The following is a 72,089-nucleotide window of genomic DNA, read 5'->3' on the forward strand; positions in this document are numbered from 1 at the left end:
ATATAAAAACCTGTTTTTTTTATAACGCCTATTTTAAATCCAACCAATGTGTGGTTACTTTTGTATTGCTATGTAAGATTAATCTATATTTTAGGATTAATAGATCTTTCCAACCACAACAACAATAATTAAAATGACAGCAGTTTTGATGTATTAACAAAAATACGTGTAATTTCGCACTACCTTGACTTTGTATTCCCTTTTCAGTATCTATTCGCTTTCGATGTTTCACTGTAATGTTCCGCGCGCTCCATCTGCCATTTGTTTTATAATCAGCTGATTATTTAATTTAATCTTAATTTTATTATAGGTGCGTTGTATATTAAATATGCGGTTAGCTAAGTTGTTACGTAATGTTGTCATCGTTATATCACGTGTGATTTTTTTTTTTGTAATATTGCGTGTTTATTTTGTTATTGATCTAATACATAAATAGTATGACATATTTACCAACAAAAAGGATTACGTTGTCTTTTAAAAAAGTCCTGTGTTTACTGTCTTGAAACAATTGCACATAAAAATACTGATGCAAATCGCAATATTATTCAACCACAAAGATGTGTATGAAATACTAATAGGGCGCTTAATTTGTATTGAGTGTCATACTTATTGTATTTAGATTAGGTATATATATCTTTGTATATTGGTTTTGATATTTATTACGATTAATTTATATTATTAATTCATATATTTTATTTTTAACATAAATTTTTAATTATAATAAACAACTACAACGTTTTGCTTTACAGCGCCATCTATGTGAACTACTCAAAACTATATGGTTGATTTATACCATGTGTTCTGTAAAATGTGGAACTAACACGACACGACATTTGAATTTATTATTTACGAGAGTATCTAGTGACGAATAGGCATAATTATGAGTGTTATCTACTCGTCAATAGATGGCGCTGAAATATATAAAATGAGAACAAATTATATTAATCATTAATAACTCTTTTAATTAAACAATTGTCGAAAGAAAGTGTATATATCAAAATCGACTAAAACTATAAAACTATTAAAAAACAAATACAATAAATGTTCTTGGTTTGTAAATTCAGTTCGCGCGAAAAGAGGATTAACTTTTGTTTAATTACACGATATAGTAAAAATATATTTTATTTACATGAGTATTATTAAATTAAAGTCCTTCAATATATTCAAATATGTATTAAAAATTTTTACTGTATAAATCTTGACCACGCAGAATGGTGGCAAGAAATTTTTAATTACTACTGATTGTACTTGGCAAACCAAATACTTTTCCACGTAAATAAAGTACACAGACTAAAACTGCTGTCTGTATTCATCTCAATAAAATTTCACCCTGCGTTTTCCTGGCAAATATGGTATTATAATTTATTTTTAATATTTACACTGAATTTATGCAAGGCGGCTCCAAATTCGATTTTAATTTTGACTCCAACGTGTGAACGTCTAGATGCCGATATATCTTTACATAATATCGCTTTTAATGTAAATTGAATAGCTGTTTGAATAACACATGGCTATCAGTTAAGTTAAGAGCCGAGATGGCCCAGTGGTTAGAACACGAGCATCTTAACCGATGATTTCGGGTTCAAACCCAGGCAAGCACCACTGAATTTTCATTTGCTTAATTTGTGCTTATAATTCATCTCGTGCAAGGCGGTGAAGGAAAACATCGTGACGAAACCTGCATGTGTCTAATTTCAACGAAATTCTGCCACATGTGTATTCCACCAACCCGCATTGGAGCAGCGTGGTCGAATATGCTCCATACCTTCTCCTCGAAGGGAGAGGAGGCCTTAGCCAAGCAGTGGGAAATTTACAGGCTGTTAATGTAAAAAAAATGTAATGTATCCAGTTAAAATGGAACCTGACTATGAAATATTTTCATAAATAATAAATTTTCTGATCTGTTCAAGCCTAATACGTCTATTAATTTTTATTGTTCTTATCATGTACCATAAAACCTAAACAAACGGAACAAACGAAATATATTTTCGTCTTCAATAACTTATGTAAACAATAATAAGCTGAATAACATTATAATATATACATATGTTAAAATTATAATCGTAAAGCACTCCTCGTTCACGAAAGCGTCGTTTAAGGTATTTCACTGATATTTAATTCCCCCTCTGTAATTTCTTGTTGTATTTCTTCTTCTAATTGTTAAATATATATAATATATCTAATATTATTTTTAAGGCAAGTGTGACAAATAAGAATAATTAAAAAAAAAACTTTATTAGTCCAAAATACCAGTGACGTCACAAAAAGACACGACTAATTGACTTAATTATCTACTTAAATGAGTCGTAAACGACTGCTTAGTTTGACTCTTGACTCAATATAACATTTTATATAAAACTAGCTTGTGCCCGCGACTCCGTTGGCGTGCCCCAACTCAAAAATAGGTGTAACATAAGTTTGACACATCTGTATGTCTGTCGTTGCATCGTAGTTCCCGAATGGATGAACCGATTATGATTTAATTTTTTATTTGTTTGTAAGATAATTTATTCGAGACTGTTACAAAGAGTACAGTAATAAGCTAATAATCGTGCTTTACGTTCTAAGCTACTTTTTTGTACTTTAGACTGCGTTGTCAGACCTCTTTGAAAGCTCTAGCGATAAAATATGACTAAACAAATGTGTTGACCTAAGTTAACTTCGATACATCAATGAAAACCGTGTTCTAATTGATTGAGCCATTTCTGAGAGTAGTGGTAACAAAATAAAAATCTACTTTATTCAAGTAGGCTTTTACAAAAGAATCGTTTGCTGTGAAACGGGTGCTCGAGTAACAGTCTGTAATAAAATTTTGACCTTGGCACTTAAGAACATCCAAATTTGAATCTGTTTCACAATAAAATTACGATTCAAACTAATTTTATTATTATTCATATTTTTCAATAATGACATAGTTATATTAACTAATAAATCGATATACGCAGAGCCGAATTGACCCAGTAGTACGCGTGCATCTTAACCGATGATTGCGGGTTCAAACACAGGCAACAACTGAATTTCTATGTGCTTAATTGTGTTTATAATTCAAGTCGTGCTCGGCGAAGAAGGAAATCTTCATGAGGAAACCTGCATGGATCTATTTCAATGATAATGCACCACATGTATGCACCAACACGCATTGGAGGAGCGTGGTAGAGTAGGCTTCTACCCTTCTCCTCAAACGGGAGAGGAGGCCTTAGCCCAGCAGTGGGACATCAATAAGCTGTTACAATAAACATTATTAAATAAATTAATATAACTACTTAATGTTCCGTTGCTAAGCGCAGTTTTTATTTATTAGCCCTGTCGCTAGATAAAATATAACTGTATTTCTTATAAGATATACCTCGCAATTGAAACTTAGTTGATATGAATACCCAGCGTTTCTGTAACTCTAAATCAATAACACAATAAATTATATATTTAAAGACAAAAAGACGAGGTATCATATTATTCAAATAAGACACAAATAACATGAATACGTTAATAAAAAGAAAAACAATAACGTACTTGATTATTTATGTTTCTATATAAATGTCAAAGCTGAAAACGCGTCCAACAGTTGACCACTAAGTACACGCACACTAGTAAAGTAGAATGACATTTGACGAATGTCAAGCACAGCTGTCACGCACTCCAAGATAGTAAAGTTGGCTCGTACAAGTTGCTTGGCATATAAATATTCTAACCATAACGTATATAAAAACGTATTTCTATGGAGGTCTCCATTAGCGACGGTGACCTTTAAGTGGGCGTTAGTTTTCGCCTTACAATAAAAAGAAGCATTTCATTTCACCGATCAAGCATTTACACAAACAGATATTCGCTCGAAACTAATTTACGTGACCTTGGAATTTATCAAATTTATCAAAATTGGAAATACTTCGTCATTAAATAGTAAGCAATGTATGTCAATTAACTAATCACAAAGTTTTTGAAACTAACGTTAAAATGTCAGAATGTATATTCATCAGAGTAAGATATAATTATACAAGCGCGACTTCGGTTCCAGGTGACAATTATTTTTGTATTTCCAAATGTCCTTCTTGGAGTTCAAGCTTTCTTTATACCGAATTTCATCAAATTCAGTTCAGTTTGGTCGTGAAAGAGCAACAGGCATACAGACAAACAAATGGACAAGTAGAGTTCTTTTCGCATTATATATTAGTAGATAAATGATATCAACATTAGGAGAACCTCATGATATAATATTAAAAGATTTCAGTGAAAATATTAGTCGTCTTCTGCGCCACAACTTTTGTAAACGATTTTTAAATGAATAATTCTCATCTTACATTATTTATTTATTTAATTATTTATTATTGAATAATTTCAATTTGTAAAATCTTTTTTGATAAAATTGAACTCTTTTTATATGCGGGTATATATATATATATATATATATTTATTTATGCTTGTAATTTATTTCAGTATTACTTTAATAGTTGTAGACCTTCAAGTATTACCGATTAGGCTAAAAGTTGATTTATAGAGAATCCTTCATTCATTTACTTTCCCTTTTTTAACAAAATATTGTAAATAAATATAAAATAAAATAATGCTTATAATTGAAACAACTGTTCACATTTATAATTCGTATAATCTTTCATATATTCCGTATAATTCTGAAATGATACAATTAATTCAATTGCACGTGAAACAAACTTAAAATTATAATTCAAACAATTATATTGTAAATTAATAAAATAACCTTAAATTATAAACTGGATAAAAATATAGTACTGACTTTTAGGGTTTTGTACATTTTTTTTCCATAAATACGTATAAAATAAATTATTAAATTTCACCATTTAAAAAAAAAAAAAAAATTTATTTCATCTAAACAGAAAAAAAATAAAATGGCTATAAAAAGTAATCGAATGGCTCTTACACCTCATTAATATACTTAGTTCTTATTTTAAAATATAGGGTAAACAGACAGTCATTGGACACTGAATTGTTATTGGACAGACGCTATTGATTTTCAAAAAATAAGATTACAACATACATAGAGCGACATCTTTAGTTATTGGTAAATCTATTAGTACTTAGCATTGTTTTAGTTGATAGGTTTTAAAACAGATGGCAGTAACAAAGTGTCAAAATAATTATTTCACGGCGGCAATCACGGACACGGACAATCTTCTTGAAAAACAATTTTTTTTATAAGATTGAGTCAAGTGTTTTATTACGATATTGACAAAGTGGTGAATGTTATTTTTTTGGCTGTTTGATAAGAGAAATTGCCCGAAAATATGACATTCCAAAGTCCAGTCTGCATTTCAAATTAAAAAACCCTGATCATAGGACTTCCTTCGGACCACAACCAGTTTTAACAAAAGAAGAAGAGTCTATCTTAGAACTTTGGATTAAAAGGTCGATGAAGAAAGGCTTCTCTTTAAAAATTGAAAATTTGCAACGAAGTGTATCCAAATTTCTTGAGGAAAATCCGCGGTCAAATCCTGTTAAAGATAATTATCCTGGGGATGGGTGCATAATATTTAGTTTTCAGAGATGTTTATGAGATTTTATGATACATAAAAGCATTTTGTGTACTTTTATTAGTAAGCAAAATATTCTTATGATGTTTAATTACTTTTTTAACTATTATATCGTTATATTCATCGACTGTCCAATAATTGTTACCGAATGTCCAATGATTATAAATTTTTCAACTATTCACAAGATGTCACATTTTTAAATGATTCCTATGATAGCTACTTTTATCTAGTTTTAAAATATCTTTACAATATCTAAGATACTCAAATAGTCGACGGAAAAAAAATCTTTAAATTATTTTATTTACTTAATTGTCCAATGACTGTCTGGTTAGACTATACTAATAATATTCTGTATAATAATTTATTGAAAATGACATTGTTTTTCTAAATAATTCACGTATAAATAATACACTACGGTAATCATTTTTATTTTTGCGATTTTTAAAATAAATATATATATATATATATATATATATTTTATACATATATATATATATATATATATATATATATTTTAATTTTTTTTTTTTTATAATGGAATGGGGTGTCTTATAAATGCTTAAAGAGAACAAATAATCAAGTCATATATTAATATTTTCAAAAAGTTACAAAGTGGACAAATTGACAATAATATCTTGATGGATTTTATTAATAAATATTAATTTGCATTTTTATATAATCAAAATATTTCGGCCCCATTGTAGACCGAGATAACAGTGTACTTTTTTTTTTCATAACTCAGCTCACAATCTTTAAATTTTATAAATGACGTAGCCAACATTTTATTACTAACGCGATGAGCTCTACAATACTGATTTTATTTGCGCAAATCAAATAAACTTAAATGATTAGAGTTTGAGAAAGTAAAATTATTATGCGTATTCTGAAATTTTGCTACGTAAATAATTAAAGCAATCACTGTCTTTTGTTTAATATATTTAGATAATAAGATCAATATTATGCGAATATTATTTTATATAAATTACGATAAAACATGAATATTTCAATATACGTCACGAAATATCCTAACATCTATTGCTTATGTATAATGTACTTCATTATTTTATTAGTTTTAAAAATGAAGACACAAATTTTGTACTTGAAGTAAAATTGACAACTGTTAATACTAGACAATTTCTATACGCGGAAATTCTTAAAGTAATTAATTAATAAAAAAAAAACGTATTACGTGATAAGTCTATTATTTAAATTATAGTTAACAATTAAAAATGGATGTATATTGATTGTTGTAATTCTTAATTATATAATTCGTTGATTCAAATTGTAGATAACTATATACATAAATTAAATCGATTCAAAATTTACTTTAAATCACAGCAATTGCCTGAGAGTCACCAACTTAAAACTAAATTACATTTATAATATCAAAAAATCTATCTTTCTTAAATCAATAATGTACCGTTTCAAACTACATAATCTTTGGCCGACAGATCTTGACACTTGTCATAATTCTTATTGCACATGCGCGCCACTTCATACTTAGAAATTATTCTAAATTAAATCTAACACTGAGAGAGTTGATTATAAATAATCGTACAAAAAAAAAATCTATCAAGTGAAATAACAAATTTGAAATTTGAATAAGTAATTTATACACACAGATGTAATTAAGTACAATAGATAATAAGTATGGCAATGATAACTACCTACGAATTAGAAAATAAAACATTATATCAAACATATAAGAATTAATATAAATAAAAAAGATCGGAATGTTTAAAATACATCGTTTAACTACAATAGTTTATTTAAACTAATCTTATCCATATGGTAACAACGTTCGAAATCCTAAAAATACTTTATCAAAAATTCGTAACTCTGAACAACCATAAAAGTTCGACCACGAAAACTCCACGTCGAGGATAAAAGCATTCTTAGAAATTTAATAAAGATCACTTAAAAAAATAATATGGACACTTCAACGAGTCGGGTATACAACCTTTAATTGACGGCAACAATCCAACAATCATTTTAGTTACAACCTTCAAAACGAGACCGAATCGGACACCGAGCTTACGTTAATCACACTCATTACAATCTGGAAACACCTAATCCATAATCATTTCCAATATTCCTTCTAATTCCTATTCTTAATCATTTCAAACAACTTATTCCTGGGAGCGATCTCTCTGAACATTTAACTATCCTACCTTTATGAGGGTAAGGTCTTTGACATCCTCTATTGAGTCTTTTTTTTTTCTTTTTTCATTTATCTTACTACAACAGAGATTCGCATGACCGATACTAGTTTAATTTCAGTTTCGATAATCGCAACCAGGTTACAAACATCAAACATTAACTATCATCTCCTCAACTTCGTCATGAGCATCGTTTTCCAATAAATTCCTTATATTCCAAAAAATCCACTACGAATTCGAATACGTCATGTCATGTAGGTCGATTTCTGACTTTACTTTGATGAAATTTGGGTTGTCTGTCTTGAAGTCGGGTCCCTTGTGGCCGAATTGGTACACCAGCCGCGCCGTGGGGACGGACACCAGGACGGACTGTCTATAGTGATAGCGCATGGCTCTGCTGAACTTCTCGAACGTCATGTTGTCGTTTTGCTTCATCTGGCCCCAGAGTTTTGCCACTTCGTCTGGTTTCACGAATCTGGAAATAAAGGAAATATTTTCTTAGTAAAATTAATCAACATTAAGTTTTTTTTACCGTATTTTCTACTTATTGTTCAATCATATTGGTTACTAAGGTTCTTTTCCGATTTGTTTTTAATTCAAGGTTTAAATGCAATAGGCAAGGTCGATTCAATGTTGATGATAATGATGTTCACGCAACAATTCTTATTAATTTGCTTCACGGAGTTTATTTACTCGAAAAACTTCCACATGGAATCTTAATTATAAGCTGGTATATACAATTTTGTATTGGACTGCAAACAATATCATAGAATATTAATATTACGTTCAGACTTTATTTCAAATCAATTTTTTTTTTAACTTCAATACTACTTAAAAAATTCTCATTTGTGTTAACTAACGCTCTGTGACAATCTTAAAACAAATTGGATCGGATCAAGAGATTAGTTATGACTATTTTATAGTAGAACAAAACAAATAACATCTATACTATTAAATATATAAATAACACACACACACTTGTGAATAATTAAGATTCCTCATCATCTACAATTCTTATAATTGCAACACGGACTATGCATAATAACGACCAATCGCATCTTATCAATATATAGGCGATCAGAAACGAGCCAAGTTCAACTGGCGTCTAATAACATACCCTCATATAATTTACTCGTCATTAAATAAATTCCCATCAACAACAAGTCTTATATAGACGGTGCGAATGAAACGTGTATTACGGCAACGGTGTCAAGTGATGCAAAATGTCCAGATAATTGTGATCGGAGTCAAGGTTTACAAGTTGCTGTCATTACCAGCTTGGCCGGCAACGTGACGTGCTGAGCACCGGGCGTTGTTTATAAAGACAATAATAGCGTCTGTTTTATCAATTGTAACAAACCTTTTTTGTTTTTTATTTAATTTATTTTTTCTTTTTTGTCTTGTGACCGAGTGTATAGAGCTTAATCGGTTTTAAATTTCGAAATGTTAAGATATTGAGTAGAAATTGTGTAATACATCACTAAGTATAAAAAATAACGTTATAATTGAATTAATGATTGGAATAGAGAATACATTTAATGTCATGCTTTAAGTCGCTAGTTTTTTGTCGTTATTTTTTACAATTCGACTTCAAGTCTTTTTAAAGCACACTCAACACTATTTATATCTCCATCTTGCCCATGGACGTTTAACGAAATGCCTAAACTAAGAATATTTGTCAATCCTGTTTTAGAACTGTTTTTTTTTTCGTTCAAGTTATATTGTTGTGTGATTATTGTAATGTAGAATAATTTTATATTATCTTGTGAGATAATTAACAATAAAAGGAAATATTTAAAATTAAACACAAAAAAAATAACATGATATTTCACTTTAATTTTGTTGACGTTTTCATTTAAAATCCCAAAATTATCCCTATTTTATCGACACTTAAAGTAAGTTAATTTAAAAAACGCTGCGTTTTCACCGCATTCACTATGAAGGATGATAAAATCATAATTTATGACGCGTTAGTCAAGCGTCGCGACCTTGTGCGCGACCAGAGCGAATGAAAAACGTTTCTGACGGACCAGACATTTTATAAATTACTAATATATTTGATCGCTGCGATATTAATTCGAAGAGCAATTAAATGTTAGCTTATACGGTCTAAAGACATTAAAGTCATTAGTTGTATTGATGATTTTATAAATGTATCCTTGCTTAATTTGTATGTATATTTATGGGCATGTTATGCGGACGAATGAGGACCATGTTGTGAGAAAGGTTTTGAGAATGGATGTGGATGGATATAGAGGCAGGGGACGACCCAAGAAACGACGGATGGATTGTGTGAAAGACGATATGGTTAGAAAGAATGTTACTTGTGAGATGACGTCCGACAGAGAAGTATGGAAGAAGAAGACATGCTGCGCCGACCCCAAGTAAAATTGGGATGAGGGCAGGAGGATGATGATATTTGTATATATATTCATGTATAAATAGATCAGTTCAAGTCTTTAATAAAATTTATAACCCTCAAAACATTAGTTAACTAGTATAAAAGTATAATAATAGTAATAACATTAATGTTCTTTTGAATTAAATAAGTTTTATTATCGATTTCGACTCGATTTGATTCGAAAAAAGGAGAGCTCTATGTGTGAGTTTACACAAGCGCGACTTATTCTAAAAACGACTCTAATGTATTATACCTATTAGGTACTTTGAATTAGCTGGTACAATACTTTTAGAGACTATATATTTCAGTAAGAACTTATAGTCATAACAATTGTTTTTGTCAACTCGTTTGATTTTTAGTTCTATTTTTAAAAACCTGATAAGGAATAAAAAAAAAAATCTCGTCTTGAAAAAGCAATTAATGATAAGAAAAATAAACGATACAAATGACAGAAAATAAGAGACAATCGACGCCGTGATTTTGAAATAACTAGTTCTACTTTTTTTATTTAACCTCGTCATTGTTACATTTAAATATTTATTTATAATTAGCAACTAATTGATAAAACAATAATCCGAAGGTCCTGAAAACAATGGATCAGGATATATTTGATCTTTATCGATAATTAATTATATGGACTAATTATTCAACAATTATTCAATATACTGACAGTTTTGTGCGATGTTTACAACAACAATTAGATATACAAAACTTATCAATATTTTTAAAATAGCATATGATATTTTATAAACATTATTTAAATTAAATTAACGAACTGTACACTTATATCGCAATGCATATAAAATATTTACATTACGTTAAATATAAATTAAAAGAACTCGATGATATGAAAAATTATTCCTTAAAGTCCAAAATCGTCAAAAACAAATCAAGAACATAAATCATAAGATATATTCAAGTTCTCCAACTTGCTCACTTGGAAGCTGTATAAGGCAGTTATCAAAATACTACGTTAAGTCATATCAAAACGCTTTTGTTTCAAATCGTAAATAAACGCACCACAGTGACACTATTTACGACTGCCAGTCAACTCCTAACGATAAAATAGATATTCATATTTATTTACTTTGCAATATCGGATTATTCAAGTCCTTATTGACCTCACCACTCAATGCTGTTCGCGATTAATAACGCTACGAAGGAGAAATTATATAGTTTTATTTAATTATCAAAATATGACGCATCGTGTTTATTATTTAAATCATTGAAACTAAATAGAAAAGTTATATTTTTATTTATTTATAAAAAAAATATGTAATACAAAGTCAATAATTCAATATATTTATTTCATTTAGGTCCGTAATAAATTGTTATGTTTACGAGAAATTTTAAAGGTTGTCAGCCTTTAATGGGTGGTTATTCCGATGTACCGAGGATGCGTGTCACGTAGCGTTCCTTGGCCCAGCTGATGGTACGATCAGCAAGGCCGGGCCCCGACCTCGCGCGAGCGCACGACGCATCCAAATTCACTAAATATATGAATCACATAACGTTATATATGTAGTACGCGTATACAGTGGGCCGTATGCATATTTATTTTATTAAATACTAGCAATATATTCATCACATTACATCTTATACATAAATATAGACGTTGATTTGTCTGTTAGAGGTTAATAAACTTCTCCGCTGTTTCATAAAGCACCATCAAAGTTGGTGCGTATATATTTTTTTAATGAAGCAGTTTTCATGCTATCCGTTGTGTCGTCGCCAGATGGCGCTGCAGCAGTTTAACTTGCTATCCATTCAACCTGTACATATATATCAAGACTTGGTATATAATCAGCTTTTTTACGAAATAAATGCCAAACTCATTCTCATTGTAAGTGTAAAACTATTTGACACATAAGATACTATAGTATTTTCCAATCGAAGGAGGAATGAATATAAATACTTAGATTTTCTAATAGTTCTGCTATACTGTGAACTATTAACAGTTCTTGATTAATGTAACCTTATTTATAATACACCTCCATTAATTTGTCCTCTTGTGATTGGAATAGAATATAAAGAGAATTATTCAATTCATAGCATTTTTAAATTGTTTTGCCCTATACAATACTATTCAAGGCACTATCGTGTTTGTTTTTGGATTAGTACCATATACCAAAAATAATCACGATAGTGTCAACAACAGCAATATAATCTAATAAAAATCACATACAAACCATCATAAAAGCCGAGATTCACCAAAAGCTTTATTAATGTTTCAAGAAAAAAAAACATTATTATTAAATTTATATGTGGCAAATTATTCAGTTACATGTATATCCAACAACCAGAATTGGACCAGAATGATGGAATGAACTTCTAATTTTCTCCTCTAGAAGAGAGGAAACCAAACCAATGAAAAGAAACGCTTACGACACGAACATACAAAAACTAATAACCCGTTAAAGTCTCAGTGGTGGGCGAAGACTTCGTTTCCTTTTGTAAAGAACCTTTGGAGTTCCACCACGCTCCAATGCGGGATGTTAACAAAGAAACTCATTATAATGTATAGATTAATTTAAATCAATCTGAACACAGTCATTGCCTGATAAGTGTGATGTTAATAACAATCGAAGGGTTAATCAAGCAATTACAAACTTGACCTTTAACACATGTCTTCCTTTATGATCATATGATTGTGATTAGTTTATTTATTTATATTTATACTTTATTCTACACCACATGTTTAAAGAAATGAAATGTGCTTCCAACTGTTGACTGTGAACAATAATAATTCGAGGATACAATAGTTTATATTGTTAATTAGTAATTTATTTACTTTACTGTATTTGTAAATGTTAATTATATCCATAGTCGTTATAAAATAGATAAGTTAATGATATCTTAACTATCAACTGACATAAGCGACGCCATTTTTATTTAAAGATTTTTTACATTACATTAGCTCCTCTCCTCCTCTCTCCTCCTCTCTCCATTTGAGAAGGTTTGGAGCATATTCCAACACGCTGCTCCAATGCGGGTTTGTGGAAAACACATGTGGCTGAATTTCGTTGAAATTAGACACATGCAGGTTTCCTCACGATGTGTTCCTTCGCCGCCGAGCACGAGATGAATTATAAACACAAATTGAGCACATGAAAATTCAGTGGTGCCTGCCTGGGTTTGAACCCGAAATCATCAGTTAAGATGCACGCGTTCTAATCACTGGGCCATCTCGGCTCTCATTAAAGTTTTTAATAACCCTTATTATATAACTACTTATTTTGTATTGTTGCGCTTAGTAAGCGCTTCTCTTGTGTTAAGGATAAATAACACAGCAGATTATTACTAATAATTTTAAAAAAAGAACTGCTATTTTTTAAGGTTTGCTCTCTCAATTCTGTGCGTTTATAATAATATTTGTCACGCGTTAAACATATGTTGGATATAAAATACAATGAAACGTTCAACTTAATGCAACACCAAAAAGAGCCACTCGAGGTAATACTTCTTCAATAAAATGGCTTTATTTTAAGGACGCAAGTATATTAAATATGTCATATTTTAAATTGTTATCATAATATTCGTGTCGTATATTCATACTACTTTATGGCTTAAGTTATTTATGACTTCCATAGCAGGATATTGATTTTGCTAAGGATATTTAGTATAAAACTACTTTAAGTATTAAGTATATTTAGTATTTATTATTACAGAAATAAAGCTTCCTATTAAATAATACCTCATTACAATTAAAAATTCAATAATCAAGGAACGAAGCAGAACATTTACGAATAATTTCAATAAGAATTATACTTTTTCACTGTCTTGTTGGTTTTTATCTTCCTTTGACATTATATTCTATAAAAAGCATTAATGTAAATAATTCTTATATCAAAATATCAAAAAAAAAAAACTATAAATGATCATATTAAAGAGCTTGTACAATAATAATAAATATTGCACTAAGAGTCCTCGTTCTAATACTTCAAAGTTACTACGTCATTATTTAATGATTGAATCAATTCGTAATTATCATTAAACTCATAATTAATAGTTGTTTTAACGCATAAAAGTATTAAAAGTCGTTAAATAGTTGACATCAACTTTCCTTGTCATTATTTAACGAGGTTAAATAATTAAAGCTATAACCTTTTTCACCCTGAAGTATTTATTTCAGATTCTTTATTCAAATTTAAGAAACGAATAAACGTTCGTTAATAAAAAAAAAACAACATCATCATCAGAATATTCGAGAACAGTTTCTAAAACCTTAGACATAAAACGTATACCTAAAGATGCAGCGTGTTACGGAGAAGTTATTTGTACATAATATTATTACATAACTAGACTACTAATAAGCCTGAATTTCATGTTCTTGTCTTAAATAAATTAGCCGCGTGCAACGGAATTGTTGAAACACCTAATTGTTCTATTTGCCTGCTGAAAGCCCTTCAAATAGAACATGTACCGAAAAATGTCGTAAATAAATATAGATAATTCATATAAGTTCAACAGTGTTATGCAGTAATAATAGATAATTAATATTAATTTATAATTAATAAATTGAAATTATGAAAGGTGATTTATTGATGGTGATGATGATGATGATGATCGTGATATGGATGATGATGATTATGGATGGTGATGATTGATGGTGATTGGTATATGTACATACGTCATACATATATATTTAGTGTAGTGCTAGAAGCACAGTTCTGAAGTTGGCAAGAACAAAGACGTATTTTATTCAAGCTTGCTGTATATCTTGGCATACTATCAAATAACGCAATATATTGCAATACAGAGACAACAACAATTTATTTCTCAATCCGTGATGTTGTTCGTAAAAACAACTCCCTACTTTCCAAGTTCTAGACTACTTCACAAAATGTGCCATAAAGTCAAGTAAAAACCCGTAAATATTCCAATTAAAACCTTCCCTCTCTCGGTGCAGTGTGATGGATTTTAATGTGGCAGAATTTATTTCACGTAAAGAATTTGCACTGAACACGAAAAAATTCTAAACCGAAATTAAACAGAGATTTTTATAGCGGCCTATGGTAACTGTTTCAGGAGTTGATGGATATACTTTAAATACATTTAATAATTTAACAGGAATAATTCCAGCTAGAAAATTAATTTCCTTATTTAAACCTGAGAACCCACGATGACTGCCTACACTTAAATAAAAAAAAAATGTAATACATTTTTTTACATAATGCAAAAATAATTTTGGCAAACGATAAAAATGAAGATTATAATAAAATATTTGAATGATGTTTTTAAATTTAAACTTGACATTTAAAATTATTTACGGCCAGACTTATAATCGTTCGACTTCTACGAATGTGTGCCACCAGCATAACGATTAGGAGATAGAATATTGTTAAAACGTCGTAAAGAAATATTTAACAAAAACATAAAGCGTGAGTCAGATGATTTTTTGATCGTAGATAGAATTCGTTTGGCATTCAGCCGGACTGACACACGACTGAGGAATGAAACTTAAAATTTTATTTCATAAGCCCGCTTCAAATATTAAAACTGTTTATTTTTATATGTCAAAATCATAATCATATCATCTAAAATCGGAGGAAATATACCCTACAAATACAATTGTAGAGTACTTTGATGAAATTAAATGATTCTTTTAATAATACTAATCAGTCTCTACTTTTATATCTCTTTTTTAAATATTCTACCGCCAAACAGCAGCACTCAGTATTGTGGTGTTCCGGTTTGAAGGGCGAGTGAGTCAGTTTAACTACAGGCACAAGGGACATAACATCTTTGTTCCCAAGGTTGGTGGCGCATTGAAGATGTAAGCAATGGTGTTTATTTCTTACAACACCGTTGTCTATAGGTGGTGGTGACACCTTACCATCACGTGGCTCATTTGCTCGTCCGCCCAAATCAATCATAAAATAAAAATCTCACAGGATCTCATAGGGTCGATACATTTAGTTATTAAAATATATTATAGGTGGAAATTGAAATATTGTAATTTCAGCTTAAGCCCTTTTTACACTAAATTAAAAAAATAATAATTTGCACAAGCAAAGCTGAAATTAACAGCCAGTCTCGAATATTTATTAAGATTTATCACAATGCCAAGAAACTTGCAATTCATCGAAGTATAGTCGCCGCGTGATTCGTTAAAATTTTATACATTACGCTTAAGGGATATTCCACAAAATCATTTACAAAATAAGTAACAGTAATTCGCTTACGAAGCTTTTGTGTATTTAGTACAAATAAACTACGGATTTTTTAAAAAATAAAGTACGTTTTCTACTTCACTTAACAATGATGAATTCTAAATGTTTTAGGTAAAGCAGATTTTTTATTTTATATATAGTCAACACTAATGACTTTTTAGTTGACTGCACACTTTGGAAATGAAATGATCGCCTCCAGGCTGTTTCAAATAACTAAAATATAATTATTATTGTACATGTAAAATGGAAAAAAAAATATCCCGCTGAGTTTCTTTCGCCGGTTCTTCTCAGGTCCGAGGTGTTCCGAACCGGTGGTAGATTTTTGACTATCAATAAGTAAACTTCTATATTGAATAAAGATTTTTGACTTGACTTTGACTTTGAGTCGATTAGCACTGTATAGTTTCATCAAAGATGTACATGTTGAGGCTACAGCTTGACTTTTATCTGATAATTAACTTATTGTTGATCTATACTTAGAAACATCGCAGGCAATCAAATTTGATTAACCATTTACTGTTTCGCGTAACGCAAGTAGCTCAAGTGACACAATATTTGCAAAAAATATTATACCTACAACGGCAATTTCCTGATGTGTTTCTAAGTAGTATTTCTTATTATTCTTCAATTGAGAATATCTTATTTGATGCTTTAATATAACGATTAAATTAAAAATAAATATATATATGTTAATGAAGTAATTTTCATATAATTCAACCATGATATAAATTGCGTTTAAAATCACACTTATTCGTATATTATATTAAAATAATTAAACCAAAAGAAAGTGAAAATGGTCAAATCCTTAAGATTACTCAACCGCACAGAATATATGTGAGTATAAGATATTAGAATGTATTATCATGAACGATTTCAATGAAGCGGAGGAAACAGACGCAGGACGAACGACTTTACGTTCTTTGACACATGAGTTAAACATTTCATTAACACATGAGTTTAATACTATCAACTTTTTTCCTCCAGGTAAGAAAGAAAACCTATTAAGAACTCATTTGTAAAAAGGAACTTAAAATTTTACCCCGAGCCAGAATCTAAAGCCGTTTATATACACTAAAATACCAACTCGGTACCGATGAGAGAGAAATGTTGGTATAATTCGCTCAGTTACGGATGTCCCTGTTATAAGGAATTATAAATAAAAACTGGTGTTTTCTTAAAGTGCGGTGTTATGTCTTCAAGTTTGTTTAACTTGTACATAAACAATGGTTGTTTTTCGAGGAAGTTGTCAAAGTCAATGTCCTTGTGAGGAAAAACTACAATTATTCTACGAGTACGTACACTTGACCGACTTAAGTCGGCCAAGGAACAACTCGTAATGCGTTATGTTTATGCAAATCTTACGAACCTTGGGCGGAAAATGTTTCTGATCTCGTTCAGCATACTTAAATTAAAATCTTATGGTGTTCTTTTTTAAATATATATATTTTAGAATAAAAGATTATCATAAATATATATAATACTATCAAAGTGAAAATATATATTTTATACAATTAGTACAAAAACGCCTCTAAAGGCATACGTTAATTTCACATAAAAAATATCCATTACGTTTTGATTTTCCTAACAATTTTCTTACCAATAATTAAAAGAAAAGCAAATATTTGTTTCGGAGTATATATTAAAGAATCATTAAAAAACCTTACGTTCAGAGAGCTGACATAACATCGTGAGGAAGCCTGCGAGTGTCTCATGATAATCTCTCTCATTAACCACCAATGAGCATTGGAGTGGTGAGGTCGAAGCTCCAAAGTATCTCCTCAGAAGCCTTAAAATTTAAGGCTTTAACTCTATTGCGGAACATTGTACATAATAATGGTTTTACTACGAAACGCCCACCTTTACCAATCACACACCATTATTCAAACACAAAAACCATTAAAAAACCACAGACGCATAGATTTCCGAACATTATAGCCCCTCATGTGATGTCTACTCTTTTTTAAAAAAATGCTTATTCTCAATATAAAGTCAACAAACGCAAGTGAAAGGCACCTTCGAAACAAATATACCAAATCGACTTTTACTTCAGACCATGTCAAAGTAAGCTCACGTTCAATAACTTCTTAAAGTGTACATTTTATACATAATTGCTTACTGATACAGGGTACTAACTTTAATAGAACTATTGATATATCTGGTCGTTATAAAATATAAAATAAACACTATAATAAAACAGTACCTACCTAAGATTCATGTCCAAGGCAATCGTCTGTTTTAAATGATACGTGTTTTGTTTGCAAATGTTATTTATTTTACAGAGAATATTAACGGGGCGTTAAATCTATAGGTAAAGGGGAACCACTCGCTTTGGTTCGTACCTATTTCAATATCCGAGGTCACTTTATATCATCTGATGTGTTGATAACAATGTAACATGTTCACGTACGCAAACATATGGGTGATCGCCGAGTTGTGTTTGCATTCATTCAATTCGTTTGCCGATATAATTTTTTTTTTAAATTACATTTAAAATTAATTCCATTTTCAAACTAATAAGATAATAATAATCTTTGATAATATGCATGAAAAAATAGGATTTAATATTGATCTTTTGGATGGTTTAAGACAAATAATTACATAGGAAAATAAATTATAGATCAATCAGAATACCAATAAAATAATTGTCTGATACATATTACATGTAGTTAAACGAAATAAAACACAGTTTTGAAAACAGCTTGCGATTTCAGAGTTAAAATATCTTATCGGTTACCGTCACGATGCCCTTTGATAAGTGGCAACAGTTTGAGTTATCTCTTATCAGCTGTAAGGAAATGTAGGTACAAGGTTATAATGATGTAACATTTAGTTTCGAGAAATATAATCAAGATACAAAATATATTTTTAACTTAATTATAACAAAAACGTTATAGTTTAAAAATAGAATTCAATCAAAAACGTTTTTAACCGGCTTCTAACGGTTCGTAATAAAAACCGAGCCGAACACACAGCTAACTCTAAACTAGATCACTAACCATTTAAAACGAAACCTAAAAATACTTTGTACGTGGAGTAGTGAGTTAGTTAGCTACCCGGACGGTAATAATCAAAATCCAACCATCGACATAATACAATGTAATAATGAGAACTCGACATATAATGATGATATAGGATACCAAAAACAGTACCTACTAACATTGTATGACATAAATTTACCAATAGAACTACGGTTGAATTACTACTATAAATTATTTACTTGATTAGTAAGAAAAGGGGGTTGAAAGGAGACTTTGAAAAAGGGGCATAACCGTTGTTTAGCATATTCATAGAAACTTTACTTAATTTACATTCAAGGTTTCCCGATTTAATATATACATATAAAAGTTACCTCAAGTATATTCATTGCTTAACTCTTCCAAGAATACTCGCAAACATAACTATATATTTTATATATCTGTTGAATAGTAACGAAATCGACACGGGTATTTACCGCACATTATTTACTGAATATTTTTACTTCGAAACAGGTTCGATGAATTAAAAAAAAATACTATCTGAAACAACAAGCAAGTTAAGATCACATGAATTGACTACCTACCTTATTGCCTTGATATCATATTATGCGGGTTGAGGTTCTGATACACCTTTAAATTCTAACTTTCAGAAACGGTTTTCAAATAATAATTAATTATAAACTGTATTTTAAATGTAGTCGCTTCTAAATTATCCTTATAAAAACATTTATTGTTAAAGCATTGTTTTATCTTTACATGCATGTAATAAAATTTGAGTGTCTGTTTGTATATTAAAATATATTAAAATAACCGCTTATTACTAAATGCATATGTATGTATACACGGTACATACACCAAAATAACATTTTTTTTTCAATTTTTGTCTGTCTGTCTGTTTATTCCGGCTAATCTCTGGAACGACTGGACCGATTTTGACGGGACTTTCACTGGCAGATAGCTGATGTAATAAGTAGTAACTTAGACTACAACAATAACTTATTTGTTAAATTAAAATGCGCACGAAGTCGCAGGCACAGCTATTTATGTTTATAAATGTATATATTAAAAAAGGTATTAAGTAACTGACTATAAACTCAGATGATCTAATATATTGAATTATAATTGGTAGAAGATAGTTGTGTCGCAAGGACAAGAAAGAATATTGCGAGATTTTGTCATCATAGGGATTCCCCTTAAAGGTCAACTTTATCGAAACGTCGTCGGGTCAATTCATCATTTAATCGGTCATTCATTTTATAAATAAAAAGTATTTATTGTGTTGATACATGATAATAGTCTGACAGTGGGTCGCTTACAATATCTTTCACCGTGGTACCTTGCTTGGGTTCAGTTGAGCACAGCCTTTCGATCAGTTTTGAGCAACGATTCAAAGAATATTTTTTAGTTTTTAAATTCAAAATGTCAATCTATATATGTATTCTAGGACTATCTACTTGTTTTTGTCCATTGACATCTTATTTTCAAACGTAGCTAAAATTAGCACAAATGTATTTTCCCCCCGACTGTTTATACATTACATCAATTTTGGCAACGCCTCTTCAAAACAAACCGAATTGATAGTTAAAAATATACTCTATTCGTTTGTGATTAAGTCAGTTTTAGTGTAATCGATCAAGCATTGAGGCAGTTTAAATTCAAAACATGTCAGAGCTGATGGTTTCCAGGTATTTCGAGAAATTCGCACACAAAGAAAACATGTTTTGTTTCTGAAATTACATTTCTTATAATGTATTTTTAATCTAATTTTATTTTCGAAGAATAGTTAAAAAAAATATGATATTATTAACGACTAAAAAATAAAACTAAAGCATTCATTATATAAATTGCTATTCTGAGAAATATATATTTATACATAGAATTTATTTCTTATTGACTGCACAGATACATTCGTGTTATATCTGTTTCGTTCTGAATCATCGGAAAACTTATAGGGTTCTGCGAAATCGTCGTCGCGCTAATTGAGAAGTATTTACCTGTGTATACCTACTATTTAGAGCAAGATTGCTGTGAAGATTATATTATAATTATTAAATTTTGTATTATTATATTTATTTGTATAAATATCAAGATTTACCAGTGAGATTTGTTACTGAGACAGATTATAAAAAAAAACATCATAATCCACGGTAGCGGATGCAACGTAGAGAACCACGCCACGTAACACATAAAGAATGAATGATTTATTCTTTGTCCCATATACAATTTTAAACCATTCGATTAAGACATATTAACTTTGTTCATTGGTCCTTTGAAACACGTCACTGAATCACAATAGCTTAAATTCAGAATAGTTATTTGCGTCACCCAATGATTGATGCTCATATGTTGTTTGTATAATACCTTTATTAATTAACATAATCATTACGCATGTATGAGTGATTACTTGGTACAGTTTTATAAAGAATCATCTATATATAGATAAGTATCACCCACATCATATATTCTTTTGCCAAACAGCAATACTTAGTATTATTGTGTTCAGGTTTGAAGGGTGACTCAGCCAGTGTAACTACAGCCACAAGTGACATAACATCTTAGTTCCCATGATTGACGCACTGGCGATGTGGGGAATAGGTAATATTTCTTTCAGTGCTAATGTCTGTGAGCGGTGGTGACCACTTACCAACATGTGATCTAAACGTCTGAACGCCAACCTTTAAAAAAAAATTTATAATAATACGCGATATCTTAGGTCACTTCCGGTTTGTGTCATAAGAAAAAAGGTAACATGTTTTATTTATCATTTTTTATAAACAAGTAAGAGTGGAATCACTAATAAATATTTATCGGATTAAAATGAGACAAGCATCTGATGTTGTTTCTGTTTTACGCAATAATGATTTTCATACGCGGAATGTTACTGTTGGCCAACATTTAAAAACTAGCCAGCTGAAATGTTCTTCATCTCGTGTTCAATGATGTACAATCCAGAAAAAAACCACGAAGTACATGGTGGGTTGGTGGATATATTTACTAGGTGGAGTTTCATGGAATAATCTAGAAATCTTAAAAGAAAATGAGTCTTTTACGAAACAGTGGGACGTTTACTATGTTTTTTAATGTACTTAAACCAAACACTTATATAAACACGAATATAAAATGATAGCTTACGTGTAACAACAATATAAAAACAGGTATATATTTCTTCAAACTAGTTGTTCACTCTCTATCAAAAAAACTATACTATACTCAAAATATATAATATAATATATAACTATACTCAAAAAATCTATAAATGTGGTATTTATTGAACTTAAAAAAAATAAAGTATTTTAATACAATATTACGTATTTAGATCATATTGTTCCTAGTCCGAACAGTATTCTAAATTTCAGATCAATCATTTGTATGACAAGTTGAATATGAAGTTTCAAAGTGTGACTCACACATACAAACAGGTTATGTTAACTTCACTTGTCTGTATATGTGAGTCACACAGTATAAAAGTTTGTTAAAAGCAATTGTATGCTTTCAAGTACAATGATAAAGATTATTTTTTGTGTAATTTGGATATAAATATATATGTGTATGTAAACTTTACGTTATATTGGAATGTATTTTATCCGTAATAAAGTAAAATCTAATTTCATCAAAAACACTCGCTAAGATTAATATCTTGAATTTATAATTAATAATATATAGAAATATGCACATATTCTTTGGTAGGAGTTCTGTTATAAAACTATTTACACACACACACACGTATGGATTCAACAAACGTACTTATAAAATATCTCTCAATTTAGATTACACTAAGGAAGCAAATGTTAAGAGCTAAAAAAGAGAAGCGAGCAGCCACATTTATTCATTCGTATAAATTAACGGAACAGCACAATACGGTACGGTAGGCTACATCGTATTACAAGTTTTTATTCGATACAGTCTACGGTAAAAATTACAAGCGATTTTTTAGCACGTGGCCGTGTGTACGTTTGCAAACTTTTTACGTCGCTCACGAGATAAATCGCACGTTTGTTCCACGTTATCCTCATGCCGTCTCGCTCGCACAACTCGGATGCTAAAACGATACTTAATTGCATCGCATTCTATTTTTATCGATAATAGCATGTGTCATATTCTTATCTATTTAATCGATCTATTTTGACATTAAGTAACTTAATTACATTTTCAATTAAGTTTAATAAATTGATTAAATTTTTCTCATGTCATCACTAAATTTATTTCAGTACATTGTATAAAATGATAATATAATAAAATTGTTATTTTTTTTTCTTTATAACATTTAACTACGATTAATAATTGAAGAGGTTATTTTATAATATAATTAAATTAACAAACTGTGACGTATTAACAATTCAACGATAGACTGTCTGGCGACATACGAGGTCAGGGATCGAATCCTTAATCGACCATAGAGGCGTGGTTCTTTCACCTATTCCTCTGATCAAATATAGATATATACTAAATCTTTGACAGTAAATAAGCAACACTTTTATATTGATCTTCTACGATATACTAATTTCGTTGGATAGTTTTACCTAAATCAGGTCCAATACTTCAACGTTTATAATTGTTTAAGAAAGATTAAGACAGAAACGAACGTTGATACTGTTAGATGGACTTCAGCATCAACATATTTACTTTAACATAGTTACTTTATATCATTTATTATTCATATATCTCATTGTAGTTTATTAATAGTATGATAAGTTATTCGTAGGTAGTATCTATCACAGTACACATCGTTTTCAATTGAACAAGGGTGCAAGAAGTATTCTAACGATCTCTCTACCCAAATAAGATTTTTAAGAGATTTTCTGGGGCTTATCACCGACAGTCCAAGACTTGACAATCATAGGCGAGGTGTTCCTCAATTCGCGGCGCCGTATATTTTTTGTACCTCCTGCACGATCGATCAAAGCGGGCCTGTTACTCCAGATAGTTTTAGTATTATCTGTGTTAGTAAGACTTTTCACTGGATATTAATACGTCATGAAAGAAGGTTTGAAGCTAATTCTACCACGCTGATCAAATGCAGGTTGGTGGATAGACATGTGACAGAATTACATTGAAATTACACACATGCAGATTTCTTCTTGAAGTTTTCATTCACCGTCGAACACGAAATGAATTTTAAACACAAATTAGGCACATGGAACATCATGGTGCTGGTGCTTTTCTGGTTCGAAACCATAATCATTGGTTAAGGTGCACGTGTCGTAACCACTGAGATATCTCGGCTCATGATCTCAGTACTAACGTCATAAAAATATAATCAATATCAACACAATGGCAATGTGGTTTTATTATTTATTTTATTATTGAATATTGTCGTTATACATGCCTAACAGTGATATATTAATATTAGAGACGTATCAATATTTTTCTTTTAAAATATAAAGTGCGGAGTTTATTATTAACAAAATACAAAAGCATATAGTACCTAAGAATACCGGCATATCCGTAGAACTTTGTCCCATAACACAATAGTTATATATGCAAATGTTAGCATAGTTATAAAACATTTTATTGCCATTTTAATACCGACGTTTAACTGTTTTTCTTAAAACATAACATGAGGACTAGACACTTATTTTTAAAGAAAACTATACTTAATAATAAATGTTTAATTTCATTGGAATAGTTGGAAGTTTTTATTTGGATTTACTTAATTTATTATAATCTTAGTCTTTCATCCATTGATTCGTATATTATTTTTTATAATAATATCACGTATGTTTTGAGATTTATTTCGTTTAATATATTGTAATAATTTAATAAATTTTACATTAATATCTTGAACTATTATTGGTTTCGTATTATTAATAATAACGTTTGTTTCTTCTTAATGCGATTTGCTGGAAATATAAAAGTAGCTTCCGTTATTAATTTAGAAGTCAAAACGTAATATAAATAAAATAATGTTTACGTATTCCATTTTCAATGATTTAAGAACAACATTTAAAAAAAGATGTGACAAATAAACGCCTTCGTGTCATTATCGGTGCCACAGGTATCAGTGTTGTGTACCATGACGTCACCGAGTTAGTCGCTCGATTGATACCATTCGATTCTGAATTATCTTGATTTGAACGCGTACGAAATTATCCACTTCGACCTTGAAAACTGTAATAATACAATTGTTTTAATATAAACGTTATTCTCATATTTTATATTCTGTAATGTTTTTATTTTATAATATACTCTATTACATTAAGTTTATTCGATTTAAATTACCGACTAAATAAATTGTGACAACGATTTTTAACTTATTAACGCGTTCGTGGAGTCGCCGCGTGCGTTATGTTGTAGTTAGTTTCTAATAAAAGCATTAAATACATCGCACATTTCTCCAGCATTATCATATTAATTGCTATCAAAATTCAATTATTTATCATATTACATCATTGATTTCAAATATTAATCAGAAAACTATAACAGTGATTCATTGATATTCTTAATGAATGAAAGTAAAAGTAGTTTTGACTAACATTACTAAATATTTTAAAGAACATTTTCCTTGACAAAGTGCCAACGACACGAGTAGAAACTAGAACTGGTCTTTCATAATATTTCCCGAGATGCACATTCCACTGTAACACACACGTCATTACTATGCACATAAATGAGTGTGTACGAGTGTTTTTTTAGATGTGTGCGCGAATCGACCGCGGGGGAATCCCACTGTGTAAATTGCTGGCATGATATTTAGGGTTCTTTGAAACGATATTTTGTTGATTAATATTACAAAAAATATAATGGTACTGGAATTAATATTATGCACGGGTAAATCGATCGATCGATCCGATGTTTATATTCCTTTTTGCCTTTTTTAATTTTTATTAGTTTTATGACTTACCTATCAAGTTTTTATATTTTAATTATCTTAACCTGTTTATTTGTGTGGGTATAATCTTGCGATTGGATTTTAAATTTAAATCAATTCCACCTAATCGATTAAACTGTAAAACTGACAATACAATTCAGTATACCATATACCTACTTCTTTCAGTATGTATTATTAATGTTGTTTTGTGTGAGTAACATATACCTATAATATATGTGTGTGTGTTATCAATTTAACGTTTCCATTAAAAGCTAGCAGCTAATCTATTTAACTATTTAACAGCTAGGACAGTGGCTCGTTTAATTATTTTCTACATTTTTAATCAACGCTTCTAACGTTGTGTCACTACAAATATCACACGTGTGAGACAGACGAAGTCTTTCTTTATATATATATATATATAAATAAATAAAATATAAGATTTCGTTATATTATATAAATATAACGAAATCTTATATTTTATTTTTAATTTATTACTCACTTCTAATGATTTATAAGTAAGTTGGAAATTTTAGCCCGTATTTAGAACCAATGGTAGTCCAATAATTTATAGAAAACTGTGTTTGCTGTATGAGATTACAGCAAACACTTTACAAGATTTACGCGTCATTAGAAACTAAAGTATATATGTAGATGTAGTTTCAAGTATCGACTCTTAGATAGAAGTTTTGAGATCTCTGACATAACATACCAAGTTTTTAAAATTTATGAGTTCTTCTTGCATAATTCAATATCAAGATATTTCAGTGACATATTTTATCATAATATATTTATTACAAACGAAACAGTACTCAATTAGTAGTTTACTGTTGAATCCGTGTTATAATTTTTTTTTGTGTGTTTGATTTTTTTTTTTATTATTATATTCTGAAAATCTGTTTTTTTGCAGTAGAAAACTATTGCCCAAATGTAACATAGCTATAGACAATTTTAGTTTGATCGTCGAAAAAGTTATTTTATTTTACTTTAGTATATCTATAACTTCTTTTTTCTAAATCGTGGTAAGCAGACGAGCAAATGGGCTACCTTATGGTAAGTGTTCACTACTGCCAATGACTTTAGTGCCCTAAGAAATCTTAGACAAGACAAACTAAGATACCTTCCTTATGCTTATTTTGCGGAACACAGATTATTAAGTATTGCCTCTTCGTGGTAGAACATATGAATAGTTATTAGTAGTTTTGGTTGGTTGGCTACCCAGGAGAGCTAGCACAAAGCCTTACCACAAAGTGTACCAATGATAATTTGTACATAAGTTTGTGTTGTGACAGACCTAACACCGTGTGTTTGGCAAACGATCTTATCAAACACACAACAATTATTATATTATATTGTATTAAAATAACATTCATTTACTATATAACAAACTAGGCCAAACGTCGTAATGCGTATTTTTCATCCCACAAACTAAGAGAATAAACGAGGGAAAACAAAGAAAAGTGAGGAGTGTTCGCAGAAGACGCTCGACCCGCACCCGGATGAGGGAGTCTTACTAATCAATATAATAGAGGCACTATGAGAAAAAAATATATATAGGTTCCATCAACGCACAATTTTCCAGACAGACGAATATCGACCTTATTCGGAACGAAATGGAGTCGACTATGATTGTATCGCGGCAAACACGAGGCTGCCCTAGTTATAAATAGATTTTCACGAAAAAGAAATGTTACAGGGACTTTGGTGCAAGCGTTCCACAGAGTAATTTATAACAGAGTATTGGAATTATCTTTGTTCGTGATAATTAATTTTATTGTTTGTAATAAAAAATCTCATTGTTTTCTCTTAATTCAAATTAATAATCGTAGTATTTTTTAAGACGACTATAATTTTTTTGTATAATTATTTCAAGCAATTTACCATTTAACACGTTTAAACTTTTTAATGGAAAATAACATTAAACATACGATTGTTATTCAAATAAATTAACCATTTATCTTTCGGTTAATTATATACCGGATGGACGTACCTATAATATGTTTTGTAATATTAATTAATGGTTTGTTGTTGCTACATTGTTAAATATTAATTAGAATTAAATTCCTGTCGTTGTAAATAAGGACAATTATATGCCTCGAAACTTATCACCTAAGGCGCTGCATAATACCCATAACATGTATTGAATTTGAAGTTTTATTGAAGTATAAAATATTTTTAAAAATTTACTTAAATGTTATATATCACGTATGTATTACATAGTTATTAATATGAATTTATATATTTTTTTTACAAAACTAATTAAATTATTTAACAAAATAGCGTGCAGCCTCTGCGCACAAACTATCCTTGCTCTAATTTCTCGGGACCACACTCTCACAGACACAATTAAGGCGCGTACACGAGGGGGGAAGGAGAAAAATGCGAGAAAAAATCGGAAGCTGCGACACGTGACTGGAAGCTTCCCGGCCGTTGCCATGGTAACGGCAGGGCTACATCGTTTATTTTTGTCCGTGCGTAGCGAACGGGGGCGTGCGATTTTTCTTAACCTTTCAAATTATATATTATGTTTGTTTGTTAATCAATTATTTTATTATCAAAATCTAAAAAAAAAACAAATGTTATTTCCACACAAACATATATTTAAATATTAATAATAAATTCAAATTTTTTATATATCATACTAAATCAATGTCAAAATATAATTTATTGAATTATTATATCACCAACAAAACATTTACTAATACAATACAATACTGACACTTGTCAAGTTAATTGACATCTATGAATCGTCATGTATTGAATCAAATGTAAAACTTCCACCATACAGATTCCATCCAGAAGAACCGGTGGTTTTTTGTTTTTCATCTTTGAGTTTAAACTCAATAAGAACTTCTGTAATATGCTTCATTCAATTACGAATACTTTAAATTAATATGACAATAATTTGAGCCAAACAAATTCTTTTTTATTCAACGAAGCTATTACAGTATCATTCGCGCAACCGCCTATTAAGTTTCACATATGAATACTAACACAATCTTAACATCAGAAGTGACTGGAAATAACCATGTACGTAAGCGAACATGAACTTAAAAAACAATTTGAAATATTATTATGAAAAATCTGATGTTAGTTTTCCAAAAGAGATCACGCACACAGACATACGCAAAATAATAAAAACCACATTTAGTTTTTCAATTAGCTTTTGTTTATTACTGGTGTAAACAGAAGAACTAATAACTATGCCATTGTATTTTTATTAACATATAGTTGCTATATAAAGTTGTTAAGTAATATTTAAACCTAAATAAATTGCGATTTTTATTCTATAGAGCACTAGGTGTTCGAAGTGCGCAATAAATGCACTCATAATGATAATTTGTAAAAAAAAAATCATATAACTTATTTTTCAGCGAAAACCGAGTGATTTCGGAAGTCCATGCTCCCACGTGTACGCAAGGAAGCGCAAGACGGAAGCGTCCTTGAGGCTGCGTAGCAACGAAAAAATCTATACCAGTGCAGGGAACCGCCCTCATGAAGCACTACTTTATTCTTTTGTTAAACATTATTAAAACTTAATCAATTCTTATTTGATTTAAATCAGACAATTTTCATTTTTAAATTTAACGAAACTTTTTTGGATTGTAGTTTTTAGAAGATTTTTAATGTATCATATGAAATAAACTTTGTATTCGTTTCTTAATGTTATTCTTAAATCTTATGAAATAATTTTAGTTACGATAAAATGCAACAATGGCATTGAATCTGAATTCTAATACGAAACTCTTTAGAAATACTTCCTGTATCATAGTTTAAACAAGATTAAAAATTATACTATGAAATAATACTATCAAAAACTTTTATTTAACAAAAATATATATATAAATATATTAACGTGTCTATCAATAATAATTGGAATAAAGATAACAATATCTTATAAGAAGTATGTACTCTTAAATAAAAGCTCATATAAGAAATTATACAAAACAATAATACTGTCGGTACCCATTCTTAATCAATTATTGTTTTTCTTAATCATACAAATATATTTTAATTATATATTAAGAGTTCTAAAATACATTCGATTAACAATTCAATTTATCGGACTAACATTATGTTGCTAATGTTGAGAGCATTTAACATAAAAGTACGTTTAATACGAAGTATGATCCCATAGAAGTCATCGGAAAGTGATTTTATAGCAGTCACCCCCAGAGGGACTGGTAGGCTTTGAATTCGACTATGAGAGGAGCTATCTCAAATAAGAATAAAACGATTGAAATCTTCATATATTTTACTTAGAGGGTGGATGAGACGAGATCTTGAAATTATAAGGGAGTATTTTAAATACTTTACCCAATGAGAAAATAATAGTTTTTTTTATATAAATGAACGGGCCACCCAACCTTGTGCTTGTAGTTATACTGGCTCACTTACCCTCAAGCCAAAACGTGTACTATTAGTAACAATACTAAGTACTGCCGTTTGGCGGTAGAATATCTCATGAGTAAGAGATATTTAACAAACATTAAAATATAGGGAACATAAATTCGAAGAGTTAAATCTTCATTCAATATTTAAGCTAAATTATTACAAAAACCAATACATAGTATTCACAATACAGAGACAAGCCGATTTCTCATCAAAAGCGGGCGTGAATTAGTCAATTGTATTGGAGGCAAATAAAAAATCTTCATGTTCACGATGATAGCAAGTTCAAACGTAAGGTTGCATCTGTCTAATTTTAATGAAATCGTCTGAGTGCCATAATTTTTGTATCATCCACCAATCCGCATTAGGGCAGTGGTGAATTAAGTTTATAATCTCATCAAAGATATTAGAAGCCTTAGCCCATACGTGGGAGAGTTAAAATCTGTTACTACTTTTATCAATGAGAATATTTTTGCTATTAAAGATTACTTGTGTTACTTCTAAACGTATTATATAATATATTATAAATAACCTAAGACTGACAAAATACGTATTTTGTTAAAAAAAAAATTAAGTTACATTATTTGTTGGTCGTACTAGAAAACGATGTGACTTAATTTTTTGAAGTCATGAGTTACCATCACACAGACAATGTTAGATAAATATTTGCAACAAATTACTTCTAAATTTAACAAAAAATCCAAATGAAGATAAAAATCATCAATTAATACACGTCTCGAGAGTTAGTGAATAACAAAACGAATGGAAATACAAAAAAAAATCACAACGTATATAATCTTAAGTAGTTTGTATATATTCTGTGAATTGTTTTACTTGCAAACCGGTCTCATACTCAACACTCGGTTACTCAGTTAATAATAACACATCGTCCGTATATTCTTGATCTTTTCAATTATACTTTATGGTATGTACGTTTTTTGCTTAACTGCCGAGATATTATTATGATATTTATATGTGTATGTATATCTATAATATTTATGTTTACCACTAACATAACCTAAAAATCTTTGGCGTTTTATAACTTATAACGTCGGTTTTACAAGTTTTCCGTAATATGACAGTGGCTGACATTTTAAGACGAAAATTCTGTTATACAACTTGATTCATATGTTTGCGAGTCAGCTGTTTACGAAACATATGTTGTTTTTTTTTATTTGTTACCATTATATACAATATTTCCAGTAAATAATGGATTATAATTTATTTAACTGTTACCAGAAATGCAATCCTGCGTCTCTACAAATAAGATTATAGTTAGATATTTACAGCGTCAGAACGTCAAATGATCGAGGTCTAATAAGAATTTTAAAAATGTTTCAATAGTTAGATCTCCAGTACAATATAAGTTTCTGTTTCTTGTAAGATAATGACAAAAGTAAGAAAGATGTATATACACAAAATTATATACAGCGTGTTCAGTAGAAACTTATCGTTTAAACATTTTAAGACCTAAATATTATTTAATCCGTGTCAACAAAATAGTTTCAAATATTTACGATATGGAAGGCAAATTAGAATCTTTATTATGAAAACGAACTAAACGACTTCGCAACGATACGAACCCTAAAGATAAAGCGATAAGGGTCATAATAATAATTGCCACCTCCACTCTGAACGACGCAATAATGATTGAAGTCAAACAACTTCTAAGACTAAGCTGCAGTTCTGTCATGTAAAATATACTTTAACACTAGGGCTATAGAGGTTAAATAGTATGCATTCAAAATTTGCAAGTTAACGTGTGAATCAAGCAAGGACAAAGCCGAACCAGCAAGGTAAAGGTAAAACATAAAAACATGTGCTGATCTGCTTGAGAGCACAGACCTCACACAAAGAGGCGATATAATTTTTTTAACGTATTAAATTATTTTAAAACAAAGATTTTTTAATTATGAGTATTCAATTATAGTACACGTATTTTTTATGATTACAATGTAATAGCACATTTGTTAATCAAAAAAGAAATTTTAATAAAATATATATTCATCATACCACGTTCAATTTAACACTTGGTCAAAAATTTCGTTAAATTCAAATGAATTTAGTATACGAATTAAAATATACGATTATTTCCGTGTAGTTAGAAAGTCTTATAACTATGAGTTACATTCGTTAAAATGAGAAACATCATCGTATATCTATCAGAAGTAAGCACGTTATTCCTAGTACACATAGAAAATACCTACGGTGTTATTATAGTGCATGTTTATCCTGTTCTCAAAACGTGTAAAGAACGTGACTTGCAATGATCTAATCATAATTGATGTAACCTACGCCAACATAATATATATTGTTATGTGGAAAAGTAATGAACAATTAAAATATATAATAATGATGGAGTATATTTTTCCAGATCTATATGAGAATTAAGTGCTGTACGAATACAATGTGATTTTAAAATGAATAATGTTTATATAATAAAAGATGCATTAGCTGAATTGAATATAACGCCGTTTTCTGACCACATGATCCCAGGACCAGTCAGCAAAGTCACATTGACCGCCTCGCTCTGTTTTTATTCGGATGCTTCGAGGAAGGTCATATTCGAAGACGCTGAGAATTTAATAAAATTCTAAATGTTTGTTGCTATAAAACACATTGATACTTAAACATAGTTTTTTACTTGACTTTTTATTCTATATTATTTTATAATTAATCACGAATATCATTTCGGTAATAATAACTATATAAATTTTTAAACTTGTATATTTATTAAAAGATTTAAATGTCAGACAAAAAGTCATGATTTGATATATTTTCGTATGAAATGTTACAAAAAAGTCTATAAATAAATAAGTGCGCGTTACGAGTTGCAAATGACCTAATTCCAAATGATAATGGTGTGCAATTAAAATTCTCCGCACTAGCCTTTCAACACGATCATATTACACCGCACAGAGCAAGAAGCAAACATGAGAAGAATCGATAATAAGCCAATAACGTAAAAGAGTATAGCGTTATGTCTTAATATTATTAAGACATCGAATATTAACTTATGGGTCATAAGAGGAGACGTACCAATAGGAGAAAATGTGATAATCGTATCTCTAAGCAATAATGGAAGATGAGCAAGCAAATTGTCTTGGCGATTATGATACTGATGAAGAGATGGTTGTTCGATTTGATTCCATTTAAATATATGGTTTCCATTAACACGTCTAATAATATTTACACGATATATTTTCGACCGCTGTGTTGATAACAACGTCCCTTGTAATTTGTTTTTATAAAAACATCATAACAACTATCTCTTAACCGTTTTATTAAATATGATTTGCATTCTGGACCATCGATCTTTGAATATGAAACGAATATTTTAGTAATTCTGTCGTGTACTTGAGAAATTAATTGAATCAATTTAGGTAGATAAGGTTGCATCGATTCTTTTCTCATTAAGAACTTTCCACTCATTTTAATTAATGTATATTTATATCGATTTTCAGTTGTTTAATGTAGCCTTAATTCTCAATTCTTCGTCTGGTAAGAATATTTTACAATTTTTAGTAACAAATTTGTCATCATAAAAAAAAAAAGTTTTGTTTGCATAGTTTTTTTTTACTTTTAATACAGTTTGTTTTAATCGTTAGCCTAACTACTGATTACAATTTTACTAAATTTGAACTGAAATAAACAAACATCATATAATATTAAGTACTTATTAATTAGTACCATTAACGCTGTAGAAAAATGTGATTAATGATTTGATAAAGATAATAAATTTATGTAATTAAGTATTGTTATTTATGTTTTAAATATAATGTATACCTGGCATACCTACCTATCTGCATTTTATGTAGTTTTTATTTGATTACTCATGGTACTAATACGTAGTAGTGCATTTTTACATTGTACAATAACTATTTGTACTTTTATGAGACAATAGAACAGAAGTAAACCTTCAAACGCTAATGATCAATACGTATTGACATCGTATAGTTGAGCTGTAAAACCGTTTATTGGCGTTCGCCGATCCACGTGACTTGAGATGAGATAAATTATGGATGAACGGCGGAGATTCAACCGACGACAAATATCCAAGTCACGACATTTCATTTTTTTTGTAATTTATTATACGATTAATTATTATTTATCTTTATTTAATTAAAAGTTAAATGTAAACATAACTTACCTAAACTTTCCTTGCGAGTGATCTTCCCATTTGATGATAGACGGGCAGTACTTTTCGTCAAACAAGAGATTCCGGAGAAACTCTGGCACGGACACGCTTCTAGGGCGCTTGCATACTTTTCTGCCGCTGCCTTTAGGTCGTCCGGGTGGTCTTTTAAACATTTTTCTTTTCTCTTCCTCGTCACCAGATTTGCTACCATCACTACCGTATGAACACTCCGGCGATGCTGTTTCCGAGGAACGAAATACATCCTCGGCATCGTCGCTAGAGTCGGCAGCTTGAAACAAACTAATGTCATTTGGCTTATATCCCGAAGCATATAACCTGTTTTTATGATCCAAAGAGTCCAAATCTAACACTGTCTTCACTGGTTCATTACTCTGGTACGGATCACTCTCCGCGTATCTAAACACTGACGACTGTCGGAGCATATCTTCATTTAAACGATTCTGCAATTTGTCGAAAATTGTGTCACCTATCCTTCTTGATAGATTAGGATCGACGCTGGGATGAGCCATTCTCTGTTGGACTTCTTCTCGTCTCATATTTCTCAGTTCCATACCTGGGACATTGAAATTATAAAACGGTACATCATACTCGCAGAATCCGTGGGTGACGGCACACTCTATTATCCAGGATACAGTTTCATTGTCATTCCAGTCGATGACCATTTTTTGCTTCCAGTCCTCGTGACGGTACTCGCGGGAACTAACGAGGTTGTGGTAAACGTTGGCGGCGGTGTCAATTTCTGGTTCCCCATACATTTCGTAATTATTGTAGTAGTTTCCGTATATGTGAGAAGGGTTACCCTTTTTGAAAACTTGGAAATCATCAAGACGCGCGGGCGCCGGTGGTGTGGGAGGCAGATAGAGATCGCACATGCTTTGATCGTAGGGACGCGCGTAATCAATCATGGCTGCGTGCGGCACTGCCGGCGGTTCGCGACGGAATGGGCGGCAGGCGTCGAGAGCGCGTTATTCATACTACGTTATCCAAAGTTGTTTGTTTACACGCGCTCCCCGCGTTCGCGTCGCGGCTGCGTAGCGTGCTTGGTAGTAGGGCGCGCTTTTCTTTGTACTACGTTGTTTATATTTATAAGAGTACTTAGACATATTGATAGTGTTGATATAGTTTTATCAACAGCCCTATTAGTATTGATCTTGAGCAATCGTTTTCTTTGCGCTTGCTTAATCCTTTAATAAGTAATCTATAAATATAACGTTACCCTGTGGTAAATATTATTAACGTATTCGACTTGAAATTTCAATATTTTAATAAATTTATTATTTAACAAAAACAAAAATATTTTAATAAAAACAATAAAAATATTATCCTTTCAAATTTTTTTTATAATTATAGCAATATTGCTCGCCGCCGACAAACATTGTTAGAAATGTTAAATATTGCTTACGTCATTGATGTACTGCCAACATGACGTGAAATAAGAAATCATGAGTCTCTGACACCCAATGCATAGAATTGCACTGGCTCAGTTATTATTTAAAACTTACTGTTTGACATAAAAATAACTGATAAAGAAGACGTAGTGGTACCTTGATAAAGATTACTTATTAAGTTACTTGACTGGTGTTTTCTACCACACTTACGCAACTGTAACTCTACATTACTCTACCAGAACGGTTAATTAGTTATGGCATACTTTTATACTACAGGAGAAAGAAAGTGATTACAAATAAATAACTCGGACAGTTATATTAAATATGTAACTCTTAACAAATATATTATTATATAACAATTAATTCTTATATAATAAATTACAATAAAAAAAAATAATACAAATGTCAGTGGTAAAATCTTTACGTCACGACATTTTTCCGTTTTTCCAAAACGTAACAGAAAAGGATAAACGTAACATTTGTATAAGGAAAACTACACTAACGAACACATACGTCGACTCTATTAAGTGCTTATAAACGTTTAATTAAAAAATATATTTTTTTATATTGTGAATCTTTGAAATTATTTAGTACCTTCCTTATATATATTTTATAACAACCTCCTTAGGTTATAAAGCTGTCGTTTCCGAGTTATTGTGAATCTTGTTTCAGGCCAAAAAAAAAGTTTTCATAATCTCTTTTCAAATTCGCAAGAGCAACGTAGAGTTTTGTGATTGGCAATGGTTCACACCTGTACCTCAGTAGGCAGGTAAAGCCGTTGGTCTTGGGCGAAGCTATTTCTGGCCATTTTGATTTTAGTGTTTCATAGGAATAAGTTATTTAAATAGTCGTGCATGTGTGCTCTGTGCTATTTCTCGAGCAATTAACTAGTTTGAAGAGAATGGCCGAATTATCATGGGTTTTTCTGTCAAGGAATTCTCAGTAGCATCTCAAAAAACATGTTTGGCGTACTTGGGATCCAGTATAGTTTTAATCTTTTAATTCGATTTATGAAAATCAGCCTTATCGATCACAAATCCTAAATATTGAATCTTAAATCGTTCACATTTATCCTGTTTCAACCTTAACCGAGCATCTTGTAACCTACTCAAAACGAATACCAATTGTTTCAAACGGATGGTGTTTGTCGATAATGTAATTAATGTATCATCAAAGAATGTATACGTTCCCTGAATGTCCGATAGTTATTGGTCCATAGTGCGCTGAAAATGAGTGGAGAGGTCGCTGAAGCGAAATCTATTCTATTAAAACGAAATAGTCCCTGATGTGTTGATACATCCTCCCCAGGCCTTTGCTCGGCCTTATACCTCTCAGCAAAAGTAAACTGAACTAATATTTTAAATATTTCAAGACTAAATCTTTTAGGACGCGGTAAACGTCTTCAAAAAAAGCAGTCAATAAAACTGCATAAAGTATGACACTGCACTTATCCATACGATTCGTTGATATTATACAATATATAGCTGTACAATATTGCTTGAAACGACTGTTTAAAATACTCTACTCTTGCGTGCAGTGAACAACCATGAGTGTATCGCCAAACATCGTAATAGCGCCAGCATATGCCATTTTTCTAGTTTCTTTTTAGTATCGTATTCACACACAAACTCAAATTACAATAATATGCGTGGATTTTGTTGCTTACGAAAGTGTAGTGTTAAAAAATAAAACACGGACTCAATATTAAAGTTTACTGCTCAGACACGACCAACCGCCAAACATCCTTTTTAAATAATACCCCCATTACATACACTATAACAAGGTATTGATCAACGGTACATAATACCTCAAGTCGCCTAACGTCGGCTTATAACTCCCAGATCCTGATAACTGGGGAGGAAATATTGTAAATTCTCTGGAACTAGGTGTTTTTTAGCGAGGCAGACAAGTTAATTGGTTTATCTGATGGCATGTGGACACATTTTTAGTCTAGATGTTTCTTAATATTAGAATAGGCCAAAATAAAGTATAATCGTCGTCTAGTATACGAACATACATTTTTCAACGATCGTCCATAGTTGAAAAACGTATTTAAGCTAGTTTTGAATATTAAAACATATATTGTGTATTGTTCTAGAACAAACGACAATCTGAAAAGGTTAATTGGACAAAGTTGACGATTAACGTATGTACATACGTTTCATAAAACACAAATCACATTTGCACTGAAACTTCAATGGACCGAGTTACTTTAATTCGTCACGTAGAGGTGTATATTTCGCCTCGTCATCAAAACAACAATTACTTTAGTAAGGGATTAATATAATAAAATATATGTATGATTGTTTAATACATACATTTATGTGTATATTAAATCTCTGTTGTTTGTTACAACTTTAGAAAGAAACAAATTCTATCATTTAACGCATGTGAAAAAAATAATATTCCGAGCTTAACCGTTCCAAGTTTCAAATAATACAATTTAACAGCTTTAGCTGTGATAAGAACAAAGATAGAGAACTTAGTTTAACTTCCCAACATTTCGGTACGAATGAATTTAAAAATAATTTTAATTTACAAAGTGTGCTAAGAGGAACATTTCAATCAACTAGTAGGTATTGTCAAGCAATGAGTAGACCTTTAATTTAAATATCTGTATACATTAACCACATTTGACGCAAATGCGTAACAGTACGTGACAATCAGAATAAGTACATTCATTTTATTGGAAGTTTTGTTATTTTTATTTAAATGGTACATCCATTTGTTTCATTGTTTTCATTCTCGAAGATAAATGTCTACAACCAATATTCTGCCATGTTATGCAAAAGGCGAAATCACTCTCTTTTCATGGTACTAGAGATAAGGGGTTTTTGTGACGTGAAAATAATCTCACTGGAGTTTTAGTAGATACGAATCCCACACATTGCAATGTCAGGAGTCACTTTGTTATATGTCAAAGAAAGGATTCATAAGATAGTCAACCACAAAACCTCAACACGAACCTAAGATTTTTTTTCGAGGCCCTAAATTTTATTTTAATAAAGTAAATATTAAAAATCGATCAAATAGGTTATGGCTCTTTCGATTTCAAAGGATGAAAGGCATTTCATTCTCACTGAATGTCAGATATTTGATACTATGATACTGTTATATATTACGTTTTGGATATAAAACAATTTAAGTAACGGTTTATATTAATTATTCTTACGCTGCTCTCTGAATCATTCCGGGTTTATACGACAAACTACCACAGACTAGCTGACGCCACAATAACCGTAATCATGATGCAATATTACAGGTATATGGTTCCAGTAACCATATTATGCATAATTATTTTAATGCCTTGTCATATTCACCTCCTAGTTGTTGCCTGTCGCCACACTCGATCTGCAATTGTTTTTATTTAATTGAAACTGAACACGCTGTGACTTTTTTACTAAACAGTATTTAACGAGTTTTCAGGAAAACATACCACATCGCCCAAGTATTATAAATGCGCCCTATTACGAGACTCACAGGCTAATAACGCGATGTTACCACCTTTAATGAGAAAAAGGCTATTAAATCAAGGCCTTTGGAATGATGCTGGCTATAAAAATAACCACATGATCATGATATCACAAATTAACTCATAAAAAGACTATGACAACCAAAGTCGAATTAACCAATCATCTGGTTAACTCTTTATATTTTTTTCTTTTCCTCTCATTCTCATTTTGTCTGATCATATGGCTGAACATTACATTACATTAGCAGCCTGTAAATTTTCCACTGCTGGGCTAAGGCCTCCTCTCCCTTTTAGGACAAGGTTAGGAACATATTCCACCACGCTGCTCCAATGCGGGTTGGTGGAATACACATGTAGTACACACAGTAGTGGTGTACACACAGAATTTCGTTGAAATTAGCCACATGCAGGTTTCCTCACGATGTTTTCCTTCACCGCCGAGCACGAGATGAATTATACACACAAATTAAGCACATGAAAATTCAGTGGTGCCTGCCTGGGTTTGAACCCTAAACCACGCGTTCTAACCACTGGGCCATCTCGGCTCTTATGGCTGAAGCTTTGTTAAAATCAATAGGTAGATTGTTGAAAAAGATCAGTTTTTTATAGTAATTTTTTTTTGTTTTTTTTTACATATTATATAAACCAAGCCTGTGATATCGCTAATAACGATTAATTGCGGTTTCTATAAACAAAAAAAAAATTATACTAAATATTTTGAGTCGCTTCGCTAAAAATTTAAATTAATTTTACCATTACTAAATTCAAAATCAAATTTAAGTGTATTCATCCAAGACTGGAGTAACGCTGGTGAACTAATCTCCAAGCCTTCTATTTAAGAGGATACTCTTCTCTTCTCTCCTTTTGAGGTTAAGGCTTGGAGCTTTAGTCTAGCAGAGAGACATTTACTGGAATTATTTTTTAAGTTTATTCATGGTATTCTATGAACAGTATGATATAATTGTTAAAGTATATTCCCTTACTTAAGGATTGCTCGAAATGTTTCGTCACTGATTGTTAACCGACGTTTCGAGTGCTCGTTGCGTGATATTGGCGCTAGGTGATGTATGCGGGCGTTGTGGTGCGTACAACTATTTATTATTCCCATATATTATTTTATTATGAAACAACATCATTTATTTGTTTTTGTCAACCCAACGCCATTACCATATAAGGTAAACACGGCGTCTACACTCTTTCATATTTATTGAAGTTACGTTTGTTATAATATGTCGTATGTTTTCATTCCTACAGAAGGTTTCTTCCATTATGAGTGGACTTGTTATTTGCACTACTCTTACGATTACTTACCCTCAGTCTGGTGTTATAAATACCCTGTTTATTGACACAAGATTTGAACATCACATATTCTATTGCCAAACTGTAGTGCCAGCGTAACTACAGATTCGGGAGGCGGCTCGGCTGGCCGAAGTCAGAACAGCTTTCACCGATCTGGATCGGATAAAAATGCTGGATTGAGGGTTTCCATATCGAAAACAGAGGCCCTCTTTTTCCACAAAGAGGACCCCCTCGAGGTGCGAGTTTCACCGTTCAGGACGGTGATCAGGGTGCAGGCCCAGATGAACCGTCCTAGACGGATGATGGAGCTTGGAGCAGCATTTACGGCGTACAACACCCTGACTGTGATGTGTGTACGGGTGGGGACCTCTCATTGCTGAGTAGCATCAACGCTATGCTTGGTAGCGAAGCTTGCGCTCCTTCTGCGAAAACGTCACGTCGCAGAAGCAGGCAGCGGAGCAAAAGTGGGAGGAGGAAATCGCTGTAGACCCGCTCTGCCGTAAAAGACCTGTCAGGAGGAAAAAGCGTTACACGCACCTTCTCCCCACCTCAATAGGCGCCGCAAGGACTAGGGGTACTTAGTACCCCGGGAATCCCTCCTAGGAATTGGAGGCCAGCACAGGTGGGCCGACCGCCGAAGAGGGTACGCGTAACACTTTTTTCCAGTTAGATCAAACAAAGTGTAACTACAGGTACAACGGACGTAAAATATTTGTTCCAAATTTTAGTGGCGCATCGGCGGTGATGGTTAAAAAATTAGCGCGTAGCGCCAATGTCTATGGGCAATGGTGACCGCTTAACTTCAAGAAGCCACCCGATGGTAAGTCGTTAATAATAATTACGACACCATCAATCAGGACATATCGGCCTGAGCCACATATCGCCTCGACAAGTATCGACGTGTAACATTTGCTAATAAATATTTCACCGAAAAAAACCCAGAAAATGTTAGTTATAATTAATACAAAAATTATTGCTATTCATTTAGCAACTATGAAATATTAACTAATTATGTTCAAACAGAATTATATTAATATTACATGCTGTTATCATCTTTTACGTTTTAAAATGGGACTAATGATAAGCGAGTCGGATATTTAATTTTTAACGAGGCAACACTACGCTTTCGTTATCATCCAATAGATGGCTAGAATTGATGTTTGTATTCATTATAAGCATATTATTTTATAAGGGTAAATATAGTATTCATCTCTACCAATATTTTCGGACACCAAATTTTACTTTATCCAAGAGGGCTTATATAAGAACTTTTTAAAAAATATTTTATTATTAAAAAGCCTTGACTTTATGAAACACAATATTTAAAAATTCGTTTTGTGTACGAAACGTAGAAGTTCCTAATTGACTTTGACACCTTTAAATTGAAACTGGAATCTATTCGTATACCCTTCCGTCTTACGTCTCGTAATAAATTCTGCAATTCGTAATCAAAACGATTCGGTATCACCGTGAAGGAAGGCCAATACCAGTTCCAGCTTTAAACCAGTCCTTTATAATAATCTATTAGAAGCTACAATTATCTCAAACCGTTATAAGAGATACGATAATAAGTCCATGCAAACATACCTCACTAAAATACTATAAATTAAAAGTAAACATTCAGTAACAAACTGTAAATATTCCACTTCTGGTCTCTTCTACTTAATGAGGAGACGGTTTGGAGCTTACTCCACCACGCTGCTCCAATGCCTGTTGGTGGATATAAATGCATAAAGTGTAACTACATGTACTTGGATCGCATAGACGCACAGTTTTTTAAAAAAATGGTTGTAGGTGAAATTAGTTGATCAAGTTGGTCAAACAAGGACTTACAATTTCGTATACAAATAAATTCTTACATAATAATTGAAATATTTATATTACTTTACTTTAACGATTTAATTATCTATATTATATATTTATTTATTTCATTAATTAATAATCAACTATTTTAAATGATGAAAATATAAAAAATAGCAATCACAGTACCTCGTGAACTACAAGCACTGACTTATAATGTCTGCAAAAATGTCACAGTGAGGGGCCTCCATCAACAGCTTGTCTAGTGAAACAATGTACGTGGTACAGGAGACCTGGCGCTAGATACGGTGATACTTAATGGGACAAAAATGAAATGGGGTAGACCGAGGCGCAACAATATGAAGCAAAGTGAAATAAGACCATTTAACAGGTAAACATTTTGCAAAAAAAATTTCGAATTAATAAAAGCCTAAGTGCTCCATCGAGGATTTGGTGGAATAGAGTATATATACGGATACTAAAATCATTTATCCCTAGAATTTTGGCTAAATAAGAAAAGCTCTGGAAAGTCTGATATTTTGTATATGTCTCTTTTAATTTTGGAATATCACTGTTTAATAGTGGTTGTTTATTTCAGTTCCGAAATGTAAACCTACTTCTTGATCCCCTAATGAAGTTAAAAATGTCAAATTAATGAATTAATAAAGAATACCTACTACTGAACCCAACATTACCAATATTTATAAATGAAGGAATGCAAAATCTTTTAAAATATCAGACGTTTAATTTTGTCATAAAAGTAAAAAATATATTATTCTTCGCTCTACGAAACTCCGCGATACGACGTTCGCCTACACGTGTAAAGTAAAAATGATGTTATAAGAATAAAATTAATAATTCATAGTCTTGCTATTCCACTCATTTGACCGATCATTTGATATTATATTTACGGTATTACTTTAATATATTATACGCAATAATACATAACTACTATGTTTCAAAAGCTAAAATGATACAAAAAGGTATTTATTTGTAAAACATTGTCATATCCACAGTTTTTTTAAAGTAATATCATAACTTATCGACAGTTTACATGTAGTATTACATCTAGTATTATATTTACTTGATAGCAGGGCTTTTTGCAAGTCCGTCTGGGTTTGAGTGGGTACTTATCAGACGCCAAACAGCAATACATGGCATTGTTGTGTTCAGATATGATCTATGAACATATGATCATATCTTAGCTCCCAAGGTTGGTGGCGCATTGGTGTGATGTACGGATGGTTATTATTTCAAGGGTCAATGTTTATGGGCGGTGGTGACCACTTACCATTAGGTGATTGGCCACCTGTGTGTTTCCTAAAAAAAAATCATTCCTTAGGTTTAAAGCCATCGTCCTACGCCTGATCTCACTCAGATTTTGTCAGTTTTTAATTGCATAGTATAAGGAAATAAAGTGTATATTTGCAAATTTGTTCTTTTTAATAGTATAAACATTGTTAATCTTTGAGTTTTAATCTGTGGTCGAAATTCAGTTACGAGTATTATTAAAGTCAGTTAAAAGCTTCTAAGTTTGAATATATTAATATGAACCGAAATATAATTAAATGAGTCGACGCGTGATTGTATTGTTGTTTTTTGTGATGATTTTTTTTAACCACGTGCATGTTTGTAACGACTCTGACCTTCTAGTCTTGATTAAAGTTGCTACAGAAACTCGATTTAATAGTAGTATAATATTTGCAAGATTATTATAATTAGTTTTAATTATTATTTATTATTATAAATAAAAAAAAAATTTAATAGACATGACATTAATGATAGTGTCAAAAATAGTAGTTAATTAACACTTTTTAAGTAACAGTTTTATCTATTAGAATATCAATTAAATTGTTTCATTAAAAATTTGTTTTGCATGACTTTTTATATATTATATTTTATTGTTAATTGGTATATTTGTGAAGTTATAATAATTTACACTGTTTTTAATCTTTATTTAAAACTAGCTGGTGCCCGCGAGTTCATTCGCGTGACTTTGAGCCTCAACTCAAATATAGGGGTATTATAAGTTTGACATATCTGTGTGTCTGCCGTGGCATCGTCATTGCCGAATGGATGAACTTATTATGTTTTTTTTTTTTTTGTATGAAGTGTGTAGTGTCTTCGCCATGTTCAATTAAAAAATAATGGAAATTACGATCAAATGTCATAAATTAATAATTTAATCATGTTAGTAAAAACTTGTCATGTATTTGTCTAATTGCGAAATGTATAAGAAAATCGGAAATAGAACGTGAAAGAAGCGACTTGTAATTACAATGATTATCATTCACAATATGATACTTCTTTGTACACGATAATACACGTTGTGCCATCGGAAACCATAGATATTATGGAGTTCCTAACACGCGACAGAGCCACATAAAGTTGGCAGTGCTCTCTGGAAACTGGACTCGTTTAAAGTAGTGTTTTGGAATGCCGAGGATCCGGACATAAACGTACAATAACCTGTGCCGCACCCTGTTCAAATCTCTACTTGGATTACGTTGCGTTGTAAATTGGTCACTTTTAATTTTTTATCGTTACGCTTTGATAAGTTTTAATTATATTATTGGTACGACCAGGTGCGTTCAGGAATTCTAAAAACTCAACCGGAATCAACTCGAGTCTTCTCGGATTTGCCTTCTCATCGTATTATATGACATATCCGGTTGAAATGCAAAATAACATAAGGAATAGAGAGTACTTACAACTAGTCTAGGGTAGAGTCTTTCCATATAGTCTAGGGTTTGATGAGATGACTAATCCTGTTTACGAGTTTAATCTCCTCATAGTTTGTGTTTATTTCTATCTTTATGATAGACAAAGGTCAAGTTTATTTATTATAAATCATAAAGTCTTATTGTTAGTGTAGTAACTTTAGGAACTCAAGGTCAAGGACGCCGAACGTGAGGCTTTAGAAGATATAAACCACATCGGCAACAGCTAGGACATTGGTATCTTTCAAAGACTTGCCCAATGCCAAAAAACTATAGTACGGCATCTAGGATGCTATGCCTTTGTGACTGTTATTAACAGTCACTCACCATGAACTGGCTGTCTGTCTAGTGATTAACCTGAAACGGGCTACCCTGGTGAACTTGAAGAAAACTCTACCGTCAATAAACATACAACTACATGTAAATACATCACAAAGACTTAAAGTAATAATTTGGCGAAAAAAAACTCCTTTTCTCTTAAGAAGAATTTTTGGAATTTATTCCACAGCGGTTCACTCATGCGGTGGTGTAGCGTAATTAAATCCGATTCATACAAGATGGTTCGCGATGTTACACCCACCGCTGAACACGAAATTAAAGTGCGTTTCTTACCCGAATTTAATCCTGCAATTTTCAAATGAGATTCACACGTATCTAGCTAATATTACTTGTTATAATAACGGCGGTGAAGAAAAACATCGTGAGGAAACCTGCATGTGTCTAATTTCAACGAAATTCTGCCACATATGTATCCACCAACACGCATTGGAGCAGCGTGATGGAATATGCTCCAAAAACTTCTCCTCAAATTGAGAGGAGACCTTAGCCCAGCAGTGAGAAATTAACAGGCTGTTAATGTTGTTATAATAACAAAAATAATAAAACAAAATGAAAATAAAAATACCAATCACTATTGCGTAACGAGCGTTTGCGATATTTTTTATCTGATGAATTGTCCTTCCCAGTCGGAAAGCAGAAAGCCCTATCACCAAGTAATTTTCGTTCATATTCAAAACTCACTCTCGAGACAAGACGCTGTGGACAAGCACTTAGGTCAATACTATGTGAGACTTGGATAACATTTTCGCTCTAAGCTATAGTTATCGCGAGCCCATCGCCCTCTTACGTTATATACAAACTATAACACGGGTACACGCGGGAAACTTCGATGAATCTCCGGGGATTACCAATACATAAGTGGTCGGTGCAAAATCACGATTAAATTCACTATGTTTATATAAAAACTACCGTCTGTCCGCTCCGACTTCGTACGATTGAAATACGAATTTTATTATGTATTATTTTTGGAAACTGAAATCATTCATAAAATTTACATCAATATTGGCCCAACCGTTTAGGATATACGTACACATCCACAGAAGAAATATTTATATCAAGATCAGTTGGCTATCACAGGCAATCTAATTTTGAAAATTAGCTCTTGAAGTATCGCTACATTAATTTGATTTTCCTGCTTCAATTAACTAATTTTGCGACAAGAGAGCAACATTATTCCAGACGTGACGGTATAAAAATTAAAGTAATATTGTTTTCATTGCTCACATATCTTTCTTGAATATTTTATATGTGACATTTTCGGTTACTGGAATTTGATATTATTATATTAATACGGAAAAATAAATATATAAAAATCCGATGACGTCATATTGTCCGTTAGTAAATAAAATGACACGAGGATGAAACTCGTTTACAAACGTGCCAGGACGATTTATTAAGTGCTTTTTAATATTATTGCATATATTTGATGATCCAGCTATAAAAGTAAATATAGATCTAATGTTGGTCTGTACAATATTTTAAAAACCGAACATAAGGTTTTTCTTTTTTAAAATATGTATCAAAATAACATTGTTTATACAATGTGAGATGGACCGTAACTAAAGTAATATATGAATACTGTAATTACACGTACGAGTCATGATATCTAAAATCCTTATCATGATCTTAGATTTTGTTTTTTTTTTTAAATGTCAGTGTTTACAGACGAAGGCCTACAAACAGGCGCACAACTTGCTCGACATCCGTAATAAAATAAATTTAAAAAAAAAACATTTTATTTATATTATTATATTCTACTTGTTAATATTTTAGGTTTAATTTATAGTTAATTATCCTTGACAAATCCTGAGTTAAAGTTACCTTTGCATGTCTAAGCCCTCTATATAAACTGTGTAATAAAGTTCCTTAAAATAAAGTTAATAAATAAATATAAATAAAGTACAATTAAATTTTCATAATACCTACAGATTTAAATGTATTTCCAAAAAGGTTGTATCCGATTAGAATTACCTAACAATGCGTATTTTTGAACATAATTGATTATCATTACCACCTTAACTGATCTCATTCATTTTTAAGACTATCTTAAGAACATATATATACTTTTCTTTTTGAAAAAAAACCTCTAGAGACGTAATGTCTGCCTTTGGTGTATCTTTTTTATTGGTTTTACTGTAATTTTAATGAGCCGGCGTATTTTTAGCTCCAATCAAAAACACAATCTATACATCAGTCAATAAGGGCGGTTACAGTATGTAAATAAGAATATTCCCTGTAATTTTATCATCATTAAATTCTAATTATAAATGTGTAATGAAAAGTCCAATAATTAAATACTAATTGTATAGTTTGGAAAATTATTAAAATGTATAGTCACAGGTCCGCATTGGAGCAGCGTGGTGGAATATGCTCCATACCTTCTCCTCAAACGGGAGAGGAGGCCTTAGCCCAGCAGTGGGAAATTTGCAGGCTGATTATGTTATGTTATGTTATGTTATAGTCACAGGTCTATTTCGAAGGGACGTAGCTTAAACATATGTGTATTATGTCGTCGTGAGCAACATCAAGTGCAGCGGTTTCAAGTCATAGTACAGGACATGTCCTGAACTATCAGTTCACTTATTCTCATAACATAATGGGACGGCAAATCTAAAATGATCGGGAGGAGATGAGAGGCGCGCGACCAGTAGCTTTCCGAGGCACAGGAATGCCCGTGACAGAGATCTTCTCGACATTAAGCTGCAATTTTTTTAATATTTATTTTTCCAGCCATTACCGTTGTTTGAACCCATAATCTCAGGTTCTGCGGCATGTGAGATAAAGTGGAATGCTTACAGGCTGTAAATTTACATCGTTTACAGTCTCTAGAGTTGGTCAATTTCAGTGACAGATTTTAAAGGGTGTATTGTGCATATTTTAAATTGACCGTATATTAATATGTTAACATAAAATTCCAACGCATTATAAATTCTAACTGCTTGTATATGTTGAAAATGTATATCACATCTTTAATTGGGACAGCACATAGAATTTAAGATTTCTTCTGACAGTATTTTTATATTCTGCTTGCAATATATACAAGATATATTGTATAAATAAATAAATAATCGACAACTCCGCGTTTTACCTTTGTCAGCGTATTTAAAAAAAAAACAATCAGATCACAACCGCAGGCAGTGTGTAGTCAAGAATTACAAATTCCAGGCAACTTTGAATTGAGTCTAGTGACCTTTTTATAAAGTGGGCGGGGCCGCCTTTGACGTCAATAGATATGTATATATTAATTTTAATAAATATTTTATTTAAATTGCAATATTGTGTAACTAGGTAGACAGGTATTTTAAAATTTATTCGTCCCGATACCAATCTTTTTTATTTATAAACAAACTAGTATTTTTATAAACATTGTCTTTGAGTCCTCGATTCCTTGCAAAAGCATCGCCGGTACAGACCAGGATATGTCTCTAGGCGTTCTACGCAAAGCACGCTTTCAGCGTACTGTTATATCGGCCCTCTCGAACAGTTTTTAAAAAATATAAAAGAAATAGAATTGAACACTTATTTAATGTTTATTGAATATTGAATTAGAATAAGATATAGAATTAAAATAAGATCTAGAATAATCTTTAGGCAGCTGTCGCAGATGTAAGTTGGAAGAGACCTGAACTCCTGCCGAGCCCTACTTCTGTCTCTCCTTCCTATACTGCTGACATAGCAGCTGTAAGCCAGTGACTCAGCATTACTGCTTTCTGAGTAGGGGTGTAATAGTTCGCTGGGCGGTGTCCCGGTCCACGCAAAAGGAATAATACACCGACGTCGCTTAAAGCCAGATCTAACACGGGTAATCTCGAAAACAACCCTGACCGGTCATTATACTTGTATAAGTGAGGAGGAAACGTATCGGTTTCGTCTCAACTTATTCGTCACTCGGCTTCGAAGGTCGGCTGGGGAAATGACTCCACCAGAATGTCCGAGGGTGAAAAGCGCGCTAGTACTGTTGCAATCGTGATCCTGCTGGGGCGGATGCCCGACAGTCTGTGTGGCCAAAATGACCTCGTATAGGACCAATTATACGACATAACCTCGAGATATAACCAACGAAATATTTGTATAATTAAATTACTCAAACCACTTGAGCTAATATGTCGCGGTTGGTCTTATCGTTGGTGTAAAGTTAATGTTTTGCAACGAAGATTTATAAAAAAAAAAAATTATTTTATATCATAAATTTAAAATATTTACAGGTCAAGCGTGTAAACGATCTCTTATAATTATATTATAGAAATAAGTGCGATAAAATCTTACAAAACTTTCTATTGAATTCTCAGGCTAAGGGTCGGTATAATTATATTTAATATTTATTAATATATGTGACAATGCGTATATACCTAACGTCTTAGCCAAGATATTATTTACAATTAAATAAACAGTAAAGTTCATAAACACATTATCCTTCTTATATACGTCATAGTAGGATAAAAACAAGTCCTTAGATAAAATTGTAAAGAAATTATATGTTTTATTAAAATATATCCAAGTAAAGTAACATATTTGTATCATAAAACCGGTACATTGGAAATACGAGATGTATGGTTGATTAATATCGTTTACCCATAAAAGGTTCACAATTAACTCCATAGCTCAGATTACGTAATGTCTGCCTGCTTATGTGAACTCAGATATGTCAAGGATTGCCTCAACACATAATAGGTAAACAAATGCATGTGATATTTAAAATATACTTGTACAAAACAACACCTATGATTAAAGAATTATGGTGTTATTTCTCTGTGCTGCGCAGGCGCACGTGCTATGGCCGCCGCACGTGCTAAATGAACAAAGTGCTAAAATTGTCTAAGTTAATTTTAAATATATATATATATATGATTATGAATAATTATTAACTTAGATGATTTTGTTGTATCTGTGGGGTGTGAACGCCATGACATAATGAGTCACGTGATCGGAATCGTTTGAAGGGACAACTGTCACATTTTGAATTCTTTCGAGAGCGATGAGTCGGAAGCTAAATATTATTACAGAGAGCGATACAGTTCGGGCCTTCCAAACGGGACCGTTGGTTCACGCAACTCGGATAGTTACAATATACCTACTTTATAATTTGTGATAGCTGATTACCTACATAAAGTACAAGAATTGTCATATTGTATGGTTGTGGTTAATTGCCTGAGACCTACGCCATGAACCCTGTACCAGAAGCTCCTACCGATGACGGGCGTGCCGCTGATCTATCACAGTCGCCGTCGTATACATATACATACATACTTCATTCATTTATTTTTAATGATAGCAATCCGTCAATGACTAGACTAAGACCTCTATAATAGCAATAAATATATAAATAAATATTAAAAAATAAAATAAAATTTGTAAGAATTTTTTCAAAAATATGTTTTCGTAATAGACAATTAACTATATTTTAGATTTTAAAATAAAATGTTTAATAGAAATATTTAAAAAGGTAGTTAGTATACTTTGCTTACAAGCCGTGTAATTTTATTTTTTTTATAATTATTTCCTTATTCGTAACTTTAAATAGTTTTAGTAGGGTTCTTCCAATAACGTGTTATTTTCTGTAATAATATATTATTAGAAATACAGTCAACCTTTTTAATACACCAATAAAAATATAAAAAACTTGTATATTGTACACTTATCTGATTCAATAAAATTTTATTTTTTTAATGATTCCAATTGGTTAATATTGAAATCCTAAATTCTTAAGTCCAGTTTGTAATGAAGTTTCAAATTCCTTTGAATTTGTTTAATGAATACAGCATACGTATGAGTTTATATATTAACCTATGTTAATTTTTCTTTTACTCCGTAAATCTTAGAAACCTATAAAATTTTGACTCAAAATCTATTTCATCAGAATATAATAGGTCTCGTTGGGATGGCATTTTGCTGTATCCTTGGGGCTTCTAAAGTAAGATATCAATTTATTTCATCAGTGCTCTTACTGTTTTTATTTGGACAGGTAGGATATTTTTTTAAATTATTTATTTAAGAAACATAGTTGTCAATCGAATGGACCACCTGAAGGTAAGTGTTTATCTGTGCATATACACTAGAACCCTTTGATGCCACTTCTGACTACATAATTGCGACGATAGCCACGGAGTCTAGGACGTTATATGATAATATCTCTTTTTCCTGTAATACCGGCTTACTAATCATTCAAAAAAATGTATTTGAAATATTGCCGTTTATTTTTAAAACAAACGCTGAGAAGGTGGTACCACCCAGACAAACATGTACAAAGCTCTACTCTTCTTTACATTGGTGACATTATAATATATTCACCATTTTGTCCGAAAAATACAGATCAAATCGTGAGTTACTTAAATCGATAGTGTTTTATATGCAGATTGTATCCTTAAGTAAGGTAGGTTGGACACGTGCGCTGCGGTATTATGATAATTATAATGATAAACCCCCCCCCCCCTTCAATGATCACGGTGTGAACACTCGCCGCAATTACAACCGAGGAAATCCTGAGCGACAGATATTTCTCGTATAAGGAAACTGGACCGCGGTTTTCCTTAGTTCGCTAAAATTTTTGCATCGATTAGCTATTTATAAATACGAATATATTTACATTTATAAATAATATTATTCAATAATGAAAACAATTGAATAATAATGATAAACCCGAAAATAAAAAAGATGAACAATTTACGATACGTCATAAAAACTATTTAAATTTACACGATTCAGAATTGATATGAATCATGTATAACATGTTATATAATTTATTTATTATATAACATACAATTACATAAACTAATGGCTCGATAGTCCCAGTGATGGCTGAACACCTCATCTCAAAGAGACCGTCTTCTCTTAAGGAAGTGTTCGTAGCTTAATTTTAACTTTGCCGTTTCATTCAAGTCATTTATAAAAAATACATTGGTAAAGAAGACATATTATACGATACAAGATTATATTAATGATAAAAAAGCGTGCAGTTAATGCTTGTTGACTTCCAAGCAGGAGACATAACATACATATATAATTGTATTTAAATAACATGACTGTATTTTTAGATGTTGAAAAAGAGTAACTACTGAGTTTCTTGCCGGTTCTTCTCGGTAGAATCTACATTCCGGACCTGTGGTAGCTTTACTTTAAATAGTTTGTTAAATGACGATTCAAAAGTGTTTGTAAAAGCCTACTTGAATAAAGTATATAAGTATAAGTATATTTTGATTTTGATTTTCGATTTTGATTTACTCCACCAAAGTGCTCCACCTCCTTTAAAGTCTTTTTATGCCACGTGACTGTCCACCAACGGTTTTCCTAGTGACGTTTACCTTCACCACCGAGAACGCTAAAAGATGCTTTGAACCCGCGATGTATGATTAAGATTCACTTGTTCTATCCACTAGGCCACTTTGGTGATTATTATAAATATTTAATGTACGCAAACAAAAAAAGTAAACAAGTTAGTATACATTAGAATAATTGTTACAAGGTGCTCCGATCGCGATTACGTTTGCGTAGTTATAGTAAAGATACAATTCAGTAATTATTCTCACAAAAACCTGTTTTAGAGAAAAAAATATACTACATACAAAGCAAATTATACGCTAAAATAAAAAAGTGAAGTAATTGCCTGTATATGTCCTACTGCTGGGCTAAGGTCACCTGTCCCTTTGAGGAGAATGCTTACCATGCTGCCCCAATGCGGGTTGGTAGTTGCACATGTGGCGAAATTTCATTGAAATTAGACACATGCAGATGTCCTCACGATGTTTTCCTTCACCGTCGAGCACGAGATGTATTATAAACACAAACTAAGCACATGAAAATTCAGAGGTGCTTGACTGGGTTTGAACCCGCAATTACCCGCATGCACGCGTTCTAACCACTGGAACATCTCGGCTCTTTAATATTTAGGACTGGAAACATGCAATAAAAAAACATGTAATAAATACGACTGTCATAGATTCTGGAACCCTGGAACTCTGGAATAATTCGATTGTGATGATGGTAAAAGAACTGATCTGATGGTGGTGAGGAAGTAAATATTCTAACAGGCTATTTAAAGGAAACGTCCCTTAATCAAGAATCCAGTCGCTCCATTGTAACTTGTAATCAACGTATGTATTTCAAATAATGGTCAAAGAATCTTATTTCTGTTATTTCAAATATTTCCTACTTGTAATTAAAACTCTTAGACAATGTCGTAATGTTCTGATAATAATCCTAACTTAATATTATTACGCGAGTGAATTAGTTAATTTGTTACCTTTTCGAGATAGCCCAGTGGTTAGAACGCGTGTATCTTAACCGGTGATTGCAGGTTAAAATCCAGGCGCTTCACTAAATTTTAGGTATAAAGAACTAAAATTAGATACAATGAACATTTCTATACATTTGCAAGAAAACAGTTTTAACATCTGGGCCGTTTGATATAATAGGCTTTATTTACTATAGCGAGGATATTAAATGTTTTTTTAGTTTGACATAGTTTTATTTCATCTGGTAGTTTGTTGAACAGCTGTACTTCCTCAAACAGAATTGTTTTTTTACGTTAAGTTTATATTTATTCCTTAAATATTATTCCTTAATTATTATTTAATATTTAGCTTCAAATAACTAAAATATAATTATCACTGTACATAATAATGGTTAAAAAAATACATATATATATCCCGCTGAGTTTCTTTCGCCGGCTCTTCTCAGGTCCGAGGTGCTAAATTCCGAACCGGTGGTAGATTTTTGACAATCAATAAGCAAGTGTAAACAATACTATATTGAATAAAGATTTTTGACTTTGACTTGACTTTGACTTTGAAATTCGAAATATGCGGTCTCTCACAATCACAAAATCCGTATCTCTGATTGAATGGAACCTGATTTAATTTGTTTGATTAGAATGCATGTACAGTATGTGTATAGTTGTGATATATTCAATATTTTTGTTTCATTATAAAGTTGTGTCGTTGGAGTAGAATAGTGATATTTATATAGAGTTTTGATAATCTTATTTTGTATTCTTTGTAAAGTATTTAAATTTGAAGTAGTAATGGATCCCCAAACCTGTATTAGATATTCTAAATGAGATTTTACTAAAGAATTATATAAAATGTTTTGGATTCTTTTTTGGTACACAAGTGGAGATTCTATTGATTGCTCCTAATATTGATTGCAACTTTGTTCTAATATGTTTAATATGTATCTTGAAATTTAGTTTGTCGTCTAACCATAAGCCAAGATATTTTTCATGATGAGAGCGCTGTAATATATCGTTAGCGAAGTGAAGTCAGGTATCTTTTTATTTTTAGCACAGAAAATAATAAATGAAGTTTTAGCAGTATTGATTGTTAGTAAATTGTGTTTGAACCACTCATTTATCAAATTTAGATAATTTTGGGCATTGATTATAATTTAATGAATAGATTTATGAAAATAAAAAAGACAAGTGTCGTCTGTATATAGTGTAAAGTGGCCAGTTAATCCTATCTTTTCTATGTTGTTTATGTAAATTAAAAATAATAAGGGTCCTAGAATAGATCCTTGAGGGATACCGTCACATTTTGGGAAGCGCTAGAAAAGTTATTAATTTTAACTTGCTGTCTATTTTTTAAATATGACTCAAACATCGCTAAGGCAGTTCCTGTCACGCCAACGTTACATAATTTGGATAAAAGTTTTTGATGACTTATTGTGTCAAAGGCCTTTTTTAAGTCAATAAAGATACCTAATGCAATGTTCTTTTTATCAATGTTAGTTTTAATTTTAGTAATTAAGTCTACAACAGCTGGGAGAGTACTCAACTTTGGACGGAAACCATATTGTCGTTTGCTTAAGAACTGTTTTTCAGTCAAATACCCATTTAAACGATTATATAAGATACGCTCAAATATTTTTGACATTATTGGCAGAACATATATTGGCCTATAATTACTTGGATTGGATCGCCTACCAGATTTAAATATAGGACTGACCTTTGCGATCTTAAGTGAATCGGGATAAATTCCTAGTGCAAGACATACATTTATACAATTTGTAAGTCTTACAAGTATAACACCTTTAAGACATTTAATCGCTTTTGTGTTAATTCCATCCAAACCCGTGCTTGTATTACAGTCTAGTTTATCAATAATTTTAGAAACTTCGTCTGAACTGTAAGGTGTGAAGTTTGTTAATGTAATGTTATGTGTGTAACCATCTTCATACATGAAAATGTTCTGTGTACTTTCATGGTATGGCTTCGGTATTTTAGAAGCTAGCTCCGTGCCAATTGACGAAAAAAACTATTAAAGAGATAACATATTTCGTTACCGTCAAAAACCATTCCTGAATCTGACACCAGTTTGGGAGGAGCAAAACCATCCCTTATCTTATTCAAAGCCAAACTATTCATCACTTCCCACATTTTTTTTGGGTTGTTTTTTACCTTATCAAATGGATTATTATAATATTAGCTTTTATGCATTTTAATGAGTTTCGGTACTCTGTCTCGTTCTGCGTTAATTTTTTTATGTATGATTTCATTCCCCGGTAAGGCTTTATTTTGCTTCCATAGGCTATTGCGCTCATTTATAGAATCAATAATATTTTTATTTATCCAGTCCTTTCGAGATGAGTTAAGTATTTATGTTTTATTGATTTTATTTTTCATTATGTATTTCGATATAAATTTTTCTAAATAATCATACTCGTCACTTTCATTATTGTATGTAGCGTTTAGTGCATCAAAGTATAGTTGTTTATAATTAAGTGCCTGATAGTCTGTTTTTTTTTTCAAGTTCTTAATTTATATCGTGCTCAGCAGTGAAAGAAAACGTCGTGAGTAAACCTGCACGACTGCACGCGTCTAATTTCAATGAAATTCTGACACATATATATATAGAAGCGTCAAGTAATTTTTTGTCAGCTGATTACATAGTATATAAGTTTACGTGCCGCACACATAATGGAATAGAAAACAGCGGTGATCATAATTTTTTTATATATTTAATATTCATAATTCATAAAAACATATATCTTGAGGCGGTCAAGTTACATTGGTGATTGATATCGAAAAAAGTAGTGTGGAATCGCAAGTATGAGATAAATCTCAAATGGTGTATTAAATGATTCACGCCCAACCTAAACTCTATAAATATAACCAATAATAATCGGTAAATTCATCAGCTTTCTTCTAACTTTGTTGTCGCTGTTTGATTGGTTGGCTTTCGCCACGTATTCCATTACCATAAGAACATACAATCGCTAAAGCGCGTTGCAAAATTAAACTTTGCATAAACAAACTTAAAGTGGAAATTTGTTTGAATGCAAAATAAATCTGGCCAATGTGTATTTCCCCAAGAATCACGCGTCGATATGTGTGCTAACGAAATTGGTACCTACCAAAACGTGAGATCATAGTAGGTTATTACCAAACAATACTAACAAGCGCGTGACTTGCGCTGTCCTGGAGGAAATGTTATGACAAATCGTAATCCATCATTAACATTTCATTTTCAATACCATATAGATAATTATTATACAAATACGACATTGAAAAATAAATCATAGCATTAATTATAATGAATAACAGGATAATATAATGGTACTAAAAATATTGTTTCCAGACCACGGTTTGTGTTAAAATATTTCATACCTCACAGATGTCACTGTATGCGTTTCCTAAATAAGAAACCAATTTTGACAGAACTTATCGAAGTCAGTCAAAAACCTTTATTCAACATAGAAGTGTTACACTGTTTTATTGATCATCAAAATTCGCTTCGGAAACACCACGGACGGGATGTCTTATTTTACAATTTTTCTTTTCATACAATAACAATGAATATATCGTTATTTGAAACGCCATCTAAATTTTCATTACTATTCTTTACTTAGCGGTAGGACTTTGTGGAAGTCCGTTTGGGTAGATCTACTCATCAGATATTCTACCGCTAAACAGCAGTACTCAGAATTGTTGTGTTCCGGTTCCAGGGGTGCCAGAGTGTGCCAGTGTAACTACAGGCACGAGGGACATAACACCTTAGTTCCCAAAACTGATGGCGCATTGGCGACGTAAGGATTGGTTTATACTTCTTACAGCGCCATTGTCAATGGGCATTGGTGACCACTTACCACCAGGTGGCTCATTGGCTCGTCCTCCTTCCTATATAAAAAAACAGTTTATAGAATTATGTAACAATTTCAACGACTACTACTAAAAAGGGTTTAAAACTAATATAAATGTCGCTTGCAGAATTAGTCTGCTTAACCTTTTTACTTGGTACTATGGCTGTTCATATTCCACCATCCACCTAAATAATTTATAAAAAAAATAATTATAAATTTCATAGTTGATATAATAATTCATCTCTTCCATATATGAATTAATTACATATATTGCGTTATACCTACTTTAATTATTTATTCGTCAATATTTTGGATTTTCCTTAATGATGTCAAAAATCCAACACGCATAAGTCTCTATCGTCACTAATAACCAACGCTGCTTAATAGACCAGGCGATGGTGGCTGTAAATAACAAATCGATCTATTATAAATATTATAGATGCGAAAGGTACTATGTGTATCTGTACGCTATCACGTATACAAATATATAAACCACTAAACCGAATTTGAGGTATTTAAGAAAGCTTGAACCACAAGGACGAATATAGGTTAGATTTTTTTAATTCACCTTGGTACAAGTCCCAAATTTACCCAACTAGACAGCTGATAAAATTAGGTGATTTTTAATTTTTTGCAACTTCACTAGAAAATTATTTAAAAAGGGATGTAGTGGTTAAACGTCAAGGGAAGCATTCGTCAGGTATGGCATCACTTTTGCTCTTTACCAAACAATATGGCAAATATATTAAAAGCCTCAATAATTATGAGGTTTATATGATTATATTTAATAAATTAATACAAACTGTGACGTATAATTTTATTTTACTTTTTTTTTTAAGTTTTAGAAGTATGGAATTATTTGAAACGATCTTCAGCGTATATCGATACGAGATAAATGTGGCATATTGCTAGTTTCGGCTTTATTTTTATCGACTACGGTAGTCGATATTCGCCTCTCGCCCCGCAGTCTATCAGATGAAGTCTCGATAACTCTACGGCCACTATTTTTGTACCATAAACTACGTAATTATGCTCTTAAAAATTGGCCATACGTTTAAGAAATAACTTGGATTATCTGTCACTGCCGCCTGGTCTATAAATAATAAAAGTAATTAACATCATTTTATTTTGATAATAGTTGCTCATATGTTAGAAGGAACATTTGAGAAATATGAATTATATAAATACGATACGTCTCTAAAAGCCTGTGATTTACTTACATAAACTTTTTAACCATGTACATATATTAGCTTTGAATATATCGAATAGAAAAATATTTTACTGAAAAATGTGTTTCATTGTGTTTATGTGCATACTAGGTATGAAATACCTATTATACTATTTAGGAGGACGAAAATTATGAATAAAAGATCAACCTGTATATAGATAATTTTTTGGATTTCAGAAACGGCAAAAATATATATAAATGGTTTTATAATATTTTGGTTTGATTTTTTCATTTGATTTGGGAAAAACGTGTCGTCCTGAAACACTACTATATTTATATCAACTTTTAACTGTTAGTGTTATATACTTTCTGAAGGCTTATTAAAATACTACCCGACAGACTGACTGATGATGATGTCGTCCAAACCGATTTCGGCCAAGGCGGCGCTCTTGAGAGACTAGTCAACTACGTTGGATATATTCCAGTGCACGTTTGCACACAGGTGCACTCTCATAATCCGACGAAACGGCAAATCCGACACAAACGAAAATAGTTCAATTTTCAGGTACGTGAGTTTCCACACTTCCGATTACCGGACTTCGAGCAGCAGCAGACAACGGTCACGCTAAACTGTAACACAATGATATATATGACTTATAATGCGTATTTAATTTGTTTTGGTAATATATATTGCATATTATAATAGATGTTTAAAGCTTAAGGGGTTTTCATTGCAAATACTCTAAGTAGTAATCCGGATATTACTATTTTGGTAACATTAGCAAATCATAGTTGTGTAAATTGATATTTCTCCTTTAACATCAGTCTAAAATAGTAGAAATAGTCAGTGCATTAATTACACATAAACTTGTGCAATTTAATATCTACATATCAATGCTGCCCTGCTTGTGCTTGTGCACTGCGCAGTTGCTTGGACTTACGTTATTACATATACTCGAGACTCGAGATGGCCCAATGGTTAGAACGCGTGCATCTCAACCGATGATTTCGGGTTCCAACCCACGCAAGCACCACTAAATTTTCATGTGCATAAATCGGCGGTGAAGGAAAACATCGTGAGGAAACCTGCATGTGTTTAATTTCTGAAACGAAATTCTGACACGCATTGGGGCAAAATGGTGGGATACGCTTCAAACCTTCTCCTCAAAGGGAGAGAAGGCCTTAGTCCAGCTGTAGGAAATTTACAGGCTGTTAATGTAATGTATGTTAGTATACACTATACGGATGTAGAATTGAACAACTGAGCTGCTTATAATCAACTCAATAACTATTTAAATTTCATCTTCCTAAATATCCTGTTATTATTTATATATCGACCAATCAAATCAAATTATTAATATTTCATATTTCATTTTGCACATATTAATATATTCGTTGAATACTTGATTTTGTGATTATTTGAATTATTTATTTCACGGCAGACGGTCTAGAACTCGTTCTACCAGTTAGTATTGCTATACAACTATGTTTTCTTATGAATAAATTATATCGAATGCTTGTTACTGTGTGGTGCCATAGTATGGATTAATAGTTGTGTATGACACAAGTGTTCATCAGTCTCTATGAAACTTGACTACCTTCGTACCAATAACAAAAATATAAGTATTATTTCTTTATTGATCCCTGACTAAAGTAACCTGACCTAAACCGTTGGTTGTCTGGAAGAGATCGCTATGTATCAATAAGGCGAATAGTCGCCAAAATTGTACGCATCTTTTAGTTAAGCTGTATCCATGTTGTATTTTTTATTATTTTTCTGGTGTCCAATAAAATCTACTACTATGTTATATATACCTAAATATCTTAAAAAACGTTTGTGTACATAAGAATGATTATAATAGTTACTGTACTGTATAATTATGATCGCGTTGAGTGATGGCAAAGAATGCTAGCAGTATTTCCCCGTTGAATCGCAATACCGATCCTCTGAGCAAAAAATGATCCAGCCCTCCTGTCACCAGTGGAAGCAATAAGGCGACGAGGTATACTTTTAATGAAGGTTTTCGTATTACTATAGTTTATTACGGACATATTCGACATATTAACTTCCCTTAGTGGTATTATTTGAAGTTGATAATATTTAACGTATGTTATGAATATATTATGGCCACGAAAACTAACATCAGTGTACAGCAACGATTACGTGAAATAGTTAAAAGCTTGACACCCTTTTCATGACAATATGTAATACAACAAAAACCAATAAAAGTCATGTAACCAAAACACAGCAACTGATTGTTACGGCTCGTGTTTTATGGGTTAGTCGTCAGATGTAAGGATTCAAAAGTTTATGACCTTCCTTAGAGTTCAGGCTCGCTTCATACAAAATTCTATTCAGTAATTTGACCGTGAAATAGCAACAGACAGACAGAGTTACATCCGCATTTATAACATTGGTATAGTTCAGTGTAGAGCAACTATGCGAGTTTCTTGCCGTTTCTTCTCGCTGGAGGCTGCTCTCCGAAACGGATAAATAACTACCATATTTTAATATCGACGATTCAAAAACGCTTCGTTGTGAAGTTTACTTGAATAAATTTGATTTGATTAGAAATAAAGATTAAAAGCTTATTATAAAGATTCGATTCGAATACACAATTTGAATCTTAAACCACAAAATATAAGGTAATATAACAATATTGCAGAATCGGAATTTATCGTTACTGACGCTCATTAAAATTTTATAAAAATATTTATATCTCGTATGGAAATCCCATTGTACTATTTTGCAATTATTATAACTATAGTAATTAAGTTGATGGTATATGGTACCAATCATTATATTTATATCATATAATTTCTTTATTAAAAATGTACACCCGAGCGAAGCCGGAGCGGGCGCTAGTTTACTATATAGTTTACTTATTTCTTTCTAAAGCTTTGCTTGAAAGAAAAATTATAAATAACTAATTTAGCTGTTGTTATTAAAGTTTCATTTTTATATGACCAAAATTCTCATTAGTTTTTTTATGTCATATTGGTAGGCAGACTAGTAAAAGGGGACTGGTTGAAAATTGTCACAATTACGTTGATACTGTTATAAATATTAATCACATCTTATATCACCAATGCATGTTGGCAGCCAACCTTGGAGCAACTGACCAACCAACAAACAAAACATTTTTATCATTTCAATACAAAAACATAACACTACGACGTTCAACAATCGTGTTCTCTCAGTTAAAATAGCGCGCAGTGAATCGGTGTTAAAAAGAGAAGAAAACGCGTTAAACTGCTGTAGCCACTATGTTATCTGTTTACGTTTAGACTTAGCGAAATAAAGCTTGAGATAATGTTTAACGCTATTAGGCGCAAAGTAAACGATGCCTTATAACTTAATATTTCAATCAATTTGTATTGCATTATTCATATAAGATAGATAAGAAGAATTAAAATATACATATTTATATATTATATGTTATACATCTATCGATACTAATGTTATTTATTTATGTTTAACAAAATAAAACCTAAATATTGTATTACTAAATTAAATTCATCGCTTTTTATGTACGTAATTTTATTTTTTTACAACCAGTCAAGTTCCATTTACCGTGGTCTCAATCAAAAATATACGGACAATCAATACAATAAAGTATTTAAACTGCTTAAGTATATAATATCAATGTTATCATTTAAATTCATTTAAAACCACAGTTAGATTGCTTTGCTAAGAAAACGGATGTTTTTGACACATTACCAAAAGGAGTAAGTTCGCTATAATTTTTGGCTAGCTCTTATCCTTGATGGCACGACGTCGTGCAAGCACGTTTAGGTGGCTATCACCCACTCATCATCTATTTTATTGCCAAACAGTAATATATGTTTTGTTGTGTTCCAGTTCTAAGGGTGAGTGAGCAAGTGTAACTACAGGCACGAGAGACATAACACCTTAGTTTCCATTGGTAGACGAACTGTAAAATAATTGACAGTCTTTGGAGCTGTTTGGGTATTTTCCCGCTTCAAGTTGTCAAGACGCTAAGCGCTTAACATCTTGATCATTATATCTATTATAGCTCTTACAATACAAGGGTTGGAAAGTGATGGATTGTTTTCGCCTTCTGGAACTACACGGCAATGTAAATTGATACCTATAGTGATATTAAAACTACATACCCGTTGGTCTTGTGACTAGCGCATAAGCAGATACCGTCTAAGCTTTCAACACTCAATTAAACAGTTATTGGATCATTAAACCGACAAATTCTACATACCCTATAATTTGGCTGAGTTACACTCTCGAGTCCAATTCAAGTAAATCCGTTGGTCCTGCACCTGAACACTTTTCAATCGTGTCGAATATGCTGATTCATCGACCAGAGTGACAGAAAATTTCTGTTATATTTGCACACAATTGAGCACTGTAGGCCCCACCCACTTGGCTAATCTCGAGTATGCTCGTCGTGGCCAAAATCAGCCAGAGGACGTCTTAATATATTTATTAATAAGCCGACGGTTAAAATCTCATTTTAAGATTATTTACTAAGATATGTCAACATTGTGCTCAACTGATCTCCTTGGCGACACGTTCGGACTTACTCGTCTTCGCAAAGTAGTTCACAGTTCCCAAGGCCGGCTGTTGTAACACGTGTAATACGCAAATCCAATTGACCTGTTAGGAAGTGGATATTACAACTAGTTACGAGCTACACCGACCTCGGCCTTGGGAAACAAAAAACTAACCTTGACCAGTCGTGTGATAAAATCCTAATAACTCCGACGTGTTTAAGCTCGTTACATTTTATCATTTTTAAAGACGACGTCAACGTCTGGATTGCCAAAAATGTTTATGTTTTTTTGTTTTTCAACAAATCATTTAATCATTGTAATTGTAATGTTGTTATTGTTACGTTTGTATTTTGTACGTATATATTTATCAAAACTACAACTTGTACTAAGTCTTACTAGTTAAATATGTTTATTTTTTTTATTTGAAGTTGAAATGATTCTTGCAAATTTGTGCGCAATAGTTTAGTGATTATGTTCATCAACGTGCCCATTGTATTTTAATTTCCCGGGATATTATATACTAAATAATCTCCCCGACCCGCCTTGAAGTTATAATTTTGAACGATTATTTCTCTTTGAACTTCTACGTGGCGAATGGAATATCTATGCTAAACTTCAAGTCAGTTGGACTTGTAGTTTTGGAGTTCACATCGTGTAACAAGCAATGGTATTTCGCTTATATAAAGATTGTATTTACTGAAAACACAATATTTATAAAAAAAAAATGTAGGTACAAACTCTGTTAGTTTTCATTTTAAAGAACATTGACATCAATTTTTTTTTATGATGTCCTTAGGCGGACTAGCAAATAAGCTCCTGATGGTAAGTGGTCACCAGCGCCCATAGACAATGGCGCTGTAAGAAATATTAACCATTCCTTACATCACCATTGCGCTACCAGCCTTGGGAACTAAGATGTTATGTCCCTTGTGCCTGTAGTTACAATGTCTCACTCACCCTTCCAACCGGAACACAACAATACTGAGTAATGCTGTTTGGCGCTATAATATCTGATAAGTGAATGGTACTTACCCAGACGCCCACCGAGAATCTAATATATACTTCTAAATATTTATTCGTTATTTTGTTAGTTTAAGCAGTATCGTCTTTACTATAAGGCAATGTACCCAGAGCTGTAGCCGTAGCCGTATACTCGTGCGTGAGACTCCCAATGGGCAACATATTAAGGAAAGGAAAAAAGGGGGGTTCTCTACGAGGGCCTTATTCTCGTGTGCTCTTGGGCCTTGCAGTGGACTCACGATGTAGGATAGTGTATCAGCGTGATATTATATGCTTACATATTTCTTTCATATACAAGAAATATTTAACCTTAAGAAAAGTACCATTAAAGATGTAAAATCAAGACTTAGTCGAGAATATGTACAAAGATTTTTTTAACTCATACAGAATATTCATATCGCCTACAAAATAAAAGTCTAACTATTTATAAAGGTTCACATACTTTTATATATGTACAAAAATATTAATAATACTAGAAGACTGAAACAAATCAATATGTTCGTCAAATGGTAGAGACTTGACCGGAAGCGTTTAATGAAGTCGGAGCAGTAAATTTGCACAGTGAAGCTCCCCGTAAAACAACTACATCCGTATTGACAATTCGAGTTAATGCTTGCAATGTAAGTAATCAAAAAAATATTTACTTAATTTAAACAAGAGCACGGGCGCTCTGTCTGTGTAAATTCAATAGAAATATTAAAAATATATAATATACGTGGATTGTAACAATAAAATAAACTACACTATCTTTTCTTTGTTTAATTGACCTTTATAATTAACGTCATGTATACACCATGTTTTCTTGGAATATACGCTATGGGCCGTGCAATTAATTAGAGCATTGTTCATTGTTTGACAAGCAACCTCTGACAAATAGAGTAATGTTGCAAGTTCATTATTATTTTTATTTTTTTTAATGTAATTTACAACGTCTACAGGCTCACAGTTGCCCGTGCCTTTTTTTACATTTTACTTTTATAAATTTTGGCGATTTTATATTTTTACTGAATATCAGCAGATCTTTGCTGGATTTCGAGCTTGTGATTGTCTTCGAAGACGTGTCCTACACTGACTTTTTTTTTTCATTTTAAAATAAAATTTAAATAATCCATAATAAATAATATATGGGTGTATATAATATATAAAAAATATTGAATAATTATTTATATTATAGAACTAATGCTCGGTATACGTTGCGGTGCGATTTTTTAAGAGGTTTTTATTCGACCGGCACGACCACCTATTGCAATCCAATCATGATTTGTATACTATGTAAATTTACCATACTTCCATTTACAATTAGTTACATCGTTATGTTTTACCAAAAGATCTATTAAAATCTATTTATTATTTATTTAAATATACCAGAATTCTTGCATTATTGTGTTCGTACTCAGATTCGCGTGTGTTTTTACCTTCATTTATGTACAAAGAAAAAATAATCTTCAAACATGGCTTCATTTTGAATTATACCACAGCATATATAGTATGTTCATATATCGTACGCCTAGGGAAATATAAATAATATGCATATACTAACTTTACAGAAGAACAAAAATCTGTCTTACCTGAAGAGTGGTTGGTAATATGGATAGGTAACTCATATGAGCATGCAAAAGCCCTACCTAGTAGATAGTAAATAAACTGAAATATTCCTCAAATTTTTGTTCAAATATCATATTTATAAGATTTTAAATTAATATGGTTATTTTTATTCCTACAAGTATTTAAAACGGGATATTTACCATGGTTTTTATTTTTTTTTGGTGAAGCTCGATATTTCGACATTATTTACGAATGTCTTGTTCACGAGACACCAAATAAAAATAAAAAACATGGTAAATATCCCGTTTTAAATACTTATAGTAAAAATCATCTTATCAAAGCAAGAGATTGTTAGAAGTCAAATTTAAGACAATTATTACAGTATACCTTGATCTGAAATTATCAATCTATTTTATTTTTATTTATACGGTGCAATACCATAAAATATGTTTAAATTTTAATATTTATTAATATAAATAAGTCATTTCATAGCTGTCCACGATTTATATGACGTCATCATTGTGCGTGCGCGTTTGGGTACCCACTCATAATTTTATCTACCGCTGTAGCTGTACAGCAATGCTTTTTCAATACAAAGAATTGCTATTGTTCACGGAACAAAACAATGTGTGTTACAATTATAAGAGTAAGATAGCCATGGTCATTACAAGCACAATGGCCATAGTATTAATTGCCATGGTTGGTAGCGTAATCGTGGTGAGAAGAATCGTCATTATTAACTGCCCTTTCGATGAGCATAAGTGTTCACTTTGCTTAGCATCTGGTGGCCCATTTAAACGTCTACCTTTACAAATTAAAACAAATGACAATTTGCATGTGTACCGCATGTTTCTGCATGCGACGAGCTTACATATGTAGCTAAGTGAATCTGTCGTTTTCATTATGAAACGTATTTTTGAAAAAGTTTTTTTTTAAATTGCATATCGATAGGGGGACTGGCAAATGGGCCACCTGATGGTAAGTGATCACCGCTGCCTATAGACATTGGCGTTGTACGAAATATTAATATTAGTACGAAGTATTGCTGTTTGGTGCTAGCATACGCTTTAAGTGGGCGGTAGATACCCAGGAATTGCACAAACCCTCCAAAACCACCGATATTTAGATTAGATGGAATAGAAATATACTTTATTTTAAACCATTAAAGTAAATAGCAATAAAATTAACGATATATACAAAACGTTATTTTCTTCTTTATACACTAGCGACCCGCCCCGGCTTCGCACGGATGCAATACTGATACTAAATATACTACAGAATGTCTTACAACGTTCACCGCTTTTTTTGTCTTTAGACAATACAAACCGCTATGTCCCTGCATTTTAAATCTGTAATATCTCCGAAAATATTCATTTTGCGATTTTGTCTTAAAAATAAAGTATAATTTAAATCTGCGTCTTACAATGTTCACGCGATGACCCACGAGAGGTTTTGCTCAAAAAAGAAGAGCGATACTTGCAGAACTGGTTTTTAAAATTCGCGGTACACTATAAGGTCAGGGTCTGATCGTGGAGACCAGTCGCGTTTTGGAAATATGATTTAACTGACTGATTATTGTTAAATAACGAATCGTAATTCCGTATATATTTTATTACATTATTAAAAAAAAAACGTAAATGCGACTAAAATATTTGTTTCCGTAGATAAATTTATTACGTCTTACGTTTGAAGGCAAACTTCATTAAACACACATTCCTAATATTAATGTTGTTATGAATTGAATTTTGAAAGGCAGCCATACAAACATGTCACATAGTATATATATATGATATAATATATATATTCACCTATATATAAAGAATCACTGAAATATATCGCGCTATACACTATCAAAGTGCTATACCATTGGATTTAAGATGAAACTTGTAATCACACTGGTGCATAAATGGCATTTATGAACGCGTTAAGAATGGCACACCCATATTTAATATAACATCTTAAACAGTTATGATTTACCAAGATGAGTTAAAATAAAAACATTGTAACTAAATAAAAAAAATACTCCTTCAAAACCAGACTAAAAAAAAATGATATCTTACAAATCATGATCATCTATTTTTGGAATCAGCTTAGCCATAGCAAGATAAAATAAAACAGTTTAAATATTCTTTTTAATAATTATTTTATTGATTGAGGCAAAATATAACGTTAGGTGCGTCCGATCTTTAAGTTCTGACTGAATGTGTTCCTATTCACATATTCAATTTGTTCTATTGAGACGATACATTATAAACATTCTAAGATCCGATAGGTGGCACTGTAAGATATAAACAATATTTTCTTTTATTTACAAGTAATGTACTCTGTGCTAAAATGAGAAGGAGAAATTCCCTAGTACCGATAAATTGTAAATAAATAATTTGTAAATTGTACCAAATACAAACAAAAAAAAAAAGCCGTCGTTAATACGCAATAATAAAAACTAATTAATAGCTAATACCATGGAACTATACACTATCACTAGTAAAAGGTCTTACTAAAAATATTTTAGTAAAACTTCCTAAATTAAAATCAATACAAACTTGATTCAAGTAGATCGCCTATCGATAATCTTACGCTTTTAATTTAATATTTGAAGCATTAAAAATTAAAAGTCAGTAGTTATTATTTTTCATTGATAAAAAAAAAACATTATATTTACGTATATAGGATATTATATATAGGACTTATAAACATTAGGTCTTTAAAAATACACAAATAAAAATTAAAAATACGTAGTTACTGTATTAATCATGACTGCATGCAATGGTGGCACGAATGCTAGCGGCATTTCCTCCTTGAATCGCATTTCCGATCCTCTGAGCAAAAAACGAACTAGTCCTGTCCCAGTGGAGGCAATAAGGAGAGGTGTTATACTTTCAAAAAAGCTTTTTGCACTACTAATTCGAGAACGGAACGATTACGAACGATAATAGGAATTTTATTGTGATCGGTATACGAATTTCGTCTAGATATACCGATGTCAATTTTTATATTTAAGATCGAGCATTAAATAACCCACTCATATCAGCCAACTGGTAATAAGACTGTGACTAATAGGAGCATGAGTTTGCAGTTTAAGTTTTAAAAAAAAAACATGCATTAAATACCAAGAAACAATGCAGTTTTTTATGATGCAATTATGCAAATGTTAAGGCTCGAATTATTTATAAAAAAAAATTATACTACTAGTCACTTCACCAGCCGTCAGTTAAAACGTATTAAAAATCAATTATAAAAATGTAGTCTCAGGTATAGACCTGAACATAGTCTACCTAGGTTACCAAATCATTGTGTCAGAAACATACATTTTTTTACAATATTTGTATGATGTATGATGTGTGATGATGATGAATGTTGGGGAAAACGTGTTCTAGAGTGGAGACCGCGTCTCGGCAAACGTAGTGTAGGACGTCCTCAGGCAAGGTGGAGTGACGTTTTGCGCAAGGCGGCTGGCAGGAGCTGGATGCGAGTTGCCGAAATAAGACCACAGTGGCGTGCATTTGGAGAGGCCTATGTCCAGTGGACAAATATGGGCTGATCATGTGATGTATGCGATGTGTGATGAACTTCAATGATTACCAATTATTCGAGCACAACTAACTCCTGCTGCTTTTTATTTGCATTTACACTGACTAACTCATAATTTGCCCAACTGACGAGTAAGTTGAGCTATTTAAGCGTACTAGCCAAATATATGTACATTTCCTAACAACCCCAATGGCATAGCTCAGAAAATAGTTAATTATATCAGACTGAACATACCTCTATTACTTTATAATTGAATAATATATTAAACTTAAGAATATTTAATAAACCGTTACAATAATTTATATGAACATATTTAAGAAATGATAATTAATACCAATGATATAATGCAGCTGGAGGTGGTTTTACCCAATTTATCCATTAGCTTATTGCTTAGGCGATTCAGAAAGAATATTGTGACTGTGTTAAAGATTATGATCTGTGGGCTTTCCAGCGCGTGGCACGCGTCAGTCGCGTCCGTTATGTTATTCTGAATCGGGTGGAATTGATACGATAGATATTTATATATGTAGCCTATGTTAATTTCTTTGAAATTTAATAAATATTTCCAGGTGCCTAAAGCTCTATTAGCCTCAAGGCCAAGTAGGCCTGGGGTAACAATGGTATTTTTTTATTTAACTACTAGTTAAATAAAAAAAATGTGTATGCACTTGCAAATAAATTTACTCGTATGAAGAAATCGATTTTAAACATTTCAGAGGTAATAAGTAATTCTACGTTATTTACTGAAGCGCGACACCTTTTTAATGTAAAAAAAAACACCCTCCACTAATCGCATTCGCCAATTCTTAATTTGAGAGTTAGTTCCAGTTCGCTGCTCAATTTCTGGAAATTGGATACACATGTAGCACAACTTTCCTTCTCACAATTTTCCTTCACCACCAACTACATGGAAATTTAACATTGCTTGCTTAGTCTTGTAACTACGATATTCGGTAGATCAAAATGCTTAAAGCATCGAACTATAGAAGTACCAAACATGCACCATTATTAAAAAAAAATAATGACATAAAAACATAGTACATTAGGACTAAAATCAATTAGAATTAACTGTTTATTCAAAACTAGTATATAATAAACATGTATATAAGTAATAGCAATAACAGACATGATTATGTAGTAATTATTACATAATGACGTGTATAAAATTGTATATATAAAACATTTATGTTACAGTTTATGATGTAATCTTTAAAACCCCTGCATTAATCAAACGGAAAGCCTCAGGTATCAAAACACAGGGGATTGTCCATGGAGAAGGAAAATAGTGTTAGAACAAATATCGAAGTGTAATATTAACAAAATCAATCAAAAGTATATATTCTGGCAATTCAGTCACCTGATGATAAGTTGTCATCACCAGCCATAGTCATCGTCACAGCCATAGCCATCATTGGTACTGTAAGAAATATTAACCGTACCTTATATATCCAATAATTCAAAAATTTTGGGAACTAAAATGCAATGTCCTTTATGATACAAAGGCTCAGGTCACCGTTCAAAGTGGATCTCAACAATACCAAGTATTTATTTACTGTTTGTCAGAAGAATGTCGGATAAGTGGGTGGTACCAAAGATGCACACCAAGTAATCTATAGTTTTAAACAAGCTTCGCAATAGCCGTGTTTTTTTAATTATATTTTCAATTACTGATCAAGATAATATGCTTGAAAGATAAATCTGAATTAAAGACATCGGTCGTGTAATAATTTATTTAATTGTTTACTTGTGTGTTATAATATAAAATTGTATCTCTTAACAATAAAAATATTATGGATAATAGCATCTGTGCGAAGTCCGCACGGGTAGTGGTTAATAAAATTGAGAAAACCAGTTTGTCAGCGAAGGTCAGCCCCACTGGGGTTCGCCCAGCTAATGGATTTTTCAATTTTCAACTTTAATGTCTGTATGTAAAAACCCAGACATTATATAATATATAATTGCTGAGATCAATATCAGATTATATGATATTTTACATAAATTAAACGCACATGTATCGTCTATAATATTACATAGAGTCTTAAAGAGTACCACCGCACATGTGTGTAATTTAATTTTATACGTAGATTATATTTGTATTTATGTTTTATATATATATATTATTTTTTTATGTAATAGGTGGGCAGACCGGCAAATGTTAAGTGGTCACCACCACCCATAGACATTAACGCTGTTAGAAATATTAACCATCCCTTACTTCGCCAATGCGCCACCAACCTTGGTAACTAAGATGTTATGTCCCTTGTGCCTGTAGTTACACTGGCTCACTCACCCTTCAAACCGGAACACAATAGTACTAAGTACTGCTGCTTGGTAGCAAAATATTTGATGAGTGGGTATTACCTACCCAGACAGGTTTGTATATATAAATGTGCCACGTACATCATTATTGCAAAATTTCGACAATTTGTCTCCTTCAATCGTCAACTCAAACTCAAACTCCTTTATTCAATATAGAAGCATTACACTTACTTATTGATAGTCAAATTAAACACTACAACCGGTTCGGTAAAGAAAATATTCTGACCTGAGAAGAACCGGCGAAAGAGACTTATCTTAATCTGATAACCGAATTTGTCTTCTAAATAATTAGGAGAGTCTAATTATTGTACCATACAA

The 72,089-nt window shown here is 31.7% G+C and overlaps 1 protein-coding gene across 1 annotated transcript; it reads right to left on the reverse strand.

The window, feature by feature from the left end:
• Positions 1-7,234: 7,234 nt before the first annotated feature.
• Positions 7,235-35,542, reverse strand: LOC113394879 (ETS homologous factor-like). The gene is made up of 2 exons (XM_026632336.2): positions 34,560-35,542; positions 7,235-8,135 (listed from the first exon to the last, which is right to left on the reverse strand). The coding sequence occupies exons 1-2, from the start codon at positions 35,471-35,473 to the stop codon at positions 7,889-7,891; spliced, it is 1,161 nt and encodes a 386-aa protein (XP_026488121.1). The 5' UTR covers positions 35,474-35,542; the 3' UTR covers positions 7,235-7,888.
• Between the last annotated feature and the right edge of the window lie 36,547 nt (positions 35,543-72,089).

Source organism: Vanessa tameamea, chromosome 9 (genome assembly GCF_037043105.1).
Source record: "Vanessa tameamea isolate UH-Manoa-2023 chromosome 9, ilVanTame1 primary haplotype, whole genome shotgun sequence".
In the NCBI taxonomy this organism is placed as follows: domain Eukaryota; kingdom Metazoa; phylum Arthropoda; class Insecta; order Lepidoptera; family Nymphalidae; genus Vanessa; species Vanessa tameamea.

Excerpts from the sequence above, each read along its gene's own strand:
- LOC113394879 (XM_026632336.2), bottom strand. The coding sequence starts at position 35,473 with ATGATTGATTACGCGCGTCCCTACGATCAAAGCATGTGCGATCTCTAT. Across the intron at positions 8,136-34,559 it reads CACTCGCAAGGAAAGTTTAG|ATTCGTGAAACCAGACGAAG; the intron begins GTAAGTTATGTT and ends CTTTATTTCCAG.